At 35.6% G+C, this 72,089-nt stretch overlaps 4 protein-coding genes across 51 annotated transcripts; 2 read left to right on the forward strand and 2 right to left on the reverse strand.

The window, feature by feature from the left end:
* The first annotated feature begins 5,809 nt into the window (after positions 1-5,809).
* Positions 5,810-23,579, forward strand: LOC18424140 (cytidine/deoxycytidylate deaminase family protein). Of its 44 annotated transcripts, none has more exons than XR_016041304.1 (12): positions 5,811-6,651; positions 9,256-9,390; positions 12,173-12,272; positions 12,471-12,596; positions 12,682-12,995; positions 14,777-14,846; positions 15,011-15,158; positions 17,020-17,092; positions 17,245-17,265; positions 17,856-17,981; positions 18,820-19,107; positions 23,189-23,579. XR_016041304.1 is itself a non-coding variant. In XM_088847646.1 (12 exons), the coding sequence occupies exons 2-12, from the start codon at positions 6,954-6,956 to the stop codon at positions 23,193-23,195; spliced, it is 1,611 nt and encodes a 536-aa protein (XP_088703772.1). In that variant the 5' UTR covers positions 6,418-6,651; positions 6,839-6,953; the 3' UTR covers positions 23,196-23,579. The 44 variants fall into 44 exon arrangements, 32 of the variants coding, with proteins under 32 accessions (XP_020517309.1, XP_020517307.1, XP_006828796.1 ...); XM_088847646.1 differs by lacking the exon at positions 14,777-14,846 and adding exons at positions 6,839-6,970; positions 8,969-9,162 and having other exon boundaries at positions 6,418-6,651; positions 9,260-9,390; positions 15,039-15,158; ... (1 more) ...; positions 18,820-19,039; positions 23,179-23,579; XM_088847655.1 differs by lacking the exon at positions 14,777-14,846 and adding exons at positions 6,839-6,970; positions 8,969-9,162 and having other exon boundaries at positions 6,456-6,651; positions 15,039-15,158; positions 17,020-17,265.
* A 5,945-nt stretch (positions 23,580-29,524) lies between these two features.
* Positions 29,525-47,041, forward strand: MDAR6 (monodehydroascorbate reductase 6). 5 transcript variants are annotated; one of them, XM_006828734.4, is made up of 18 exons: positions 29,525-29,778; positions 29,919-30,108; positions 31,432-31,531; positions 32,010-32,087; positions 32,533-32,604; positions 34,051-34,169; positions 34,741-34,825; positions 36,400-36,489; positions 39,003-39,104; positions 39,277-39,366; positions 40,340-40,420; positions 41,349-41,420; positions 41,506-41,600; positions 41,939-42,027; positions 42,168-42,230; positions 42,319-42,359; positions 46,280-46,428; positions 46,602-47,041. In XM_006828734.4, exons 1-17 carry the CDS (start codon positions 29,763-29,765, stop codon positions 46,418-46,420), a joined length of 1,524 nt encoding a protein of 507 aa, XP_006828797.2. In that variant the 5' UTR covers positions 29,525-29,762; the 3' UTR covers positions 46,421-46,428; positions 46,602-47,041. The 5 variants fall into 5 exon arrangements, with proteins under 5 accessions (XP_006828797.2, XP_088703797.1, XP_011628912.1 ...); XM_088847671.1 differs by having other exon boundaries at positions 36,403-36,489; XM_011630610.3 differs by having other exon boundaries at positions 46,280-47,041.
* A 1,235-nt stretch (positions 47,042-48,276) lies between these two features.
* On the reverse strand, positions 48,277-50,402 carry LOC18424142 (putative xyloglucan galactosyltransferase GT20). Its single transcript, XM_006828735.3, has one exon. It carries the CDS (start codon positions 50,305-50,307, stop codon positions 48,343-48,345), a length of 1,965 nt encoding a protein of 654 aa, XP_006828798.3. The 5' UTR covers positions 50,308-50,402; the 3' UTR covers positions 48,277-48,342.
* Positions 50,403-59,328: 8,926 nt separating this feature from the next.
* Positions 59,329-61,415, reverse strand: LOC18424143 (putative xyloglucan galactosyltransferase GT20). Its single transcript, XM_006828736.3, has one exon. It carries the CDS (start codon positions 61,413-61,415, stop codon positions 59,454-59,456), a length of 1,962 nt encoding a protein of 653 aa, XP_006828799.2. The 3' UTR covers positions 59,329-59,453.
* Positions 61,416-72,089: the final 10,674 nt, after the last annotated feature.

The raw sequence follows: 72,089 nt of genomic DNA on the forward strand, positions 1-72,089 counted from the left end.
TAAATAAATTTGAGTGGTTTGGAACTTCAAGTTCACAATATGTCACTCAATAAATACACGTGTCTTGGGTTCAAATTTTCAACTTTGAACAACTGAAACTTTGCCTATGATCTACCTTAATTTTCAAAAAGGTATATTTGAAACATCAAGTTTTGAATTGACATGTCATTCAAGAAAAAAGAAAATAAAAACAAAAAGACCGATTGGGAACTTGGATATTTTAACCGATTGTATTTTGAGAGAGACGATAAAAAAAAACACAAAAGCGAAAAAATAAGCGTAAAATATAAATTTTAAAGACATATAATCTCTAATATGGAGATCATGAATATGAATAAATAAATAAATAATTCAAATTCAAATAATAATTCTATTAAGTCTTAATTTTAAGAACATGTAATCTCTAACATGGAGATCATGAATGTTAATAAATGAATTTTAAAATTTTTTAAAAATATTTTATTAAAATAACATTTGGACTATTAGTTTCAATTGTTTTTAGATAGATCACCTATTTACATCCATTTTTTAAATGAATTATTTATACCTCGGGAACCGCAAATGTAGAAATGCGGTTCCCACTGCATGAAACATTATTCCTCTTGCTTTTGGGTTGTGCGGTGTGAGTGGGGGTTTTTGGGCCCACGAAGAGACTTTATTGGGCTCATATAAAGCGAGGGAGTAATTAAGGCTCATGAATAGTGCATTCTCTTTGAGATGTAGTTGCCATACGGGCCCCTTAATAATTTATTTTAGAAATAAAATTTGATCTTACTTTTTAGGGAATATATAATATTTAATATGGAGATCATTAATTTGTAAAAATAAAATAAAATTAAAACTAAAAATGATTTTTTAAAAATAAAAATTTGAATAGTGGATTTTTACTTTTTCTTTGGAGGACTATTACTAAAGAGACTTTGTTTTGGTGGACGGTGTAGATCTTCGGCTTGCATAGTAACAGATGTGGGCTTGGCTGCACCAAAAAAATTATTTCTATTTGGGGCTTCCTTGTTTAAAATTACTTATTTTTTTCTTTTGTTTTTTTAAGAATATGAACCTTTTATTGCTGAATGAAAAATATCCAAAAGAGATTACATTATTAGAAATAACAAGAGAAGGCAAAGTGGAGTCAAACTTAGCCAAACAATCTCCTAAAGAATTGGCCTCCCAACACATATGGATAAAAGAGACCCTCAAATTGTGACCAAATAGAAACTAGCTTCCACGAACGCGTAACTCTCTCTTACACCATTGGACGACATTCAACAAATCACCCTCAATCATACAAAAACTATCCAGATTTATGCTTTGAATAATTTTTAGACCCTAGAGAAGAACAAGCAATCAAGCTTGATGTGTAGTAGCTTCCCCAATTGGTCTTGTATAGGTAAAGATAATGTCCACATTCCAATCATAGACATCACCTCAAACCTGAGTTCCTTTGTGAACTTCTATCAAAATTCAACTTAAAAATCCCTAAGAGATGGTGGAGCCCTTGTTTAAAAGTAATTATTTACTAAATAACAAAGGGAAATCATCGATGACTTCCCTATTTAAAAGTTACCCATATTCTTATATTCTACTTAGTGATGCAAATGTAAGTTTTTTTTGGCAATTAGTAAATATTTTTAAAAAGCATTTCTCATTTTTATATTTTACATCCATGTCTCATATTTTGTATTTTATGTTCTCTCTCAAACACTGTAAGTTTGGAACTCAAATTTATGGTCTATCGCTTTTATTATTATTATTATTATTTTATTTTATTTTATTGTTATTGTTATTATTGTTGTTATTGTTGTTATTGTTATTATTGTTGTTGTTGTTATTGTTATTGTTATTGTTATTGTTATTGTTATTGTTATTATTATTATTTGTTATCATTATTATCATTACAATTGATAAATGAGTTTGAAACTTACGGTCACAAATTGACTTTTAAAAATAAAATGAAATTTGAGTGGTTTGGAACTTCAAGTTCACAATATGCCACTCAAAAAATACATGTGTCCTAGGTTCAAAACTTCAAGCTTTGAACAAATGAAACTCTACCTATGATCAACCTTAATTTTCAAATAGGTATATTTGGAACATCAAGTTTTGAACTGACATATCATTTAGAAAAACAAAAAAAAGGAAAATATCTTCTTATCCCTTATTTTTAACTTCTATGTCTCAATAGATCAAAAAATTAAAAATATTACTTGTAAGCAAAATGTCTCCATCTTTTTTATCTCACAACCCCCTGGATCCCTTTCATCATAAAATTTTGACTCAAACAAACACTAAAATGACACCCTATTAAAACTCTATCTCTCTCTCTCTAAAACTCCATCTATCTCTCTTCGCTTCTCGGTGAGTTTATCAGCTAAGGGGTCTAGTTTGAGCTTGAGGTTGAGCTCGCACATGAGCACACCTTATGTGTATGAGAGAGATGAAGTTTGGGTTTTAGAGAGAGAGAGAGAGATAGAGTTTTGAGAGAGAGACAGAGCGACGATGATGTGTGAGAGAGATATAGAGTTTGGGTTTTAGAGATAGATGGAGTTTTGAGAGAGATATTGAGTTTTAGAGAGAGAGAGAGATAGATTGAGTCATTTATAATTTGTTGAGGTAAATAATACATGGTCAAAAGGGTTTAAGCGGTTGAAAGATAGAAAAGATGGACTCCTTTTGTTTACAAGTAATATTTTTAATTATTGGGCCTGATGAGATATATAAGTTAAAAATATGGAAAAAATAGGGTATTTTTCCCCAAAAAAGACCGATTGGGAACTTGGAGTTTCGAACCGGTTGTATTTTGAGAGAGAGGAAAAAAAACATACACACACACAAAAGTGGAAAAATAAATGTAAAGTATGGAAAGTGTAATGCAGATTTTAATTACCTAAAAAACTAAGAAATATTTATGATAATTTCCCTAATTTATTTTATTGTTGACCACTTAAGAAAGGAAAAAAATTAAAGGTGGTGCCAACGTTCCACTATAAAAGTAAAACATACCTAAAAAATCCAGTGGAAAAATTTTATTCGAAAACACTCTAATTAGTTGATGAGATCAAATGCATAGACATGAAAAAGAGGTTTCAGAATGCATAATTGATAGGATTGTGTACAGTGACACCGTTTTATCTTTGTTAGAAGGTGATCACAACTATTGATAGTCATTAGATATCAATTTTGATAGCTTGGGATTTGTCATGAAGTTATAGAATTGTGTTTTGAACTTCGGGTCTAGATAATGACATTCTTACAATCACTTGATTTGAAATCTGAAAGATAAGCGTGATTGTGACCTATTACGCCAAAAGTAAATAGAATGTTTTGTGTACTTTTTCAAAAGTAACACATATTATATGTTATTTAGACCATCAATTTTCAAGTTTTTCATAACACTTATAGATATGCTTTCAAAAATGGGAACTATCTGTCAGACAATGGGGCTGTAGCCATCCTTGTTGAAGCAAGGCTGCATGCGAAAACATTTTCCTTGAGACGGATCTTACAATTCATCGTCCAATAAAGGAAAAAGATGGTATAAGATGTCAACTTTGTCATTGAAGTAAGGTAGACATAAAAAAAATCAGTTAGAAACTAGTGCTTGGATGTTAGAAAACCCTTCAATTTAATCATATTGATCTCAAGATGTGTAATAAAAAGGAAAAAAGAAATTAAAGTCCTAAAAAGAATGCATCATATAATAAATTATGTGGACAGTCTATTATCAATAGTTTCAAATGTTTATAGATCTACTCGACTTGTAATATTTTAAGAAATTTTAAATTCATCAATTTGGATAAAAATAGATTGTCGAGCGATCATAAGGTTTTTGTCACCATAACTACATCCCAACAATAGAGGTGCGTACATCCCAACAATAGAGGTGCGGCTTACTTCCAAGTATTAGGCGGGCACATTATACAAACCTCACACATGGTAGGTGGGCCCGTCTTTTGTTGTACTTCCCCTCATTCATTACCCGTCTAATTAATCTAAGAGCACACATGCTATTTTTTTAGCCGGGAGACTTACTTGGGATGATTTTTTTCAATCTATAATTTTAGCAACTATTTAATAATTTCTGGATGATTATTCTGAAAAAACAATTTAAAATTTGTGTTTTCTTACACTTTGATATTACCATCTAAAAATTGGATGGTTAAATATTGATAAATTATTATTTTTAAAGTATATAGAGGGTACAATTAGGTAGTTTTTGTTATTGAAATTAATCTATGAGCTGAAGATATTATATCCCAAAATTCACAGGTGCTGGAGACTATCAAAACCCTAAGCGTCATAGCATACGAGTGCAATAGGAAGGTGTTAAAGATTAAACACGGTTTTTATGAGTTCTACGACTCATATGTAAATATCATTGAAAAAAAGTCAGGCCACCCAGCCACCTAGGCTGCCTGGCCGACATAAATGGTGTGGGGTATGAGCAAGCATGCCTAAGGCAAGCGCTGAGGTGGCTTGGGTGTCCACCTAGTGCCATCCCTTAAAAAAAAATACAAATCCACCCAAACAAAAAAATATTATGATATTGCCCTTCTCTCTCTCGAGTCCATGTGCTCTATTTATTTATGAGAAGAAGAAGAAGATGGACTCTAAGTGTTAAATGTAAGGCCTCTCTCTCATACACACACACACACACAAAGATACACTTGTACCCATATGCTCATTCTTTATACATAAGAAGCAAAAAAAGAAGAATATGACCTCGAAGTGTTTGATGTGAGGTCCCTCTCTCACAGTCTCTCTCTCTCGCTCTTTCTCTCTCGACATATACTCTAAGTGTTTGTTGAGACCTCTCTTTGACAAATATATATTCAAAACGAAAAAAGGGATGATCTTCAAGAATTTCATGTGAAACCTCGCATATACACATACGTACGCATGTATACACACACATTCACAAAACACACACATACAAAACAACATATGGCCCCCACCCCAATCCCCTTCTCTCAGGGCTGCCCAGGTTTCTGGGCGGCTGCCAAATACAGACACACACATTCACAAAACACACATACACAAAATAACATACCCCTTAGGGCCGTCCAAGTATTTGGGTGCCCACCCCCTAACCAGTCCAGACTCCATACCATTGGTTGCCTCCGCCTATCATATTTATTGTCTACCTAATTTTGTAGGTATAAAAAATTCTCTAACATGGAGAATATGAATATGTAAAAAAATATGAATATTAAAAGGTTCAACTTGTATAAGTATGCAACATTACTTGTAAAAATAAGGTTACCATACTCTACAATGTCTATTTTATTTGGATGATATAGATTTAATACATCTTTATATATAATATAAATATGTGACACATATTTTAAGATAGAGTGCGATTTGTATAAAGCTGAAGCTCTAAACAATCAAAGTGAAGCGCACCTTCAACTACTATCGAGAAATATGGTTTCAATATTGAAAATCTTTTAGATAGCCTTAAAATATGTTTTCATCTCTAATTATAACATTTAAAGCTTAAAAAATAATGTAGATCAAGCAAATCTATGAAAACCTGAAAATCTTGAAAATTGACGGTAAAAAAATGTAATGCATTATTTTCAAAACTTGAAATTTAATTTTTTTTATGTCCATTATTCTTGAGGTCGAGATGATCAATTTAAGTATAATTAGGCATCTAAACAACATCTTTTAATGAACTTTTTGTGGTGCGGTCTAATTTGATTGTTTAGAGCCTTGAACGTATATAAACTTTTTCTTTTAGGATAATATCCAAACCAAAATAATACGGACAATATGGATAAATGTAACTTTATTGCTATAAAAAAAAAGTCTGCAACCTCGTATGAACTTTTCCAAATTTAAAAGCTAACTAATTTTTTTTTTTGAATAAAAATTTCACACCATTTTCCACGTACGTCCCCCCACGCATCCCCAATCGCTATTGTTTTTCGCTTGATCTTCGATTCACTCTCTCATGCCTCTCACTTCACTTCCCCTGTTTCCCTCTCACTTCTTTCTCTCTATATCCATGACACAGCTTGAACGCACACTGTCTCTAAATTCACGATTCAGCTTTGAACTCTCTCTCTCTCTCTCTCTCTCTCTCTAAATTTACAGTTCAGCATTGAAGTCTCTCTCAAAATTCACGGTTCGGATTTCAATTCTCTCTCTCCACCCTCACACGAGAAAGCCACAAAAGAAAGAATTCAAGAAGCTCTCATTTTGGTTATCTGGTGTTACAGTCGTCTTCTCTGCACATAGAATATAGAAGCCGAGTGCTTGTAGCAGCGATTGAGTAGCGGACTGTTTTACAAACTGCAACATACCCCATCACCATCCATGGCCTTATCCTGTGGTGCTGGGGCACTTGCTATGGGGGGTACACCGTTCAGTGGCCATGCATTAGATGCCGCCCACGTGCAGAGGGCTGCCGGCATCGCGGACAAGTCGGCAGGGTGCACATCCCCACATCCGAATTTTGGTTGCGTGATTGCGAGGGGAGAGCGTGTAGTAGGGGAGGGGTTCCTTTATGCGCAGGGCACCAAATGTGCGGAACTGCAGGCGGTGGAGATGGCCGGAGGGGAGCTGTGCAAGGGTGCCACTGCATACCTTAACTTAGAGCCGGGCGATTGCCATGGCGATGACAGTGCCTTATCTGCTCTCATCCAGGTTTCTTCTATTACTTCTTTCTCCCTAACCTGATCTGAACCCTTATTTCTCTCTGTTATTGTATCCGTTTTATTGTTTATCTCTCTCGCCTGTTATACTCTGTCATCAATAATACATTCACACACATAACTTTGTTTGGCAACATATTACCATTACAAATATCATGACATCAATTACACATTTGCAGTTTCTAGGATCTATATAACATGATGGAATATGGATCCCATACGATTGAGAAGCAAATTAGCCGATCCCGATTAGTTGGGAAAAGGCTTTGATGATGATGACGAGGATGATGATTGATGATGATGATTGAGAAGTAAATTAACGCACACAGCTTTCCTATTTTTTCTGGCACTTCGTTAACATTGTGAGGATGTTTGATTTTCAATCCTTCACTGTCATATAAAAAGTTTAGAATTTAGTTTTACTGTTTGTAGAAATGAGACATACATATTGTTTGATTTTCGATCCTTCACTGTCATATAAAAAGTTTGGAATTTAGTTGTTACTGTTTGTAGAAGTGAGACATACATATCAGTGCCATGGTTGCTTCCCAGATTCCTCTTACTTCCTTTTGCATTTGGCTTCTTGATACACTTAGTTATCTGTGCATACTTGCAGCGCCACTGATGAATAATATGATTGACTATTGTTCCTATCCCCGATTTGATGCTACACCCAGCAGAGTTAGACTTTCTAGTCAAGTTCTCTCATGCAGAGTACACAGTTCTTCTCGATCACCTCATTTGCAAGTGTCAATCTATGCATCCTCTACCTTCTACTATTATATTACCAGTTCTATGGAATTGAGTTGTTCAAGTGCAAATTCTTTTCCTTCAAGCATGTTTAAAGAAACAATATTGGCTTGTACTGAGTCAACTTACTAAGTTGCGAATTGGAGATTCTCTTTCAAACACAAAAAATATTGTTTAAACTTTAGAAACAAGAATTTAAGCATCTATAAAGATTATGGTCATAAGAAATTGCATTTATGATAGAATGGAATAGGGATATGTAACTTATCTTTCACAAAGTTCCTTGCAGAATTGGACTGACTGGTCTGTTTTTGATCCTCGTAGCATTTATTCACATTATCAGCCAGTTTTTTTTTTCTTCCTGTAAACAGTTACCTGTTGTATTGTGTGTATGAGTCACATAAAGAATCAGGCAGCCCACAGGATGGGTGGTCTTTACACCTCAAAAATGCTTTCTAGCTGATGCTATACAAAACGGTTGGGAGACCCTGTACATCGGAATAAAAAACAAAGATAACACTCTTGTCCAAGGATGGGCTGAGGCAGTTATGAGGAACATTCTGCTCAATGATTCATGTATTGCAATCTTGTGACAGTTCCCAATTCAAATTTTGTTTGTCACAATTGCACAGATCATTTCATACTTTCATCTACTTGTCTGTCCTTTTTCTGTGTTCGCTACAATCCTTTGTACTTCCATGGATTTTACTAAAATACCTTGCAATTTTTTTGGATATTTATCATACTGGTTTCTCTGAGACACATTTAAATTTTCAATAGAGTGGATTACATCCTGCTGTCTGAGGTTCATTCAGTATATTTAGAGTTTTAGTAACAATTTGGGACCTTGGAACTTATTATTTTCTTCAAAAGCTTGGCATCTTTTGAACATCAGGGAGCTTGGGGAATGGGGACTGATGCAATCCTAGGATAAGCTTGTCATGGTCATTAAAAATATTTGTCTGTAATGATTCTATGCAATTGAAATGGTGGTTTAGCTTATTGGTGTTTAAGAGAGTTTATATGATCTTAATGCAGTGGTGTTGCATTTGAACAATTAAAGCATTTCCTACAGGCCTCCGCTAAATCATTAACAGAGAGATCCCTCGTGTATTAAGATGACATGTTCAGAACATTTTTTTGAAGTCACAGCAACCCAAGTAATACATATTGCACGCTTAGACTTTTCCAACATTGTATAAAGAATACTCTGCAGTAATTTTCTGCATGTTCTTTCTGCTTGAAATGCTCCTCATTTGTGCTGTTGAGATTGACTGGTTATTTTAAGCCAGCTGTCTTTTTAATGACCATTGTGATATAAATGCAGTCTTCAGTCTCCGAAAATTTATTTTGAAATCATCTGCTTTTATATTAAAATTACGGTTGGTAATATAAATTTTTGTTGATTATGGTTTGCATACATGTGGTAACAACTTTAACATTTAATATATTTCAGCATTATATACTATTCCTGAGCATAATAGATCATCATCAACATCATCCAAGCCTTGTCCTGATTATTTGGGATCGGCTACCTGAATCATGTTCCTCCATTATAGGTTCAGGATTCATGATGAGATGTGGCAAAGTTTTACGCTGTCTGCCTACCTGACGCAACCCACCTCTTTTACCCGGGCTTGGGATGGTTTAAGAAAAAGTTTAAAGTCCTCACTCTTATTAGACCTACCTGAGCATAATAATGAGATCGTCCAGTTGAACTTCAAGTTCGTGGAGCTTTTTTTTTTTCGGTCAGGTCTCTTTAAATAGTTAAAAGAGTTTCAGATTTAATGAATGGATTATGCTTCATTTCTGAGGGTTAGCGTGGTTGCTAATGTTTGCTTTTTAGGCAGGAGTTTCGAGAGTTGTTGTGGGTCTCAGGCATCCTTTGAGACATTTTCGAGGGAAAGCAATCCATTCATTAAGAAGTGAAGGTCTGCTGGTTGACGTGCTTGGGGAAGACATGCGAAGTAAAATTATTGAGGTGGTCGACTCATTAAGTATTGTATTCTTTGATAATTTTAAATCCATTAGATATTACGTATAACTGTTTGTAACTTCTGCTATTCCTGAGTGGTAGAAGATTGATACATGTGTATGCTTTAAAAAGGGTTAGTTCCCTCATGCATTTTAGTCATCAAGGTATCTCTCTGTCTTGGGGCGTCTTATAAGGGTCTAAGCTACTCCACATTTCGATGACAAATCTTGTCTCATTAATAGGTTTCTTTATTTTCATGTGTTCCAAAGAGCTTATTGACTCACTAATCTTCCAAATCTGTGGTGAGAACTGCACCTTGATGAGGGGCAGATCATCCCACAAAGTGGTTAACATTTCCCTGAAAGCTGAGACAAGAAATATATTCAATAACTACATCTTAATGTAGTTTCTCTAGAAGGGAACTCGTGAGCATATGTAATTGTTGCTCGGGTTTCTTATGTGCTTATGGGAATGAAAGACTTGACCAGACAAAAGAAGGTACATGCAACACTGGCTTGTAGATTTATTCTCTATGGCAGCTTGAATAACTTAAATTTGTATGTTTATTCTCTATGATACGTAAGCTTGAATAACTTTGGTGTGGCTTAACCAACTGTTTAAACTTCATGTCTATGTTATGTGTCTATCTTAAATGTAAAAATTCTTAATCACTGACTACGGCTATGATCGGGAGCAAGTAAAATATTCTTTTGGTGCTCATTATGATGCTTCGAGTCTTCAAAAGTGGAGGAACACATATTTAGACTTCAAATTGGAGCCATGGATGGTTTTATAGGAGAAACTGTACATGTGGCCATGGAGCACCACAGTCAACAGTTATCTATGTGTAAACGTGCTTTCTAAATGTAGTTGTGGCCACTAGAGGGAGTGATGTCTGGGCGATTGACATAGATGCATAGATATGTAGGTAAACTGGGTTTGGGCCTCTCTTGGCTAATTAGTTTGAATAGAGTTTGTTGTAGGAGCCTTTCTGTCAAGGCATTCTGTAAACTAAGGGTGGGGGTCATTTCACAGATAGTGAAGGTGGGGTTTGAATAGAGTTTGTTGTAGGAGCCTTTCTGTCAAGGCATTCTGTAAACTAAGGGTGGGGGTCATTTCACAGATAGTGAAGGTGTCTTATTTTCTTCTAACGGGTATGGTGCAATGCCTAATACAGCTTTGTTGCATGTAAAGTGCAATATGGAGGACATAAATAGTATGTGCTCTCTTCCAAGAGGTCTTAAGCACTGTCCAGGTGCATATTTGTCCTTTATGTCTTTGAACGTTATGAGATTGCTAGCAAGATGGAATAGTCTTGGAAAGTCAACTGTTTAAGCCCTTCTTTTAGTGTAAACATGAATTTGAATTTAGAAACAGGTTAGCAAATAAATGTGTGTTGAAGATACTTTTGAGCCTCAATTCTTTGCTCCCTAAATATTTATTGACTTTCTGTCTTTTGTCTAATGAAATTTATTGGCTATCCTAGAAAAATGGCACATCTTCTCAGTTTTGATGATTTTGCTTGAATAGTAGAGGTGCACACTAAGCTTCTTTATTATTAATATTATTACTAAATGTACTAATACTACTACTACTAAAACTAAATAGGATTTTGCTTGAATAGTAGAGGTGCACACTAAGCTTCTTTATTATTATTATTACTAAATGTACTACTACTACTACTACTACTACTACTATTATTAAAACTAAATAGAAAAGAAGAAGAAGAAGAAACATGGTGTGTTTGGCTTGAGAAACAGTTGTTGCAGCAACAGTATTCTGTTGAAAGGTTGTATCGATGCCCTGCAGCCCATAGGTTCTGCATTTGCACTGGTCTTTGCAAAAAGTTTGCCTTCATCATAACCAAAGACCAATTGGATGGACAATAAAGTAGTTATAGATGATTTCGCAAGCCTACTTATGCTTTTCTAATATTGACAACCATCACTTGGTCGTGTGCAAACAATGTGATGCTGAATAATTGGTGCATCATATTTAATCACCTTCATTGTTGCTTCTAAATACGTGTGCTTCATATACCCAGTGATCAATGTGCCACTCTCTATGAACGTGCATGTTATACCTGGCGATGATTCTCTATATAAACATGCATATTATACCTGGCGATTTATCACCCTCTATGAATATGCATATCTCCAAATCTATATAAACATGCATGATTATAATATTTCTTTTGTACTGACCTTTGAATCCTGAGAGGGTTAGGAAGTAACTGACAAAGATTGGGTTTCAATTTGCAAATAAGATCCAGCATATGTTTAGAAGGCAAAAGAGGGCATAATACTTTGTGATATGTTCTAGGTTCTACTATTTCTCTAATTAATATTTCAGTCCAGTATTGAGGAAATTATTCTGCAGGGATTAATAAGAAATTAAAAGTTTTGGCAACATGATTGTCTCTAGAAAGCTTTCAGTTGAAAGTAATTATTGCAAAACTATATACAGTTCACCTTATTTGGAAGTCTATTAAGTTGCGTTTGATTTTGGTTCTTTTCTTTACAAAATCAAGGTCTATCTTCTTAAAAGTATGGGTAGTTGTGTTTGATTTTGGTTCTTTTCTTTACAAAATCAAGGTCTATCGTCTTATAAGAATGTCATACCCATACTCTTTAGTGTTGCACTAAGTCCAACGGATTAGAAGAAATTTGTTGCATGACTTTCTCTTTGGATTTCCTTTCTTTACAATAATATCCAATCTTGGGACATAAAAGTAACTCATAAATGTGCGATATTCTGATTCACTTAATGTTTCCAATAAATATTGCAGGATGCTCTGAAATCCTGCCTTGTAGTAAATGCTCCTTTACTCTATAGAGCTGCTTATGGAATTCCATATTCTGTCCTCAAATACGCAATGACCCTAGATGGTGAGTGATACCATGGTTTTATGGACTGTTTGTCTCGTGAATTTCCTTTTCCTCTGTTTCTAACATCAATTTTTGTTACTGTTTTACCATTTCACAATTTGTGTGTTTTTTTTTTACAACTAGCTTTAGGTGCAAGTCTCAAAAGTACAAAAATGATATTACTGTCATAACATAATATGTTTTCTTGGTTTCTCACAGGAAAGATTGCATCAAGCAGTGGCCATGCATCATGGATTAGCAGTAAGCTCTCCAGGCAACGAGTATTTGAATTACGAGGCAGAAGTGACGCTGTCATTGTTGGTGGCAATACACTGCGCCGTGATGGTATACATGTTATACACATTGTTATTTGGTTGCATTTCCTTTGAAGTGGGTAGGCATTTATGTTGATCCTTGTTTTATATTTCAGATCCAAGATTAACGGCTAGACATGGGGGTGGCCATTTGCCTATAAGAATTGTCATGTCACAATCTTTGAATCTTCCTGAAGTTGCAAACCTCTGGGATGTCTCTGTTGCACATACAATAGTTACGACACAAAGAGGGGCTCGCAAGAGTTTCCAGAAATTACTCGCATCAAAAGGTGTTGAAGTAGTAGAGTTCGACATCTTAAACCCTAGGGATGTTATGGAGTATTGCTATGATCGTGGTTATCTTTCTATTTTGTGGGAATGTGGAGGTGGTTTAGCTGCTCCTGCTATTGCATCTGGTGTTATTCACAAGGTTCATTTTAGCCGCTTACTATTCATGGATGGAGTTAATTCATTAATTTTCACAACTAAGGAATGTATAAAGTGATCTTACAACCACATTTCCGTCATGAACTCGGTTTTGTTGTTTATGGTTTGCTTCCGAAGGTATATAATCTTCATAGTGTGAAATGTTCAGTGAGACTGCTGGGTGTGCTTTGTTCAGAAAGTGTGGCAATCCTACATAGAAAAGTGAATGGACACTTGCTTTGATGCCACAACTTAATTGGCCCTAGAGGCATATCCTTGATATCTGTTTTGAGTGATAGAAAACTTGATGCCCTAATTTTCTGTCCTAATTGCAGCCCAAAATTCATTGTGAGTATCTAGTTTTCTTCTTTTCTAGGGTACTTTGAGCATTACTTAATGCTCACATGCACTTCTTTTTATTTTTTCATTTATCATTAATGTTTAGGAGTAATTTAGGGTGCATTCATTTGGGTTTAAGGGGATTTGTCTCAAGAAGAATAGTAGAAAGATCAGATGAAGTCACCTACCTTTGGTCCTGGTAAGGTAACAAGTTTGTGTGAGGGACGTCAAGGGTTGATCCATGAAGTTTGTCCCAAAAACCAAACCAGCCAACCTACCCTTTTGTCATCAACCTACAAAAAGAACGATAGTTTATATGAAGATCAAGGGTAAGAACTACTTAAGACATAGGTTTTAAGGGTTATGGTTTATTTATAAGCTGTTGGGAGGACGTGAAGGAGTGGGAGACCTCATATTTTCAAATATGCCTAGATATCCTTCTGAGTTAGACCTCCTTATCTTGTTCATTTTATGCGTATATATCCTTCTTTGTTATATACTTGGTTTTTTTTTTTTTTGCGTTTGTTCTTCATGCTCATGCTTTTTCCTCTTTTTTTTATGCCAGGATATCCGTCCGTCATATACTTCCTCTAGATTTTCATTGTTTTCTTCATGGATTGTGGTGCTTACTCTTCTTGACCTGTTGCACCTGCAGTTTCATATGTAGCATCCTCTAGTTCCATGTCCAGCCAATCAGAGTCCTAATCTTGTAGACTAATACCCCTATGAAACACTAAAAGAAGAAAGTGGATTAAATTTGAAGCTGCCGAATAAACAAAAATATTTCAAGCTGCATGCCTCTTCAAAAATTTGTGATTGACCTTGTGCCTGAGATCCTTTCTTTCAAAGGACTCATGATAGATGTTGTGAACCAAAAATGGCGAGATTCCTCGAGGTTTTGTTGTTTGTTTCTTTTGTCTAGGGTATAAAACAGCTATTTTAGTCATTATTTATCCAAATGGATTCTCCTCTTCATGTGCATTTTATCAAATGTACCGAGTTCTGTTTGCACCCTAAATTACTTGTCTAGCTCAAGATATAGGGTGGCTGTTTTCTGTGAGGTGGGAGCAGCATTTATGCCATGCATTTTCCAACATAAGCTGGAAATGTAAAGTGACTATTCCATAGAGACCTTAGATGTTTAGAAATATCATTAAGGAATGCCAAAATTCATGTCAAACCTTAAATGCCTATCAGTGAGGCAAATTTGAATCGGTCTATTGTGCAGTTCTTATTTCACTCAAGTGCTTTGATAAGTTCAACATGAGACCTTAAAAAGTGGGAGTAGTAGATATATATAGTATCACAGCGTAGGGCATCAAATGGAACACAGGATTAGATTATACCTGCAATGTGCATACTTGTGTAGTCTGTATCTCACGAGCTACTTTGCTTCATACGAGCAGTGCATATATTTTAGCCTGTTTGTTTCTTGATGCTGAGCAGCTAAATGACACCCGACAGATGTGAAAGTTAACTTGGAAAAGCGTCGATAGCTGAATTGGACCATAAAATAGTAAGAGTAGATTCCTCATGGTAGATAGGTAGGTAGGTATGCATGTAGTTATGTACTTATGCATCTTGGGGGCCTCCTCAGAGAAATCCCCAGGTGTATTTATGTTTCTATATATGTGCGAATTGTCCATATTTGCTTACTTAAACAGATGGTGCTGCATGCAGATTATGACAAAGTGGCATACCTTTGCAGGTGTGTGCATTTGTTTGCCCAAAGATAGTTGGTGGACTGAAGGCACCTACTCCTGTTGGTGAACTTGGAATGGTCGAGATGTCTCAAGCGCTCAATTTGACTGATGTTTCTTTTGAGCAGGTCAATCAGTAAATAATTTTTTCCATTCTATCTGGTGGTACTAAAACCAAATACATTTGACTTCATTGCCTTCTCTTTAATTATTGCGATTTTATATTTTCACGTGAAAGCTGTGCTACGACTTTTGCATCCATGGGAGCTAGACTTTATTTCTTTTCTTGCATTCTATGGATTTAATGGATTTTCCTGGAATATATCATTCTTATTTTTGGCAGATTTGATGCATCTGAGAATGTCAATGCAAGGGTCTTTTAAATTTTGCTGTTTGTGTAACAAGTTATTGTTGTTGAATGTTCATTGTAATCTTTATGGCTAGGAGTAATTCTTGGCTAGCCTTCCTCTGTTACATAGTAACAAGTCACACTTGCGACCACAAACAAGAGAAAGACATGGTAGGGGCCCTTTTAGAATGTGCTTTGAATTGCAAATTCAAAGATTGAAAGTCTGAAGTTGGACTAAGGCAATATTAATTTTTACCCACATGAAAACCCCTTTCGATATTCCTCCACTGATCCCTTCATAATATTATTTCCCCTTGCCTCTTTGCTGTGTCAACACTATTCTGCCCATAGAAGACCCATTCCCAGTTCTCTCTCTTCCCCCCCCCTCAAAAAAAAAAAAAAGAAAAAAAGAAGAAGACAAAAAACAGAGCTAGAAATAAAAAAGAAGTTCTCGTTGTAATAGGTTTCATTCATTCAATGTTTTCATCGAATATAGTTTGATAAAATTTTATTCCATGAGTCTCTGTAAAGATTACATATTTTAAATTGCTCACTGAGATAAATGTTTATTTGTTTATTACTTTCTTACCCATATCCTTTCTGCTACATAAGCTTGGTTTCATGGGACATTACCAAGATTCCTGTATTCTACCCTCATGTAGCACTTGGCACATTCTGGCTGCCCTGAGTTGTTTATCTCCCTTATTTATTTTATTATGTCCTTCGATGCATTTGCCTAGACATCCTATGTGCCAGACTTTGATAAATAGGTCAGTCCTAAATACTCTAATTTTTCCTTATGCATGGCATAGATGTCCATTAATTATATCGGTATATGGGATTTTCTGACTCCTTTTCAAAGTCAATATTAAGGGCTAGTCTGATGCCAATCCAGAACATATTTCAGCACTACTGGGGTGGCATTTTAGCTGACACCAAGTTTGCGGTTAAGTGACTCCTTTTGATGCCACTTTACCCCTTTTGTGATGTGGGTGCACACAGAAAATGCTGCAGTGTTTTGAGAGATGAAAACGGAACATACCAGTTTTGAACCCACTTGCAAAACATGGCATTTTCCCAGAAATCAAAACACACATTGACCAAAATGTATCTTGCAGCGAAACCAGGGGCAAATAATGCATCCACAAAAGAACAGAATATGTCAATGTCACTACTATGTTAAATACAAGAAAGGCAGTGTTTGTACTGGAAAATTATAGAGGACGCTTGCTGTTAGTACACTAGAATGCTTTGTTATATTTTCTTTCTAATTTTTCTTGAAATTATAAAGGATCGAGGTCATCAGTTCGACAGGATTCTTTTGGCACCTTTTTGAGCTCTTGGTCTCTGCAATTTTGTATATCTACACCTCCGCCGCATTTTTTTGGTTCTATAGCTCTCTTCTTTTTTGGTTGTATCTCAGTTTTGTACGGAGCACCCAACCTGTGGGCTGCTTCTCTCTAAATCTTTTGTATATTTCTTTCACTCAATATATTAACTGCTGCTGCTGCTGCAAAAAAAGGATCAAGTAGTACCAATAATGAATATGTTCATTATTGGGTTTTTGGTACTTGTTCATCTATCTGCCATTGAACTATTTGAGCAACAACTGATGCCAACTTTTTTCTCGTGACTTACAGATTGGTCCAGACATGCTCATAAGTGGATTCCTGCAGCCCATTCCTGATTTGACACCTGTGATTCCAACTCTAGGTGATACATCTTCCATAGATCCTACATTAAATCCCTATGATGCGAACATAATTTTCTTTTACAAGACATGGGATCCATATGGAGCTCTTTCAAACTTTTCTTCACATCCTTTGCACATGCCTGATGAGAATGGAGTCTATATCACTTGGCAGAGTGTGGAGCATTATTATCAGGTTAGAAATAGAAAGCTTGATTGATTAAATTTTATTTAGTATATGAATATTTTTTTTTCACCCTTTTTGATGCATGGATGTGTCTAAACTTAGTGATAAAGTTATATCTTGTTTTAGTAAATTATAAAGTTATAATTTCTTGATTACTGGTAAACAGCCAATTGTTTTTGGACTTTGTACTTTTTAAGTATTTTTCACGGACTCGTGGCTAATTTTTTGCCCTTCTAGAAGCCACCTAAAGTATCTGCTTATCTCATTTCTTATCCAGCTGTTGTTTTTTTGTTAGGTTTTGGGCATTTATGATTGAGTTAACATAGTTAAGGGGTCGGATGCTCTAAAACCTGAGCTGATCTAGCCATAAAAAAAAAGGACCTATAAAAAAAATATATTGTTTTGACAATTATGGCATTACTTATCCTTTTTGTACAGAGCATCCAGTGTGTGGAATGCCTGAGACTCACTTCTTGTGAGAACTTTTGTATATTGTATATACCAGTAATATATTGTGAATAGTTTCAAAAAAATAATGTCATAACTCTTTTGTGTTACCAAAATCCCTTCATGTGTGTTTGTCCACTCCTCATGGGCAGGCGAACAAGTTTGTGGGTGTTGATGATCCAATAGCAAGAGCTTGTGTGGGAGAAATAAAATCCACAGGAAGCCCAGAGGAAGCTGCGCGCATTGGAAGGACATCAGAGAGACAACACCCTCATTTGGTATTCCCTTTTTTGAGCATTTGATCTCTTTATGCATGTCTTCACATCCGTGTGCGTGACATTTGCAGTGGAGCAAGCTCTTATTAATCAAGTTAGATGGTATTAATGCCACAAGATTTAGTCCAATATTTGAAATTTTATTGAAAATTTCAAAATCAATGTTATACATGGCGGTGTGAGAATGACTTAAGACAGGGAACATAGCGACAAGTTCTTATTGACTCTTTTCTCCCAAAAAAGAAAAAATCTTATTGCTCATGCAAATGGAAAAGCCTGTAGTATTTCCACTAGGGAAAGTAATGCATGAGTTCTTAAGTTTCCTACAATTACTTGACACCACCTCAGCCACCAGCGGGCAACAGCAGATGACTGGGGGTTATGTCAAACAGCTGTAGGATATTTTAATTCATGCAAATGTATATGACCCATTATGCTATATTTCAAATACTTTTCCATATCAAGAATGGGAGTTATTCGTTGCTTTCCCCTTTGTTAGATTGTCAACTAGCTAAGGTGTCGCATGATTACATGGCCTAGAGGAGCAAATCTTGTAATGAAATTCTCCAGGATGAACTGGCAATCACTTTAATTCTTCTTCATTCTTTCATTGATGAAATACATTAATAGAAGCAAGCTTAATATCACTCATCTTGTCACCATACATCAAAGTGATGTTCATGTAAAGAGTATTCATCTCCATACTCTCATATTAACGTTCATTATGTTGTTTATTTAAGAAATTAAGCGACCAAATCTACTTCCAGCATCTCATATTTGTCCTTTTCCTGCTATTGCTGGATAGGTTAACAATCTTATATCCTTATCCTTTCTCTGCCAGATGAGAGCTGACTGGGATACTTTGAAGATCAATGTCATGTACAAGGCTCTCAAGTGCAAGTTCTCCACCTACCCTCATCTTAAGTCTCTCTTGCTTTCTACTGTTGGATCTGTTCTGGTTGAAGCTTCACCACATGATCTTTTCTGGGGTGGGGGTCGAGAAGGAGAAGGGTTGAATTATCTTGGCCGCTTGCTGATGCAGATACGATCTGAATTTCTTGGTGAGGATCCCCCACCCATAAATTGCTAGCTCACACTTCCACATGCGTGTGTACATTCATCTGTATTGGTACGTACTTGAAAGCTAAAAGAAGCAATTCTCTTTTTTTTGGGTTCAAGTTCTCATGGTTCATGAATTATCTATTCTGGTATTTAGCATCCTGAATTGTTATTTATAACTTATCAGAATTTGGGAATAATAATGGCCATGCCAAACTCTCTCTCTCTCTCTCTCTCTCTCTATGCTCCAGATGTTCAAACAGTGATTGAAACACTTGTATAAATCATGAAGGTAGACCAGAAATCTGTTATGTATTACTAGTACATGAACAGGTCATTCCTTTCCTTTTATCATTCACGTGACTAGTGTTCTATATTCAGAGATTTTGATGTGTGAAATAGAAAATAAGGAATCTTAATAAGTTGCTACCTTCATAAAAAGTTAACCTTTTAAACCCCTTTGACACAGAAATGGCACTGGTATAAACTTCAGCTGTGTTGCTAGCCATACTAGTTAAAACTCAAATGCCAGCATTGCATACCCTTATCTTTGCATCCGCACATGTTGATAGCTTATTGGTGTATTGCATTTCTGAGTAAACTTTGCTTCTACTTTCTTTTTAGAGAAAGCATACAATAGGATACCTAAAGAGTTAATTTGGTGGGTCTTGGAAAAGAAAGTAGTATCTAGAGTATGCATTAACATGGTGAGAGATGTGTATGAGGGAGTGCTAACTAGTGAGAACAACTAGTGGAGAGACAAGTGAGTTTCACTGGTAGTATGCTTACATCAAAGTCAATGTCGAGCCCATGTCTTTTGTTTTGGTTATGGACGAGTTAACTAGGCATCTATAGGATGAGGTACCATGATGCATGTTATTTGCGGATGACAGAGTTTTGATTATTGAGTTTAGAGACAATATCAGTGCAAAGTTAGAACTTTGGAGGGATGTTTTAGAACCTAAAGGTTTTAAAATTAACAAGACTAAGACACAATATATGGAATGCAAGTTTAGTTATAATAAAAATAGAAACAAGGAATTAGTTAAGATTGATGGCGGAGAAGTACCTAAAAGAAGAGATTATTGTCAATATATTGGGTCAATAATCCATGAGAACGGTGAAACTGAGAAAGATATCGTGCATAAAATTAAAGCTGGGTGGACGAAGTAGAGATGTGCTTCTGGAGTCTTATGTGATCGTTGCATACCAATGAAGCTGAAGTGAAAATTGTATAGGACAGCTGTAGGACCGGCCATGCTTTACGGGACGAAATATTGGGCGGTCAAGAAAATCATATTCACAAAATGAGTGTAGCTGAAATGAGGATGTTGAGATGGATGAGTTGTAAGACAAGAAAGGATAGATTTCAAAATGAATATATCCGAGGGAACTTAAGGATGGTTCCATTAGGCGATAAAATGAGGGAAAGTAGACTTAGGAGGTCTGGCCATATACAACATTGACCTAGAACAACATTGGTTCAAGTGAAAGGCTCTAAAAGGGTAAGTAGAAGGCCCAAAATAACATGGATGGAAGTAGTGCAAAGAGATATGGTGAACTATGGTCTGATTGAGGATATGACCTATGAAAGAGCGGAATGGTGGAACAAGATTCATGTAGCCGATCTCAAATAGTTGGGATAAGGCTCGGATGATGATGATGACAATGACATTCCATTTAGTACCAATAAGCAAGATGCATCTTCCTTAACTTCATGGATCAACCTTTCCAATGATAGATGTCTCCTCTAGGTTCTTATGTTCTAAAGGGAGCTAGGTATGCACCAAGACATCAATATTGTCATCCTTTTCATGGATTATCCTCGTCTTTGTTTACAAAAACCCAAGCCTCCAACAGTTTTTCCTCCTTTTAATGCTTCCCAGATCAGAGTAAATCAGAGATTTAAGACCATATATTTTGGGGGTTCATCTTTCTAGGAAACTTTCAGTTTTTGGCTCTCTCTCTCAAAAAACCTGCATACAGAAGGTTCTATTTTCTTTACAAAACCAGCAACTTTAGGGCAAACTACCAAATTTTGGAGTGGACGTAAAGTTAAGCAGCTTCGTGAGGGGAAGAAGTCTGCTGTGCAGCGTTATAGAGGGGGTCTCATTCCCTCCCCATTTGCATTGGCCTGATGTCCTCCCCTCTGAAACAAGAAGAAATCCATGAAGGATATGTGGAGGGATTGCCTGCCCTTTTCTCCACTAGAAGGAAGAGAGAGAGAGAGAGAGAGAGAGGATTTAGACCTCTGAATTTCCATGTTCTCTCTTGCTCCTGACTGAGGTGATTCCTCATACTAATTTGAGACTTGGGAATTGCCTGATGCTGGCCGTTTGAGTTCACCTGAGGGGGATTCCTTGTACAAGAGTCATATGGAAATCAGGACTCCCCAATCTGGGTTGACTTGGGTGATTTGGAGTCAAGTTTCCCTAGTTGACCTAATGATTTTTGAATTATTGTAACTATAATTTATTAGTGTTTGTAGGTGTGTGCTATTACCAGTGGATGCCTCATGCCTATAACTTTTCCGCATTGGTGGAGGGCTTCTTTAGAAAGAGAAGTTTGATCAATTCCTAGGATTGGATCAAGTGAGAATTTATCTGAAAAGCTTTTACTTGGAGGGAATCACTTTCACATGATACAATTATACGCAAACAATTATTACCAGTGGATGCCTCATGCCTATAGCTTTTCCGCAACAGTGGAGCCTTCTTTAGAAAGAGAAGTTTGATCAATTCCTAGGATTGTATCAAGTGAGAATTTATTTGAAAAGCTTTTCCTTGGAGGGAATCACTTTCACATGATACAATTATACACAAACACCGCAAGTGGTGAGATGTAAAATTGGATGGCTGGGTGTGTTGTTAGCATCAAAATTGAGATGAGAAGATTTTCTGGGGGCGTCAAATCAATGGCATACCTCGAGCTGCTTGATTTCATGTATGATGTTTAGATAGCCACGACCTTTTTGTACCAAAGTAAACAACTTTATCATTTACCTTTTGTTTGGAAAAAAAATTCAGCCTGAACTTTATAGGCCTACAATTGAGAGTGCAAGCCCTGTGTGGCCTTAAGTGTCGCCGGTACCATCTTTTTGTTTCTCTTACTAGTTGGAGATTGTTGCCCGTTCTGGCAGTGATTTGTCTGCATAGCTGATTTTCTAATTGATATATTTATCTTCTTATTTATGGAATTTTTCTTAGAGGTTGCTGTTTTGTGTTAATTTTGGACAAGCTTAGGAGCCGATAAGATACAGTGCTATTGTTTGTTTCCGGTAAAGAAAGGATTTGGAGACGAGATTAGGTTGATACTGTGCCAAAGCATTTCTATTGTATATTCACTTACTTGGGTACAACCTTATGTAGGAGTACGTTTAGGACAGTAAATTTTTATGATGTAACCTTCTTGACTTAGAGACAATCTCAAATTATTATTATTATTTTTTTAAAAAAGGAAATTTGAACAGACTTTATGTACCTGAGAAGGATGATGTCTCTAAAATTGCATTGAATATAGACTATACAAATTTGATTAGTTAGATTTAAGCGTTTATGCACTCAAAATTATTTCTTAGTGGATCCCAAAATTCCATACAAAAACCGGCCTCCTAAGTAGATCTTTTACACAGAGGAGTAAGAGTAAGTGTATAATGGTTCCACGGGAGCATAGACCTGGTTATATACAATTAGATATTTGAAAAGCACTCGAAGCGTGCCTTGTGTGAGTGAGAAACACAGTTGAAAAAAGAGAAACAATCTGCACCAATAAATGGTCAAAGATCTTCGCCCACTGTCATACACGTATATATTATACAAATGGGTGCCGTTTGCATAAGGTGTCAACATCAAACAATTTCATCAAGGTCTACCTTTAAATTTATCGAAAGATGTAGTTTTACTGTTGGAAATTTCAATTATAACTTGAAAATCTATATCGCATCTAATTATGATTTTAAAACTAAAAAATTAGTGTGGATCAAGGAGACCTACAAACACTTAGAAAAATATGAAAATAGAGAATCTAGATAATGTGTTACAAGATGAATCTTTTTTAGTACATATGACCATCCTTTGATTACCTTATATATAATTCATTAATTTGAAGTTGATTACCTTATATATGATTCATTAATTTGAAGTGATACATAGATGTTGAAATTGTGCTTTGAGCGAGGGAGAATTCCAGGATGCCCGTTCACTCTAAAGCTATGCACTTTGCTAGAAACACACTGTGAAGAACTAGACGATTCGATGAAGATGAGAGAGAAAGAGGGTTCAATCCAATGCAAATGCTCACTAGGAGAGAGGGAGAGTTTTAGATCGAGTTGTCGATTAGGTAAATGCTCACTAACAGCCTGTTTGATAAATGATAGCAAGTTCATGAATTGTAAATCGGAAGTAGTTCATTGCGGAGAAGATAGAAGTTACTGTAAGAAGTTCTTGGTTTCTGTATTTGATAGCCTCCTGAGAAGTTAAAGAAGTTTTTGGTTTCTGTGTTTGATAACCTCTTGGAAAAGAAGTTCTTGGTTTATGTGTTTGATATCTTCCTAAAAAGTTAAAGAAGTTCTAGATATTTTGTATTGGATTAGCTTTAGAAATAGTATGCAACATTTAAAATGTTAAAATTGAGACCTAGATAGTATTTATTTATTTTATTAACTTTTAAAATTTTATTTGTTGGGATGGAATATCAATTGAAAGTAAAGTATATTGGATTGAGAGAGAGAGAGAGAGAATTTTATTGATGAGTGAGAGAAACGTCATAGAGAAAGATATATTTGTATAACAATTGAAATAAACTTTATTGCACCTCAAAATTGAAGCATTTTATAGACAATGTCAAGCACAACTTCACTTCAATATTGTGTACCAAATCACTAGTTTTCTAATTGGATAAAATATCGATTGAAAGTAAAGTACGTTGGATTGAGAGAGAGAGAGAGAGAGAGAGGTTTATTTATGAGTGAGAGAAGGGTCTTAGAGAGATATATTTGTATAACAATTGAAGCATATGTTGTATGATAAACTTCATTGCATTTCAAAATTGAAGCAGTCTATAGACAATGTCAAGCACAACCTTAATTCATTATTGTGTACCAAATCATTAGTTTCCTAATTTTTAGAATTTTACTTTTTAGGATAAAATATCAATTGAATGTCAAGCACAAGCTCAACAAATTTCCTCCTGATTTACTTGAGAAATGTTATTTGCAAAAAATTCAAGTCAATTTATAACAAGTTTTTTTTGTTCGCCGATTCTATAACTATATTCTCAATGGTAAGATAAAACCCTATGGATGCTAAATAAGTATGAAAAGTGTTCTCTTATTCATAGATGCTCACATGAAACCTAACGAAACGGAACTTGAAACAAGCTAAATCACAATAACCAGTACCTTGTACTGCAACTCTAATGAGGAAAGATTTGCTTGATATAGGAATACAGATCTCAACAAGAGGGCAGTCAATTGGAGCACATATAAGCAGTAAAATGTATAAATTTCAGTTAAATTCAGCATTTTATTCACAAAAAAAATAGAAAAACAATATCTTCAACTTAAAAAAAACAGAATGGAAGCTCAAAATAACCTTGTTTTAGCCAAGTGATAGCAAACATGCTTGACTATGCTTAAATTCCACTTTCTCAATTATATCTCTTTGAATATTTGATTCTTCAACCATTTCCTAAACTAAAATTCCACAACAAACTCAACAAATTTCTTGTTGATTTTTTAAAGAAATGTTGTTATTTGCAAAAAATTTAAGTCAATCTATTACAAGTTTTTTTTTTTTTTGTTCGTTGATTCTATAACTACATTCTCAATGGTAAGATAAAACCCTATGGATGCTACATAAGTATGAAAAAAATTCTTATATTCATAGATGCTCACATGAAAACCAACAAATGGAACTTGAAACAAGCTTAATCACAATAACTAGTACTGTAACTCTAATAAGGATAACCAGTAACTTGTACTATAACTCTAATAAGGAAAGATTTGCTTAATATAGGAATAAAGATATCAACAAGAGGGCAGTCAATTGGAGCACATACAAGCAGTAAAATGCATAAATTCTAGTTAAATTCAGTATTTTGTTCACAAAAAAAAAAGAAAAAAAGGAAAGATCTTCAACTCAAAAAAAAAAAAAATGCAAGCTCAAAATAGCCTTTTTTTAGTCAAGTGATAGCAAGCAAGTTTGATAATGCTCAAATTCTACTTTCTCAGTTATATCTATCTGAATATTGGATTCTTCAACCATTTCCTGAACTCAAATTCTATAATAAACTCAACAAATTTCCTGCTGCTTTCATTGAGAAATGTTGTTATTTGCAAAAAATTCCAATCAATCTATAACAAGTTGTTTTTTTTTTTTGGTTCTTAATGGTCAGATAAAACCCTATGCTTGATATCGAAAAATAAAAAGTAAGCTTAATCTAAACCTATGGCAAAAAGGAAAGCAATACTACAATTTTTTTTCTTTCTTTTCTTTACGACCAACAAAAGAACTATCAATGAATAAAAAAAATAAGCTAACCATGAATCAAATTTAAGCAATCTCATTTTCAGATGATAGCAGTCACAAAAAAGACACAAAGAAAAAGGGGACACCAAATGTAAAGCAATTTCAACAAAAAGAAAAAGTAAAGCAATTTCAATAAATAATGGGAACAAAGGAAACCATTAGGTGAAAAACAAATTCAGGAATGAAAACAAGCAAGATAGTAAGCAATAGCAATTAAACTTCACAGGTTTTCAGAAAACTAAGAAAGAAAGAAACTCATTAATCTACCATCTTCAAAAAAAACAACTGTGATTTATACATAACCCATTATGTAAAGGAAGAAGAGATCCACATAAAAGAAGAGTATTAATACCATTCAATCTTTTAATTGTGTTAGGTGAAGATGTTTATTTCCAAAAAGCTTGAAAAAAAAAGAAGCAAGATTAGCACTATATCATATACAAAATGCTAAAAAAAGCCAAATACAAAATAACCAAAACTAATAAGAAAATAAAAATATTGGTAATTCATGCATTTCTTGTTTGCATAAAAAGATATAAACAAACCCACATGATAACTGTAAATCAGAGAAAAAATATATCAGATTTCATGATCCCATAAGCATTACTTATTAAAAAAAAGAAAGGTAGCAAAAAGAGCATGATAGCTACAACATTCATAATTGGAGCTAAGTAAAACTAAAAAAATAATAATATTCCCATATTTATCTACTGAGGGAAAAATACTCGACGCATTGAGAAACTCCTGTTGCATTTTATTCACAAAAAAGAAAAAGGGGACACCAAATGGTTATGATTGTCACCTATGCATTAGAAGAAACCAAATGAAAAAAAGATTTGGAAAATAAGAGAATTGTGAAATTTACCTGGAGTGGAGAGAGGAAGGCTTAGAGTGGAGAGAGGAAGGCTTAAAGGGACGGATAAGGGACAAGGTTTCTACATAGAACTGTTTACCAGAAAAACAACCAAATTATTTTTTCCCTACAGAGAATAATTTATCACAAAACAATATTGAGAGAAAACCCTAAATCCATTTTCACCATGTTCAGAACCTAGAGAAAAAATCAGAGCGATAAAAGAAAAACCATGGGATAGAGAAAAAACCAGAGAGAAAAAAAATTAGGGGAGAGACAAAAAACCAGAGAGAGGAAAAACTGAGATGTATCTTTGTTAGGAGGCACGTAGGCGCAAAGAGAAGGCGCGAGATGGTCTCTTATCTGTGGTTAGGGCAGTCGAGGGCAAGCAAATACCCTCTGTAGAAGACGCCTTCTGTAGAGAGAATGGACCAAGGGAGAGAGAGAGAGAGGGGCGAAGGGAGAAGAGCGTGTGAGAGAGCTTCGTTACATAAACAAAGCTTATACAGAGGATAAGAGAGAGAGAGAGGGGAGAAGGGAGAAGAGCGGTTGAGAGAGCATCAGTATATAAACAAAGCTTATGCAGAGAAGAGGAGAGAGAGAGAGCTTTGTCCTCCAGTATGTGCATAAAGAAGAGAGATAGAGAGAGGAGAAAGAGCTTTATGAGAGGAACCAAGAGTAGAGAGAGATAAAGAATAGAGAGCTTTAATCGAGAAGAAGAGAGCTTTGTCAGGAAGTGAGGGTCTTTATTAGAGAGAGAGAAGAGAGAGCTTGATCAGAGAGAGCAGGCTTCATCTTTAGAGAGGAACATGCTTCGTTAGCGAGGTTCTTCACACGAGGAACTTCCGCATTGAAGTTCTCAAGTTAAGTTTCGTCCAACTTGACATAACTTTCTTTAAGTGGGGGAAGATCCAGAGTAACATGTAACTTACCATTTTAAAATACTAACTTTTATCAAACACGGAACATCTGCAATAACAGATAACTTTCAAGTTCTTGAAAGCAATTTCCTATTATCAAACACACCCTAAGAGAGAGAGGAAAGGGGAGTGAGGAAAAAAGGGAGGCAAGAAGAGTTCTACTAATTAACTGCCTCGATAGAAACAATTTATTTATGTAAGGAAAAAATGTATATAAGGTTGCAACTTTAAATGTAGAATTAAAAATGCATCTAAAAATTCCATCGGAAAAAGTTGTTTTAATATTGAAAAACCTTCTAATTGATCATCTCGACATCTCGACATTGAAATGTATGAATATGAAAAAAAGAAAAAAGATTTTGAGTCCTATAAATAGTGCATCTGCCAACATATTATCTAGACCGTCCATTTTCAAAATTTTCATATGTTTATAAATTTACGTGATTTTAACTATTTTTAAAGTTTAAAATTTTATAATTAGATATTAACATAGATTTTAAGGTAATCCTAAGAATTTTTTACACCAAAACTACATGTTATGATAAAATTTAGAGGTGCACTTTAATTGGATTGTTTAAGGTTGTAACCTTATAGAAACCATACCCTTTATGTAATAATAACAAATAGTGTGGGAATGGGTTGTGGTCAAGGTGGTAGCACAGTGACTTGCTTCTGGTCGCAGTTTGCTAACCCTTTTCGAAAAGGGAAAAGTTTATATAGAGCCAAGGCTCTAAACAATCAAATTTGAGCCTACCTTCAATTTTTTACTAAAATAGGTTGTTTTGATGCTCAAATGTCTTCAAATTGATCATCTTGACATCAAGATACATGGACATAAGAAAAACATGGATTTCAAGTTTTGAAAATAGTGTATTTTGTAATGCATTTTTTGACCATCAATTTTCAAGATTTTTAAGTTTTTATAGGTCTATTGATCTACACTATTTTTGAAGCTTTAAACTTTATAAATAAATATGAAATTTTTTTTTAAATCTATCACATAATTTCAGTAATGAAACCACATTTCTTGAAACTATTTGAAGGTAAGCTCTAATCTGATTGTTTAGAGCCTAGGCTCTATACAAACCGCACCCTTTTCAAAAACTCCCAACAGTTTAAAAAATTCCTAATGTTAAAAAAATAAAATAAAACATAGTGCTTTCAAAAACTGCCAACAGTTTAAAAAATTCCTAATGTTAAAAAAATAAAATAAAAAATAGTGATATTAATGATAAATCAAGACCTTTTTTTGCGCGAAATCTTAGGATTTGAATAGTCTATTATTTGTTTTGTTTTTTAGATGGTTTAGTAGGGATGACGTTCATGCCTGTAGTAGGCTTTGCTACCATGACCACCTAACCTTGAGCCCAAGACTTAGTCTATTTTGTTAGTCCCGCTTATTTTGTTAGTCCAATTGTAGATGAGTTATTTTTAGAAAAACCTATTTGATTGATCACTCTTAAACCATATTCCACAAGAAAACAATTATCGATGTTTTCATCAATCAAAAGAAACTATTGTTCGCAAAATCGCCCGATCTAACTGCTAACCGTCCTGTTAGATCGGGTCTTGGGCGGTTAAGATGATCAACTTGTATTTAAAAAAAAAAATTCAAAAATATATATATAAATTCTCAAAAATAAAGAATTTGATTTGTAATGTATTTTTAAATATTATTTACATTATGATAAAGATTAAAAATTGTTTTGGTCATTACTTCTCACTTTTATATTTTCCTATCTGTTTTTAAAAAATTTAAAAAATAGCCATTGAAAAATATAAAATGAGTTAAAATCTATTATTTTCATTAATTTTCAACTTCATTTGAATATGTTTTGTTTTAATCATTTTTTATATGTTCTTCATATTTTAATAGATTTTTTTTTGTATCTTTTTTATTTTTTTTTAACACGTTTTTGACCATTTGGAACTTGTCCGGTTAGAGTGATTGAATCGGCCAATTTACCGGTAAGACCGGTTAAACCGCTCCTTAGCTATGTCCGGTAAACTGTTCCGATTCGATTTTGTGAAAGATTTTGTGAAAAAAAACATACCCCTAAGAAAATCTGAACAAGCAAATACCAGGTAAGAGTACGGGAAATCATTTCCCATTCACATGTAAATCAATTTTCCTGGAAATAATTTTTCCCTCTGTTACATAGCAAACGTGCCCTCTAGAATTAAGAAGAAGACGGTTTGAAGTCGCGTCCATGAAAGAGAGGAGAGAGAAAGACACGGGAATTCAAACGTGAACCCTTTTTATGCCACTTGCACGGTGATTTGTGCATAAGACCCTGGAAGCTGGTCCTTTGGGCTTCTCATAGAGCCATCATTTGAATTAAAAAAAAAAAAAAGTGAAAATAGTTTAAACAACAGTGAAGAGTCCACCTACGACAGAAGCACATCTCCGAATCCTGCAACGAAAATGATCTCATCATCAGGTTCAAATCCATATATAACAAACCTCTCTCTCTCTCTAACTAATTTTTCTTTCATTTCTCTCTCTATCCTCATCTAATTTACCCCTCTCTCTCTCTCTAACTGGTTTTGCCTCCAAACACCTGTGAACGTACATTTACAGCTCTTAAGAAAATGGCTGCCTCTATGGTGATATCGAATTCTTCTGCCATTAAACAAGGGATTTCTCTCTTTTGTCCTCAATCTCCATTTGTTAAACAATCTTCTTGTCGCTCTGGGATGAGCTTCTCAAGCTTTAGGAGGAGAACCATTGTCACTGCTTCTTCTGCTGCATTTGCCAACGAGAATAGAGAGTATGTTGTTTATTTAGGCGCCTGCTTATCTCTGTTGAAGGATTGATATCTTCTTTGTTCTAGGTGGCTTCATACTGATTGATAGTTGATTTTTGTTTCTGATTGTTTCGAATGATCTGGATCTCTGTTCAAGATGTTATTCAGTTTTCAAATTAGGTTTTTAGTTTATATCACGTTTTCATCAGGGATTTACTTGTGAAAGACTGATTAAAGGAGTTTGAACAGTTTCAGTTTGCGATGAACTTATTGTTCTGGTCCATTTTGTGATTGTAGACTTAGAAGATCGATCAAGCTAGGTGTAGGATATTTTTTATTTTGTTCCTGCTTGTGACAATAATTTTATGCTTAGAAGATTGCTTAAAATAGGTTTAGGATAGCTAATTATGTTTTTTTTATACTTTGTTCCTGTTTGTGGTGATAATATTTATGCTCAAAGAATGTTTTCAAATGCAGCAGTGTCTTGTACAGAATAAAAACATGAAGATAGTGATGTACTGATGTGGTAAAAGTTTTCTACTAAGTGCCAACCTAATACAAATACACAACCCTCATTTCTAATCTGGGCTTGTGACTGGCAATGGTGGAGTTAAAATATCAAAGAATAAGTAGAATACTATTAAAAAATAGAAAATAGTAAAATAACTAAAAAAATCATTAGTAGTCCATAAAAGTCCAAAAATTATATAAAAGATGGATTCTTGAGAAATTTGACTTATAACTTGAAGTATTCAGAAAATCAAAAAAATTGAAAAATAAAAGATTGGAGCATGTAACAAGAAAAGCTCCCAACTTAAAAACCATGTAAATCATTTAAAAATGCATTTTTAAATCATATATTTAAGATTGCTTAACAAACATTGGGACTTTCTAATAATTTTAAACAAGTTCGAGTTGGCTTCTGGAACTCCCCTTGGCCATAGGTGGAGGCCAAGTTACTTGATTGAGTCTGAGTGGACTTGGCCGAGACTTGAATCACTGTGCTCAAAACACTGATTAAAGTGGGTGTAGAAAGACTAGAATATTTAATTGTCTAGCATAGTTAATCTTGCTTTCTTTATTCGTTTATGTTTGTTGTACTAGTGTATGCTCACAAGTTTGATTAAATTGGGTCCTGAATGACTAATTTTGCTTTTAGTCTTCTGTTCCTATTTGCGATGGTAACGTTATGCTCTTAAGATTTGATTAAACTAGGTATTAGGATGGTTGATTTTGCTTCTATTACTTTATTGATAGTTTTATTCTCTGAAGATTGATTAAACTAGGTTTAGGACACACTTATTGTTGATTATGCTTTCATGATGTTGCTTTTGATTTGATTAATAGATTTGTCATAGTTGGGGGTGGCAATGCTGCTGGTTATGCTGCACGAACCTTTGTAGAGCATGGACTTGCAGATGGGAGGTTATGTATTGTATCAAAGGAGGTGTGCGTAGATAGTGTTTGATATTGAATTATCTTCAAATATGTCTTTTAAATTGCTCAATGTGCTTTGAATTTTGTTGGGGTACATAGACTAGATCAGCTATGGCTGAAATGATATAATATAGATTGTAACCTTTTCTTATCAAATTAAGCATAGTTAGATCCAACTCAAGTTGAGAGCTGCATTACCTTGAAAACATTGATGCAAATACAAACTGCTAAGAAAATAATATAGATATTCCTTTTGTTTCTTGGCAAACAAAAAGAGTTGTGAATAAATCAAGTCCAGGTTATGCAGTTATTATTGCATGTTTGGCCTTTACATACTATGCCATGCCATGACACATTTGCTCAAATAGTTGCATCCTTATTCATGCAAATGCCTTGACTACTTTATTTTCTTGTTTTTGGAGTTGTAATATTTTGGAGGAACTAGGAAGCTAATATTTGATATAGTGTTCCATGTTGCTGCTTTACAGGCCGTTGCACCCTATGAGCGCCCAGCTTTGACCAAAGCTTATTTGTTTCCTCTAGATAAGAAACCTGCGCGACTTCCAGTAAGAATCCCAAGCTGTTTCAACAAATAAGAATATCCCAAGCCAATTTTGGGTGCAGGACATATACTTATTGGCATTCACATTGTCGTTTTGTAACTTTTTATATATAAAAATGAGTGGACACACAAAAGAGAAAAGTAATTTTTTTTTTCTTATTTATTAAATTGAACCGGGTCTGTATTGCATATATATTTGTTAGAAAGCCATTTTGACTCTTAATTTTGCCATGGTTTCACTCCCTAAATTCTTCAATACTAGCATTTAGTGATGGTTTCTTATGTGCTTGATGAAGTTGCATATATCCAGACAGGTAGCGAACTGTGTATTTTTTCTGTTTGCATATTTATTTTCAAACTTGCACAATACTTGATTGAACACTATACATCCACATGCTCTTTATGTGATTATTTGTCTCCCTTTTTGAGCATTATGGATAATCTTTTAGGGTTTCCACACATGTGTTGGATCTGGTGGCGAAAGGCAAACACCAGAGTGGTATGAGAAGCAAGGAATTGAGGTATGTCTTTAATAAGCTAATTATGGTTTTCTTCACCAGCATACAAGTTATTCATATCTTTTTGACCAGATCTTTTATTTATTGTTTTGTTACAAATATCATGGAAGAGATTTAAATGTGGTTCTTCGACCATCAGGTGTGCTTGATAGTTGTACTGTATGCACCGTATATCATTTCATGGAAAGTTTTGTCCTTTTAGTCCTCTTTTACTAACTGATATTGTGTTTATATGAAGCTTAGGCTTGCCTTAATATTATATGGTCTAGATTTTTCTCATCTATGGTTTTATCAAGCAAAGTTGTCTAAGTGTAGATTTGATTTGTGATTCATTCATTAACCTTGGGTTTATCAAACTTCTTTGTGAGGAATATTATCTTTGCTTGTGTAGCTTCTCGTTTGTTACTTGAAAGAAAATATACCAAAAAAGAATTGTTCCTTTGATTTCCAAAATTTTTGCAAGTTCCACATCTAGATGAGTCAAGATTTGGGTTTTTGAATTTCAGAGTTGTTCCTGACCTAGGACTATGGTAGTAATTTCTGTCCAAGTTTCAGGATTATTACTGGCTTGCTTGATAACATCAAGAGATTGAACTCGTGATTCCCTTTGATATTGGATTGTAGTTTTCATTCATGTATGATTATAAATTTGAATGCTGATTCTTGCATCTGTTGAGATGAATATTATTGAAATCCATGTCTTGTCATGTTTGGCTTGTCTTTGATGGTAATTGCTATTAAGGACACCTCTTGGTCTTGCCAATTTGACTTTGAATGGATCCTGAGAAATATTAGGTGTTTTCCCTGTTGTTTTGGGGATTTTATGGGGCCTGAATCATAAAGAGGAATAATCCGTCTATGTTGGGTGTTGACTTTATGGATCTCAGAAATCTCATTGGAGATGGATTCATTTCTTTGTACAAGTTATCTGACATATTTGGGATGGTGGAAGTGAAGGATATTCCTTTCATGCCTTGGGGTTGGGGGATAAATGTGGGTGGACATGGTGGCTTTATGGCGATTATAGCAAATTTATAGATTTAACAGTTAGTTGAGATGTGTATAAATTAGAGTTACTTGTCGTCATAGAGATGTTACATGCCATAATAGAACTTCATACTAATTGTAAGCCATGTGTTACTCGATGTGCATGTCTACTGTAGTTTCACCTCTTTATGTCTAATGAGCTGGCCGGTAGTCAAGCTAACTTTGGTGTCCTTTGTTTGAGGTAGGGGAGTGGGGCTGTTTTGGAGATGCAACCCTGGTCATGGTTCCCTAATATTTCTAGGATATTGTTGTTAGGTGAAAAGGATCAGTATTTTGTTTTGTCTTTATATGTATATGTGCCATGAAATGCCTATTGTGGCACCTTCCATTTTAGATATTGTGTTACTGTTGTTCACCCAGGCCAATGGTGGCATTGACTGCTGTTTTATTTTCTTTCTGAAGGTTTTGTATGAAGATCCGGTGACAACATTGGATACTGAAGCACAAACTTTGACAACTGCATCTGGAAAACTTCTTAAGTATGGGTCACTTATAATTGCCACAGGATGTACTGCTGCAAGGTACTCTGTTCATTTTCTTGATAACAACTTATATCTTCTTTTCCTTGGTTGCTTTTTTTCTTTTCAATACATTTTGTATTCTTTAGCATTTTCTAGATCATTATTAAGGATCTGTAATATACAACTCAAGTAACTATCCATGTAATCTAGGAGCCAGGCTTTCAATTTTAAGTCTGATCTTATTGGATTAGTCATTGTATTCTTGTACTGGTATTATTTGCATCAGGGAATTTGTAATTTGTCACTGTGGATTCATGTCTCTCTACCTCTTCTCATACTTGTATGCGAGGTTCAAAATATCCTGACACTGATAGCTGGCCTTGTTTGATACCTTTTTCTGTGGATCTCAGAGTCATTATAACAAAATACCCTTGATAACAAGTATATGCACTGAAATGTACCTTACCCGACTGTCAGACACGTACAAGAAGTAAATAAACCTCTCGATAATCTCTTTAAAATAGTTTTTTGGCTTGCTGAATTGTGCCACTCTAGAATGTTGTTAATATTAGAAATTATGAAATTGAAAATACAATATTTATGGTATTACTTTTGTCATCCCTTGGTCCAGATTACCTGAGGGCATTGGAGGAAACTTGCCTGGCGTCCACTACATCCGTGATGTTGCTGATGCTGATATGCTGATTTCTTCATTAGTATGTATTGCTAATCCTCATACAAAGAATAATCCTTTATTTTGCAGTTATTGAGCATCTATTGACAACTCACTAGCATTTCGAGGCAGCTCGATTTTATTGATATGAAGTTATGAACTGCTCTTTGGTCAGCTGGATGTTACTGAAGTTAGGACACTGCATGATAAACTTACCAAATGGTATAATTTATCAGAAAAAGAAGAAGAAGAGAACTTACCAAATGGAATAAATACTAAATTCTATGGCTTTGTTCCTCTTGTACTCATAGTAGTTGCTGTTATTCTTTTACTGTTTGGTAAGTTCTACTAATTAAAGAAAATTCATTTTTATTTTTTGAGAGTGAGGCCGTACTACTCAGTGCCATTTCTTTCTTCAGCTTGAACTTTTTTGTCTTAATAATGCTTGTTTTTTAGGAGTAAACTCAACATCGTCCGTCGTCATGCTTTTTCACTCTCAATGTGAAAGAGAGCAGAGACGGGAATGTTCAATTATTATAAACCATATCAGTTTTGCAAAGTATTGGAGTCTGGCATCCAAGAGTTCACGTTGTAGATCCATCTTTTGGGGGAAAGTCCACCAGAAGAATTGAACTTGAAGTAGTATTGCAATGTCAATTCCTTAATCAAACAAGTCCAAACCCAAATCTTGTTTACATTAAGGAGATTGGTCCATTTGTTAAGCAACCTAAGCGGAGTCACGATGTAGCATGTTTACTAGTCCAACAACATGATCTGTAGTTGTTCTTAATAATGACCATCCTTATTTCTTTTTTTGCCTTTTTCTTTTTTTTGTGATATGGGTGGAGAGTTTCTGTTTTGTATTTCTTTTTTTCATATGGGTTGGAGTTTCTGTTTGTCAGGTCAAATCTTGACCATTAACATGGTCTCCTTAATCTTTTCCAATGAAGTTTTTTTTGTTTCAAAGGTCCAGATTTAACTTGATAGTGTTGTTAGTTGAGGAGGATCATCCGTTCTAAGAATCAATTTTCCACAAATTCTCCATTGGTCTTTATTAGAAAAGAAATCAGGGCAGATTGAACAAAAACTCACTTTCAAAGCGCAAAATTGAGGTATTGAGAGCTTTGATGAAAATTTAAAACTTTTTTTAGTGGCGGCTGTGTTTGAAAATATAGCTTGGTGTAACCATCACTATAAACGCTGTTCTTGAGCTGGAAACCTTTACATTCACTAGGCTACAATGTAATGCACAAAAATAATAGAAGAAACTTAAGAAAAAAAGGGGCTAAGCTACTGGTGTACTAGGATATACCTCAATGATGGCCTCAATGGTGGTATATACACAGGTCAATATGTGTTTCGGCTTGTACCTAAATCCTGCTCTGGCTTGGTGCTACAGTTTCTAATTTGTCATTTATTTTATTCTGGTATGTGTAAGTTGTATTTTCATCTAGTTAATTTTGTTAAGTTACGGTTATACTGGAATTTCTATACGTCATCCATGAAATCTTGGTATAGAATCTTAGTAATTTTTTTATTGAAAAGGCAATCTTTCTCAGTTAATTTCTACGCACTATGTTATTCTTAATTGTTACATGTGATTGATGTCTATTGTAGAAGAAAGCTAAAAAGGTAGTTGTTATCGGTGGTGGATATATTGGTATGGAGGTTGCTGCAGCAACTGTTGGTTGGAATCTGGATACAACGGTATGTTTAAAGTTATGTTTATTTAACGTACTGTAATTATCTGGCAGTGATGATTTGGTAATTATTATTCTACAATTTCTTTCAATTATTACAAGTGGTTTTGATGATTCCTTAGAAACATAGTAGATGATGATTTCTTAAAAACATAGTACATTTATATATTTAACTGTTAAATCTGTCTACTTGGCTTCAGCTGGAGCAATTGTGTGTTTGTTATGAAGTTTAGGGGTGGGTTATGTAATTCAGAGTGATGGACACAATTTCCTCCATTAAACATATTGGCCTTTTAAGGGGTTTGGCTGTTCCTCCTTGAAAGTAATTGTTGCATTACTAGTGTGTAAGGATTCACCTCAAAAGCTTGCTAGACTAGACCATAAGAGAAATGTTTGTTGTCACCAATTCACCAATTCTTTCTCGGTTGCTACTGGTGAATCCTTCCAATGGAACTTGGTTTTTCAAACTGGATTGATCTTGAGGTTTGTTCTTGCTTGACCATTTCACCCAGGAACTTGTCAATTATAACTTATAACAATATCATTAGAGCTGGGATTGGGGCCGGGGACTTGAATGGTTAGGATGTTAACAATTGCAGCACTACATCTTGAGATTGAATCTCTCCGCTAACCTGCCAAGAAAAGCAGTATTGTACTGAGTATATCTGGTGTCACATTATCAATATGTCATTTGTCTCTATTTCTTTCTTTTTGTAGGATGCGACGAAGGATTTCGATACCAACTTTGCCATCCTGAACTTTCTTTTAATCCCAAAATCCGCTCCACTAGAACTTGAGATTTCCAAAAGAAAGGGGCAATATTCTTCTTAGATTGGACATGTTATTTTTTTGCAATAGATTCCAAACTCTCGTTTTGCTATCTCCAATTGCCACACAATATCAAAATTTGATACACCTGATCATGATGCCTACCTAGCCATGGGGCTTCAGCCTTTCTCAGATTCTTTCCCTTTCACTTTCCATAACCTCAAGTCTCAACTGCGGCATCTTCAGCAGTTTTGAACTTGTCCATTGAGTCCCATCGTGCATAGGATTTTTGTTTAATCCTTGCAATCTTCCTGTTTACATTCCCTTCCTAAATTACTGTTTTTAATCCTCCATGGAAGAAAATTATTGCGCTAAGTGGTAAATGTTTATACCAATCCAAGTGCCACTGAAGTAGTTGTCCAAGTCTCTATATCTGATTGTATCTGTATGAAGGAGAGACTGTTAGGCATGATGAAATTTGTTTCCTAGTTATCACATATAGGGATGATTTTCTCTGCATTAAGTGGCAGAAAGCAGGAATTTTGGGCTGGGAGGGGGATGGAAACTTTCCAGATTTGCAATTAGAAAGACGCTATCCCATTGCCAAGACTGATAATTTAAAGCATTGGTGAAGAAATTATTGTCACGTTAATGCTTCCATCTCTTCCTCGTAAATAGTTGCTGCATAGGAATATGAACTTTTTAATGATCTGTCTCAGGCTTATAGGCCATGGCTGTATGGAAGATTACATCAAGTCATTGTCTACTCTGGATGAAACAACTATCTTATCCCTCTCTATCCCAGTAGAACCTTCTTGGAAATTTATTCTGAAGTGTTGCGAACAGATGGCAAGTTGTCATCTAAGGGCTTTTAGAAGCCCTAACATCCATCCAAAAAGCAATGGTTAAATGCCATTTGGTAAGGGAAACACAAGTTTTCCATTGCTATTTAATCTTGATAGATGTAGAACGCTAAAACTTTCTGTTTGAAGGCACGCCGTGGTGCTTTGTGTTATTGAGCATTAAGTCTTTGTAAAAACTCTATGCTAGTGTGCTAGGTTTTGGTGTTGAGATTTGCAACCCTACTCAAAAGAACAGTAAGATCAAATCATTTATTACTTATCCTCGAGAAAGAAGTACATCTAAAGTATATATTTTTTCTTTTCACCTTTCATCTCTGTTTTATCTGAATTTAATGTGCATCTGTCGAGCCCATTTCAGTTGTGTTTGTTCATTAATTTTCAGCATTTGGCTAGATCTTCTAAATTGGGGAGCTTCTCTCATTGGTCAGCAAGTAATTCCAAGTTACTGAAATAATTCTTGAAGTTCGTCATTCGTCATGGAGTTATCATATATTCTTGACATTGACACTTCATAGATATTCTCCCATGGTGTCAGTCACTGTGAAGGGTTCACTTGGTCTACCATCTTGGAGGATTACGTGTTAGTAAATCTGGTCTTGTTTCCATTTCGTTCACATTTTTGGAAGAAAGTCTTCTAGTTCTTTTAGTGGTTACATGATCCGGTCTTCCGCATCATCTATTTTATTAGTTTAATTCCAATTCTGATGGCTCTTGGAAGGACTTAAGGTGTCATGTTAGATGATTATTTCTAGTTGCTTTAGGTGAGGCTTGTTTTGGAAAATGTCTTAGTGATTCCTGTGAGATTTCTTGATTCATACCTGAAGTTAAATGGGGACTTTTAAATCACGACCATGTGATTTGTTGTTATAACTTATTATGTTCTGAATAGGTCATATTTCCAGACGATCACTTGATGCCAAGGTTGTTTACAGCTTCCCTAGCTAGGAGATATGAAGACTTCTATCAAGAGAATGGTGTGAAATTTTTGAAGGTAAAATTTATGTTGCATGTTATGCTATATGCAATATTCGTATCTTTAATGGGCTCTTGTCCATATACCAGAAAATAATATGTGATATCCATATGTCTTTAACAATTCTTCATACTCTTTTTCATAATGAGAATCTTACAACACTTTTTTTATACTTCATTTTCTTGATTAGGGTATGATGGTTGACAAATTGGAAGCTGGTAGTGATGGACGAGTTGCTGTTGTGAGGTTAAAGAACGGATCTCTTGTGGAAGCAGACACGGTAATTGCATTATTTGCCCCATTCATTCAAACCACTATAGGAGAGGAATTATTGAGGGATAGACAAAGTGACGAATTTAAATATGCATTCTGTCGAGAAAAAAAACCTTTAATTTGCATTGTTGTGGCAATCCTATTCTTTGGTTAAAAAGAAAATTTCATTGAAGAAACAAAATGCAACATTATCAAATCAATATTATTAATTGGGCTCACCCCATGTATTATTACCACGCATGTTATCCAGCTGGATGTTCTAGGAAATATCCCACTGGATAACAAGGTTTGTGAACAAGGAGGAAACAGGAGACAAGAAATCCTACATCCCAAGAACCATATGGAAGAAACTCTTCTGAATCCTTGCGATAACATGAATGTTCATCTCATTCAATAGTAGGGTGGACCGAATCAGGCCTTGAATAGAGATTGATCCCTTTCTGCAGGGTCTTAGCCTCATCTTTAAAATAGTCTCTGCCACTCTGAGACATGCTTGATTTTGGGAGAGTAGGCCAAATAGCAACATCAAAAAGGTTTGACATTCCATAGCATCCCCCATGTGATGTGCATTTCACATTGCTGTCAGCGTTGGTGCCAACCCCTTTGGAGTTCCATGAACTATGAGTGCACGATGGAAGCTTTATTGCCCTTCACATTTGCTGTCCTCAACCTTTCCTTTTTGATAATTATTCCTTTTGAGCTTTTAGCAGGATAATTATTCCTTTTGAGCTTTTAGCGGAACAAGTAATTCCTAGTTCATATTTATTAAATATATTGATTTATTAAAGTTTTTTGAGGTTTGGACTCTGTTTCCCTAACTTTGAAGAGTGCATTATTATCTGTGGAGAGTTTATTACTTTATTTGATATGGAAGTAGTTTTCCAATTATTGATATTGGTTCTTATCCATTTCAAAACCATTTCTTAAAACATTGAGAATGTGGAACATGAGATGAACAACTCTGTTCAATTCAAATGTAGGTTATTGTAGGGATTGGAGCAAAGCCGGCTATTGGTCCTTTTGAAACATTAGGATTGAACAATTCCGTTGGTGGTATTCAGGTTAGTTACCAGAATAACTGTATCTATACCTTTCTCAATTTTCATGTGGATTGAAACTTTTATTTGCTTTGGTTAGATCATAGATGATTTGCATCCTAATGTTGTAGAGATAGGTCAAACCTTGTGTAATTATATTGAATATGAAAGATGTATGTTTGAATTTTTTGTAGTGATTGACAGATGATTCAAACCTAGGGAAAAATAATTCTCATGATTTCCTTGATAATTAAAGAATATCTTTTCCTATGTTTGTATGTCCAGGTTCTCTTATTATTTGAAGAGTTCTCATTTCAGTTCTTAAGTGCTTCTAGATTTTCAGCACCAATAAATAACTGAACTATGTTGCTAAGGTAGTATTTATCTTCCACAGAACTTGCACTTCATATTCTCATAAATTCAAGTGACAAAGAATATATTCATTTAAATGTTTTGTTTCTTTTTTATGTATCTATATCCGGCCTAGATGTGCCTCTATTTTATTCGATAGTCAAAGGGGCTGGACAAGTATGTATTTTTGAGGCTGCTCTAATTGACCGGCCATAAGTCAGACTGACTAATTTATCTCCTTTGCCATCGCTAGTAAAATTTCTTACAAACAACAAAATGCCTTTCCTTTTTGTCAGAGGTAGGGGAAATGGGTAATTAAGCTAACATTTACCATTGCTCTCTTCATTTTATTGTTGGGCTTAGTCAAGAATTAACCCGATGCCTTCATTGACTTTAAATGGTGTGATTGATGGTTTTGTGATTCATAGTGCTGCAAGTTTTCTCTACATATGGTTGTAGTAACTAGTACATCTTTCCCCTATGATAATCTATTTCTCCCCCATTTCGAATTTTTTTTTCTTTACATAACTCGTTTAAGGGTACATGTTTTCTTTCTTTGCTAAACTCATTTCTGCTGAACAACTTAGGAAATGTTTTTCAGGTAGATAGTCAATTCAGAACTAGCATTCCTGGTATTCTTTCTATTGGGGATGTAGCAGCATTTCCTTTGAAGGTATATCTTATCAACCTCAAAACTGCCTTCTCTTTTTGTCATAGAACCAAGGATATGCAGATTCACTAGTTTCACATTTTTGCAGATATATGACCGAATTGTACGTGTGGAGCATGTAGATCATGCTCGGAAGTCTGCTCAACATTGTGTTAAAGCACTATTGAGCATACACACTCAGCCGTAAGACTAACATTCTATCCCTGATTAGTATCCACGGGACATTATGCCATGCACGGCCTGTACATGTTTACATTTAGTAAAGAGCCCGACCATCCCTCATTCGTTTTCAACAACAGATGGTGGATGTTATCTGTATCGATGTGAATATCTGTAACCAGTAATTGCGTTTAGTCTCCACCTTCTTTTGTTGAGAACAGATCATAGATATCACCGCTGTAAACCACATACACTATCCGTGTATGGCAACTTCCTTCTTATTTATTTGTGTCCAAAACTGTGCTTTATACCTGTTTTAAGAAGATAACTTCTTACAATTTTGGCCCTCTTGTGAAAACCAGATATGATTACCTACCATACTTCTACTCTAGGGTATTTGAGTATGAAGGTAGCTCAAGAAAAGTTTGGTGGCAATTCTTTGGAGATAATGGTGATTCCTAGTAACTTAAGCATATTTTCCTATTCCCTTTTCCGTTTTCTCCTTGTATTGAGCTTATTTATCCCTATACAACTCATATTCTGCTTGATCAAGTGTTCTAATGCCGCCTTTTCATTTTTTTATGTAATCAGTTGGAGAGACAATAGAGGTCGGAGGCTTTGATCCTAAGATTGCTACATTCTGGCTTGACTCTGGTGAATGCTTATGCTAAACATTTTGATGTTAATTTATCTTCGTGCATCGAAGGCCTGCTTACATGTTTATAATTATGTTGTACTACAGGAAGATTAAAAGGAGTGTTCCTTGAGAGTGGCAGCCCTGAGGTATTACTTAGTGTTCATTTTTTCCTAGACTTACTTTAGGAGTCATTTTTCTCTCAAATTGTTGATCATGTTTCCTATTACACTTGTATAAAAACAGAAATTTTGAAGTCAATCATTTTTCAGTATGATACTTAGATCATATTAATGTGATCACTGTTAGAATTAGAGACACTTGGACATAATTCCTTTTATTAGAATTAGGAATTAATCCCGTTATACAAGTGGATGGGTTGTACAGAGAACATACGTACCCATGTACAACAATATGGCAAAATAACCTGCAAACTAATCAACAACCTACAATGACTAAAGTACATGTCAGTTTGCTAACAAGATAATCATGTCACTGTTCAGTACGCGCTTTGGTAAATAGGTCAGTAAGTTGATCTTCAGAAGGAGTATCTAGTGAGTGAGAAGGTTATCATTAAATCTTTCTCTAATTGGATGACAATGAACCCAATATACTTGGGTCTGATCATGAAATATAGAATGAGTGACAATCCTAATCAGACAAAATATTCCCATTGAGAGACACAGGCTATGGAGGAGGGACACCCAAACAAGAAAGTAAGTATGCAGATCTAGAGAATTTCATCAGAGGCAAAAGTCATATCACATTACTAAGCTTCAGCCATTGCTTTGAAACCACATCTTGTTTCTGGAACTGTCGAGAAACAAGTGAATTATCAGGAGTAAGTACAATACCTTGTTGTAAATCCACGATTGTTTGGACAGCCAGCCCAGTTTGAGTCAGAAAATGCAACAAGCTGAAGATAAGATGATGCTGAAAAAAAGAGATCATGATCAGGTGTGGCTTGGATAATTCCGTACGATGTAATAAATCACCATATGAATTGCGAGGAGCCTAAACAAACTGGCTAACAAAATAAACTGCATAACTTATATATTGCTTACTTGCGCCTAGTAAGAATGATCCTCAAGCAGATCCAATAATTTTTAAACCAAGAAAATATAATTAAATCCCGTGTCTTTCACTTGAGACTGCTGCTATAAAGCGTGTTTTATAAAAGAAAGTTGTAGCTATACTATAACGAGTAAGAACAACATAATCGACATAGACAAGCAACCTGTTGCCTTTGAGCATGAATAACACACAAATAAATAAGGATTTGTGGAACATTGAGTGAATCCCCCCTGAATGACAACTAGCCTGAAATAATGGAACCAAGCTCGAGGAGTTTGTTTGAAGCCATAAGTGACTCCTTTTATCCAGCAAACTAAATTAGGGGGGCCATGTATCGTGGTAGAGGCCACATATAAACTTCTTCTTGAAGAATGACATTAAATCGTTACTCACATCTATTTGATTCAAATTCCAATGTCTCGCAGCTGCAACTAATAAAACAACATGAACTGTTGTAAGTTTGGTGACTGGAGCAAATGTCCAAACCATTCTCTACGGTGTCTCCTTTAGCCACAAGAAGAGGTTTATACCAGTTGCCGATGCTATCATCTGGTAAGGTCTTAACCTTATAAATCCACATTAGTATCAATGAGATTCTTTCTAGGTGGAAGAGGGACTATGTCACAAGTATCACTTTGTTCAAAGCCGGAAGTTCCTCAGCCATAGCATGCATCCAACAGTCATGTTTAGTAGGTTCGTAAATATAAAATAGAGAAGCACTGGATGTTATGACAGAGATGTAGGCTAAAAACCATAAGAGGAATAGAAACTCTGACAGACTTGAGAATAACATTTTTAAAAGTAGAAATGGGTACCTGATGTTAATACGCAATAATCTCAACAGAATCAAATGTTGGACAATGTTACTGGAACCTGCATCACTTGTGATATTCTGATGGACAGTTAGAGACTTACTATGTCTAGAACAGATGGTGCAGGATTTTGAGGAAGAACCAGATGCATAAGGTCTGGAAGACTGGAAATTGAGGTATTAAGTGAATGCCTGAGGTTTGGAACCTTTAGAGTTGTTAAGAGTAAAAGACTATTCAAATAAAAAAACATGAATGGAAACAACTAAAATCATTTTATGGGTCGTAGCAACGATAACCTTTCTGCGTGGTGTCATATCGACAAAAACACAGTGAAGAGATTGAGCCCTGAGCTTATTCCGTTCAATATTGTTCAATGTGACAAGGCAAACGTCCTAAAACATGCAACTTGGAATACTTTGGTTGGTGCTCTCAATAGGAGAGACATTACTGAGAACTTTATAGGAATTCTATTGGTAAGATAAACAACAGTCAAAACAGCTTGTACTCACAAACCACCAGGAACATTGGATTGTAGAAGTAATGCACGAGGAATCCCATTTTAGTTTGGGGCATGTGGACATGTGCACTGGTGGATGAGACAATTATTACTTCAAAGAAATCTTGAAACTTCTTAGATAAGGATTCACTCCTAGGGTATCGTTAGAGTCTTAATGTTCTCTTTCAAACTGGGTTTGAATTGTTTTGTTCACGGTAACAAACTCATCAGAAAAATAACAAGTTTTTTCAATACCCAAGTAGTACAAGGGAAATCATCCATAAAAATATCATCATATTTTGTTCTTAAGTGTTGATGTATAAAAATAACATTAACATTGGGAACCACTATCGGATAAAACAGAAGAAGGGCTCCACATATCAGAATAAATAAGATCAAAATTATTCTTACTTTTTACTTTCGAGAAACAGGGAATGCATTGCTAACAGTTTAGTCAACTAGCATTTTTCCACAATCTAATTCATTATTGGAATTCTCAGGAAAACTACATGAAGAAGCAATAGATCCCAACTTGAAACAGTTCTTGTTTCTGTTAGCACTAAGATGACCTTCACACCTATGCCAGAGATGCCAACTGAGGTGGCAGTAATGCAACTGATGAAATGCTACTAGTAGGCTCCAAAAAGTAATCTATGTAAAAGAGCTGACCTACTTTATAATCTCTCCAATTAACTTCTTGAGATTCTTGTATCACGCGAACACAATCATTTTGATTAGCTAACTGTCAAACATATCGGACATTCATGGTCAACTGAGGAAGTGAGAAACAAACAATACATTGGACATTTTAAACAGCCGAGTGTTAATTGAATCTGTTCTGCCAATATCAAGTTTAAAACCATTAGCAATGTAGTGGAATTGATTTCCTTTTAAAGGAACTGGAGGGAATACTATGTAAATGTCTATTGGGAGAACTAGAGAACAAAATCCCTAAATTTAGGGTTTCAAGTGATGATATGTAAATGTCAAATGTACTGACACTTTTATAATCATATTGCTTCAGTGATATCTATGGTACCACTGGGGTGATTGCTGTGGTACTACTACAGTTGTGCTAGAATGCTGCTACGATACAGTTTATCACAAATCTTGGGCTTTGAAAGTTTGAATTGTATATAGATCCAGATTTTTCATCCAAACTCGGAGATGATTTCCCACAAAGGATTACCTGATTTTTGTATGCTAGGTAAGTTTTGCTACAAATTCGAAAAAAGTGTATTTGATTCAAGCTTAGCTTTGATACCTCATTAGGGTTTAAGAAGCTTGGACATAACTCTCATTGATTCAAATTAGGATCAATCCCATGTACACAAATGCCAGGGTCTGATCGAGTCTGCGAAGCATCTGCTTACTATATTATGACAAAACTACTCTCAAACCAATTAACAAATTACACAAAGTGCAAGACTAATATACATCTTGACATTGGCTTGGCTTCAATAGTGCAAGAAATGTTAAAGAGTAAAATACAAATGTTAGAAGTATACTGCTCGGTGCTTGGAGAGACTATGAGCTCAGTATTAATAAAATAAATTTTCGAGATTGATATAGGTTTTGTACTTTCCATCTAGTGGGGAATCGATTTATTTTCTGAGTCGCACATAACTCTTCTTTCCACAAACTTTTTCCTGTCTTTTATTCTCCAATACCATTTTTTATTTACCAGGAATTTGAGTTTCTTCCTAAACTAGCAAGAAGCCAGCCAGTTATTGACAAAGCCAAGCTTCAAAGTGCAACCTCTGTGGAGGCTGCTCTTGAGGTTGCAAAAATTTCCCTTCTCGGCAAAGACGAAAGCCCAGATGACTAGTCTATCAGGTTTGAGCCTGCACCTTCCTAATCTTATCAATAATCTCTTCGAGCTTCGAGATTCACATCCATATATGTAGAGTTTATTACTTGTCTATTGATCTTTTCAGTAAAAAGTGATCTTTGTATGCATGCTTTTAGTGTGATATCTCACTAGAAGTTTGAATGTGTACTCTAAATAGTGCTGGAAACAGCAAGGTGTTCTGGTAACCTTCTGAAAATGCCGGGTTGGTCTGTTTCATAATAAAAATTGGATATTGTGTTCCTCACGACTATGGGAATTTGCGGTCATAAGGGTTATCACCATCCAGCCAATAGTTGAAGAGTGTTGGAGACTGAGTGATCGTAGATATCTCTCCAGCAATGGGATCCGCTTCCATCTTCTTGCCATTGTTAATTGGATAGTGATGATCGTCGTGAATGGATTCTCCATGATCATAAGGATTATAGAATACCCCGAAAGAAACATTTAAAAGGTCATGGACACCATAGAGAATAACATACAAGAAAATTATCGTTGTATGTATTGTTTTGTAAATGGCCATGCCCTGCTATTGTCTCTTGTCTATTACGGATCAGAATATACCATATTTCAAGTGCAGCCAATGCTCTATTTCAAGTCTAAGGTATTAACTGAGCATTTTGACTTTGGGAATTTGGAGAATTAGGTAATGGACAACGAATAGATCCTTACAATATGCACGAGTATTTTAGCAAGAATACCAAGAAAGGAAATTTGCTGGAAAAAAACATTTTAATTTATTTTCAATGTTTAAAAATAGTGCCCTATGTCTTGTATTATACACTCAAGCCTCACTTTTTGAAAGTGTATAATATATTTTAATTTTAATTTTAGTTTTTTGGATACATCAGATTGTGTTCAAGTCTTGGGCATCCAAACTTTTTGCTACCATGCATTTGAGAAAATAAATAAATTTTAATAATAAAAAATGACAAAGAATCACCTACAAGATTTAGGGGTATTTTGATAAAAAATTATTTTTTTTCAAATTAATTTTTTATTTTATTTTATTGCAAGTACATGATGGTGAGATGTATGCATGCTAAACGTTTAAGTTTAATCCGATATATAGAAAAATAGATTAAATTAAAATGCAGTATACTTTAGAAAGTGTGACTTAAAGTACGTGAAATAGAAGAGACTGATTTTAAATTTTGGGAATAAAACAGAATTATTTCGTAAATTTCACAAAAATAAAACCCCTAAGTTTTTGTCCAAGAATGTCTCTTCTTTCTTCTCCACTGAAACAAAACCAGCGAAATAAATACAAATGAATGAGAGAATTCACATATAACAGCAAGTTTTGTTTCAAGAATCTCCTTTCATTCTTATTCCACTAATACAAAACCAGCGTTTTCAATGGCGCTGAAATAATTACATATGAATGAGAGTTCGCAAATAAACATATTCCGATCCCTCTCATGCTCTGGTTTTCTCTCTCTAGAAAAGAGAATAAATGGGTACTCCCATGGATCGATTATTTACATAAGATAAGATATTGTGAAAATTTAATAAGATAAAAAAAACTACGAAGATTTAATCGAACAACGAATACCTCAGAGAGAAGGTGAAGAAAGACAGGTGGGTAGAGCAAATGGTAGAGAGAGAGGCTGGCGCTAAAGAAAGAGGGAAAAACCAAAAACCAAATATACCATGCGACCATTTATCTTTGTTAAAGGAGGTAAGTCAGAACTACTCTTAGTCCAAAATCAAATGGTTTGAAATGTTCTACGAAGTTTGAGAATTTTTTTTTAAACTTTGAGTCTAGTTAACGACACTCTTACCGCCATTCCATTTGAAATATGATGGACAAGAACAATTCTGACCTCTTTGTATAAAAAATAAACGGTCTCCTTTGTATACTTTTCCAAAATGAAAAATGCACCAAACAACTCCCCAACTCACACTCTACTATCTCTTCTCACTCTCTCTACCAAAGCATCAAGTGTAATATCAAAGGCATCCCTAAACCACTCGAGTCCCTCCCCCTCAGCATAAACCAAACCTGGCATCACCTCCTCCAAAATAAATCTTCTCATTCTGTCTCTCTCCTCTCTCCTCACCCCCTTCAAAACCCCAACAACATCCACCCTCCCTTCTCTTACCTCCTCACCATCCAAATACACAGACCACCTCTCTCTCTCCTCAGGCAAATGCCAAGCATACTGGTAATAAGCCGTAAAAGGATCGAAAATTACAGGAATGCACCCAGCCACCAAAGCATCAAACACTGACTTTCTTGTTGGGCTATCGCCTGGTGGTTGTAAGCAAAACTCAGACCCCATGAATAAACTCACCACTCTCTCCGGTTTCCCACACGTCCGACTTTGGCTGCAGTTCAGAAACTCGCACGTGTGATCGGCAAGTGTGCACTGCTCTATCAATCGAGCTCTTAGCCCTCCTACTGGGCCCACACGTGTGCCAGCTGCTAATGCAATGAGTTTGGGGCGTTTGGATGAAATTGCAGTCGTTTGCCATAGTTTTATGTCTTGGTCCACACGTGGGTGAAAATATGTTGGGTGGGGAACTGCTACATCATTTGGGTGCCATGGTTGCCTCTCTATCAAGACTTTTGTAGGATTTTGCAAAGCTTCCAACTCCAAAAAACTGGTGCCCCAATTTGGATTTCCTCCATTTGTTCTCCTAAAATCCCAAGAAATTTTGCCCAACACAAAGACATGGTCTTTGCCTTGGTTTTTCTTCCAAGTGAGCTTAGTATCTAGCCATCTGACCAAGTCCAGACCAAGCTGGTCTTTGAGCTCATTGCTCACATTGGTCCTAAAGTGCCATCTCATAGCATCTAGCCCTGCATAAAATGGCACATAAAAGAGTAGAGCTTGGCTTGGGTCATAGACTCTACAAGGGTGTGTGTTCATTCTATGGTGAAAAATGAGCTCTAGAGAATATTGATGAGTGTTATACCAATTGGGTCCAAGTTCTTGGATGGGTTGGCCCATTGCTTTGTTGGAGAAGAAGTTGCAAAGGTTCGTCCATGGAAGAAGGCCCTCGCAATGGTCTTCTAAGTTCTTGTTGAATTTAGAGGGGAGGTCGTATACATAGATTCCTCTGCCTTGGCATGTTTTGTTCCTGGTCAAGGCATGGTTTCTCAAAGTTCTGAGGGCTTTCATTTGTTCTTCTACGGCAGAGAGAGCTTGTATGTTCATATTTCTTCGACTTCCTTTGTTAGTCGTGGTGGTATCGGCAATTGGCTGGCTGGAATTTTGGGGCACATGGGGGAGCAAAGCTTTGATATCTTTGTCGAAGTTTTCTTCTCTTTGACTGGATTTGGCAGAATCAGTCGCTGGGGTGCTGAAATCTTGGGGGAACGAGTTGAGAGAAGCCCTTGTATCTTTCTTGAAGGTATGATCAGTTTGGTTGCTGCTAGATTTGGCAGAGTCGACAACTGGGGCAACATAATTTTGTGGGAGTGATTTGAGAGAAACTTTGATGTCTTTGTCAAAGGTCTCGCCTCTTTGATTGCTACTAGATTTGGTGGAGTCGAGGATTGGGTAGCTGTAATTTTTGGAGTGGGAGGGGAGAGAAGCTTCAATACCTTTGTCGAAGGTCTGATAAAGTTGGTGGTGACTAGAAATAGGGGCAGTGCCAGCTGATAAGCAATAGACATCGAGCTTTCGAGAGGAGATACAAAAATGGAAGAAGGAGAATGAAAGAAGAGTGGAAGAAACCCAAAAACACAAGAGCATTAAGAGAATGATAGTGGCTGGAAGAATGAGGAGCTTGCGAAGAAAAAGTTCAAGAAGGCCAGTTTCTTTGGTCAGACGCCTGGCTTCTAAAGCTCTCTTTCTAAGGAGGGTGGCTGCCATTTTTGTACCTTGTAGGAGATCTTCAAAGGTCTTAGCCACCATTTTGTTGGGATTGAGTGGTTTTGTAAGGGAGGTGGTGTGGGTTGGTGCTGAGCTCTTGATGGGTGGACATGCAGTCACGTTGTGAGGGGTGGGAGAGAGAGAGAAAGGAGAGAGGGGTGGGCACGTTGGAAGAGGCTTTGATTTTATACGAGTGCAGGGGGAGTGAATCCGAGAATTAGCGTTGAGGGAGTCATGCGTTACAACTTGCGACAGTGTCTTAATTTAGGAGCAATGAAATAGGGACATGCATCTTACAACGGTAAGAAAAGAAGAAAGAGAGTGCCACAGAGCGCCATTCGAGAGAGAGAGAGATGCGAAAGAATGGAGGTAAATATAAGGGACCGTCTACAAAGAGGCCATTTATCTTTCAAAAAAGTTTATATGAGGTTGCAACTTTAAAATTTAGAAGTAAAGATGCACCTCAAAAATCTATCGTAGAAGTAAAGATGCACCTCAAAAATCTATCGGAAAATATTATTTTAATGTCCTTTCTAATTTATCATCTCGACATTGAGATGGATGACTATATATATATTGAGTCCTAGAAATAATGCATCTTATAACACATTATATAAATGGTCCATTTTCAATATTTTCATATGTTAATAAATCTACTTGATTTAACTATTTTTTTAGTTTAAAATTTTATAATTAGATATAAAAGTAGATTTTCAGATTATCCTAAGAATTTATTACACCAAAATTACATATTATGATACAATTTAGAGGTGCGCCTTAATTGGATTGTTTAAGGTTGTAACCTTATAGAAACCGCACCTTTTGTCTTTTGTACATGGAGGTCACAATCATTCTTGTACCTTAAATTTCAAAATGGGTGGTTGTAATATTATCATTGAATACATGAAGTTCTAAAAACAAAATCTCGAACTTGGTGACTCTCCCCAAGCCATCCAATTTGATATCTAATGAGTGGGGATAGTTGTGACCTCAACGTACAAAAGATGAATCGTATTTTTGTAGACAATAGTATAATTAATTACGAAAAATTTATCAAATATGAGAGATGAATTATTCAATATTTTACACATTTACAACGGTTAACTCATGATCATGTATCTTTTGATAGGTATGTTGAAATTAAATTGGGAAAGGGGTTGGGGTTGGGGTTGGGGTTGGGGTGGGCGTGGGGGTGGGGGTGGGGTGGTAGCACCCCCACAACCCAGTCACCACGTTGTGATTTCCATTCTCACGACTACTTCACCCCACTAATACCTTCAAAAAGCTAACTCCTAATCTACTTGAAAAAATGGGTAAGGGCCTGTCTTCCCTACGGAATTACCAAAAAAAAAATGTTGAAATTAAATCACACAATATGGGGAAAATGTTGAATAGAGTTTATCACTCGTATATATTATGATAAATTTCCCTATAGTAGATGAGGCCAGGACCATTGCTCCCATTGGAACATATCAGATATTCAATCCTTCAATTGAAACCCTGTCTTGCATCCCCTCCATCAGGGAAAACCTGTTTGCGTGTATTTTCGGAATCCCAAATTTTGTGAATCTAACCTCCTCAATCTAGCTAGTGATGAACGGTGGAAAAGGAAAGAAATTTCATATGCACCTTCTGCATTGTCGCCTTAAAAAATAACCTCTTAAGATTGAATGGAGATGTTTCAAATTTTTGGACGGTCCGATCTAAGTGTATGTAAGCTAAAAAATTTAACTTTTTACCGCCCAATTGGTACTCAAAAACTGGCCACAAATTTCATATCATAAAAAATCCTAACATTTTTCTCAAGGGAGTAAATTTAGAATGTGTTCCCACGAAAGTGCGCTGTACGCATTCATGAATGAAACCAATATCACTTAGAAAGTTGTATGTGACTGCTTGATAGAGAAAGAGAGGGAGAAAAGTATACAATGAAACTATTTATCTTTGGACTATGGTCACAATTGATCTTGACCATTGGATGTGAAGTTGGGTGGCTGCATTTATCTTGTTTATTAAGCTCAAATTTCAAAGGAAATTTTTTTGAATTTTATGATACACCCAAGCTATCAAATTTTACATTTGATTATTATAAGTAATTGTCATGTATCAAAGATAAACGGCATCGTTGTATACAATCCCGAGAGAAGAAGGAAATAAAAGAATACAACAAATAGCAAAAGGTGCGGTTTGTATAGAGCCCAGGCTCTAAACAATCAAATTAGAGCCTACCTTCAAATAATATCGAGAAATATGGTTTCAATATGGGAAAGCCATAAAATATATTTTCATATTTATTTACAAATTTTAAAGCTCCAAAAAATAGTGTCGATCGATAGATCTATGAACACTTGAAAATCATGAAATTTGACAGTCCAAAAATATGTTACAAAATACACTATTTTCAAAAGTTGAAATCCATTTTTTTTCTCATTTCCATGCATCTTGATGTCTAGATGCTCAATTTGAAAATATTTAGGCATCAAAACAACCTCCTCTATTGAGAGTTTTGAGGTAGGCTCAAATTTGATCGTTTAGAGCCTCGGCTCTATATAAACTTTTCCCAATAGGAAAAGCGTTATGTTAGGGATATAAATACCTCGTCAACATTTACTGCGGTTTTTTGGTCACTTGGTTGGGCTTGGTAAAAGCACATTATCCATTTGTCAACAATATCAAATATTGATAATGCGTTTAAAAATCTTGGGTACGTAGAGCCTTGTTTAAATAAAGGTAATCAAATAAGGAGGCCTGTCGTGGTCATTAACAGGTCAAAATCATGCCTAAAGTAGAGGAGATTTGTTCAAATTAACAAAACTTTGACTTGAGCATTTCTGTTGTCCTAATAATTGAATATCATAATTCAATTTGCACATCTCGCAAACTTGCAGATATGGTTAACCCAATTAACTTTTAAATTGACATGTCCCCATTTATTATATTTTTGACACGATTTAATGCACAATATATGATAATTGAAAATGTTAATGGAGGGAGAAGCTCAAACCTCGATGGAGATTGCAGTTTTAGTGTTAGAAGACCCTTTTACTTGACAATTATAGATTTTCAAAAGAAATGGATTCAAATCTCTAAAACAAGTGTGTTTTGTAAAAGTAAAAAAATGATAGTTAGACATTCTATTTGCCAGGTCTATACTATTTTAAGAGATCCGATTTTTTCAATTATTGGTGAAAGTAGATTTTCAGGCTTATAAGAGTTACCATCACTAGAACTACTTTTAGAAGGGTTTTCAAGTGCACTTTTACCATGTATCATAAAAGGGCTTGAGCTGACTACATCATAAAATAGTATGCATATAACTGTGAAAAAAATATGCACACGACTTGGTGTTTTCAACTATTCTTATATCCAATTCAGATAAGGAAAAAGTTTAAATAAGGTTACCATCTTATATTATAGAAAGTAAAGTGCACCTAAAAAATCCAATTGAAAAAGAGTGTTATAATGTTGAATTTTTTTTTTAATCATTTCGACCTTGAGATGTATGAATATAGAGGAAAAAAAGAATTTTAAATCAAAACAAATAGTGCATTATTGCATTATTTAATAAGTTATCTGGACCGTCTATTTTCAAGATTTTCAAATGTTTATAGATTTGCTTGGTTTCTACTAATTTTAAAGCTTTCAATTTTATAACTAGGGTGGAGTACAAATTTTCATGGAATCATAAGGCTTTTGACACTAAAACTACAAAATTTTCATGGAATCATAAGGCTTCTGACACTAAAACTACAAAATTTAGAAGTATACCTTACTTCTTCAATATAAGTAGGCAACCTTACGTAAACCTCATCCTTTTACCTATAAAGTACTATTCTTTACTTGGACTAGGAGGCATGCCCTTGCAGGTGACTCCTCAGGATAGGAAATTGCCCGGTAAGACTGGTAGTGAAAGAAGGATAAAATAGGGGTGGCCACTAGTCAAGTATGGGCTGGATCTGGCTAGACCTAGACTCAGACCCGAATAGTATTCGGATTCAAGTTTTGGACTTGGACCTGAGCCGTCGGGTCCAAAAGTTGGACCCATACCCGTTCTTTCAGGTCCTAGATCTATCCCATCGGGGTCCAGGGTCTGGTCAGGTCCATTGCTACCCTCACTATGAATTTTTTTTTTTATTTGCCATTTTTTTACCATCATAGACCCAACAAGGTCACAATCACTAGCTATTACATTTCAAGTCATCTGATTTGTTGTTTAATAGCTAAAAATGACTACGAGTTCTTATTGTATATGATATTTAATATACCGAAACGAATAGGGTTTGAACTATTTTATCTCCAAAAGTTTACCGGTACATGTCAGGTACGGGTTGGGTCCAAATATTGGACCCAAACCCGAACCCGTGTTGGGTATACCCGGTAGGTCCCAAGTCAGTTCTGGGTCCATTGCCACCCGTGTGATAAAATGAAAACAAATATAGGGTGAGGTTTGTATAAGGTGTCTTCCTTACAGCTTAGAAGTAAGACCCACTTCTCAAATTTATTTAGAGATGTAGTTTCGGTATTGGAAACTTTATGATGACTTTAAAATCTATTTTTATCCCTAATTGTAAAATTCAAAATTTCACAAAGGATGCATGTCGAGCAAATCTATTAACATTTGAAAATCTTGAAATTAGACGAACCATATAACTTGTTACAAGATGCACTACTTTTAGTGCTGAAAGTTCCCTTCTTTTTTTTTCCTTTTTGTTTTTCCATATCTTCACATCTCGAGGTCGAGATGACTAATTGGAGGGTTGTTCAACATAGTAACATTCCCCTCTAGAGGATTTTTTAGGTGCATTTTATACATAGGGTGTGGTTTGTATAATGTGTAAACTTGCAACAATCAATTAAGGCACATCTCTAAAGCTCATCGAAAGATGTAATTTTGATGTCAGAAATTTCAATGATGACCTGAAAAACTACTTCTAATAATGAAATTTAAAACTAAAAATATTGCATTGATCGAGCAGATTTACAAACATATGAAATGTTTTGAGAATATAGATGGTCTAGATAAAGCAATACAAGATGAGCTTTTTTTGGTACATTTTTTTTAAAAAAAGTATCCACATATCTTGAAGTCGAAATGATCAATTAATAGGTTTTTTACCATCAAAAGAACATTTTTCAAATGGATATTTGAGGCATGCTTTTTTACCTCTCTAAAATCCATTTAGAATTTCAGCTCTCTCTCTTTAAAACCCAATCAGAATTTCATCTACCTCTCTCGACCACAAAAACCTCGCCTGAAGAGCTCGAAGCAGGGGAAACCTTTGATGCAAGGGAAACTAGGATAAGTAATCACTCTCTCGTGACTTTTATGGATTAACCGGCCGACCTGACATTCCATATTCCTCGAGATGTGGGCGGGAATCCTATGGCCATAAGCAGGGGTCTCATAGCAGTTGGGGTAGGGGAGGGCCTCACATGATGATTACTCATATAACATTTAGGTGTATAGCTTGGTCAAGAAACTCTTAGTTACAGGTCCCACATACCTCAATATATTGCAATTCAGGGGTGGACCTTATCAAGCACGCAAATGTTATTTTCATATTGTATGTGCACTAAAATTCACAGGTTTCTAGTAAGAAAACATCCTTGTTATCCTCCGCGATACGCCCTTAGGAATATCAAGCCTAGAACTCAATCAAACCCAAAGTTTTTTTAGTCATATTGACCCTAACTAAGCTAATTTAATGGGTTGTAACACTGGAATTGCCCAACTTCAAGCCCCCATGAATATGCTCTATTATTATGAGTTATTGGGCTGTCTAATAGGGCTGTCATTTCCCTAAAACTTGAAAACTTTCTCCCTTAAACCATACTCTATAGCCATAAAGACCTAATGGTGACATTAGTCATTTCTTTTCTAACTCGGTTGATCTGATAAAGATTTTGAGGCTTGAACATTTCATCCTAGAGCTTGTCACTTTCATCTGAAATAAAAAAATTTAACAATATCATCAGTATCGGGATTGGGATTGGGATTGGGATTGGGGACTTAAATGATTAGGATGTTAAAGATTGCAGCACTACATCTTGAGTCTTGAGTTTTGAATCCCTCTGCTAACCTACCCAAGAAAGAAAAGCAGTATTGTATTGTTTGTATTCGGTTTCACATTATCAGTACTTGTTTTTTCTTTATTGCTATCTTTTTGTAGGATGACACACAGAATTTTAATGCAAACTTTTGTTGGGAGGGAGAGTTTGTTTTCGTCCAAGATTGACTTGGAGACTAAAATAGTGACTTGCCCATATATATCCTAGAGATAGAAAATAGTGACTTACCAATATACAAAAAGAAACCTATGTGAGACAGATATTCCTTCAACTAATCATATTCTTGAGTTCCTCTTCTTGGGGTGCCTCTCCGTTACAGATAGAGAGAGATACAATGAGCCTTCTTGTGTACATAGAAGAATAGAAGAGAAACAAATTTGGGAGAGCAAGTGAGCATCTTCTTAAACATTTTCACTGTAGATAGAAAAAAGAGATAAAAGAGAAGAAAAAGCGTTTATGTGGGTTATGTAGTACTTCTTACATGGAGAAAATCTACATTACAGATAACCTAGATGGAGAGAAAGCTTCATAGATAGAGAACCTTAGAAAAGAAAAAGCCTAGAGAGAGAGTCTCTAGAAGAAGTCAGAGAGCTTGTGTCTTGGAGGATCATTGTACTCTATTAATATGATCAGTAGATTTCATCTATCTCCTATGGATGTAGCCTGAAAAAGTAAATTTGTTCCTTGGAGGATCATTGTACTTCATTAACATGACTAGTGGATTTCATCTATCTCTTATGGATATAGCTGGAAAAGTTCAGTGCCAATAAGTCATTATTTATTTTATTTGCTTTATTACATTTATTTTTTCATTCATACACGTGCACAAATATTATATTTTTTTTGTCCCATAAATTTGGGATCTACTGTGTGCATTCTCATTCGCATGAGAGAGCTCCAATGGTGAGCGCCATAAAGTGGTATCAGAGCATGGTTTTCCCTTGACTTTGACACGCCGTGGTCATCCCTATCACTGCTTGTTGGGGTAGTGAGCCTAACAGTCATAGGACGAGTAAGGATGAAAACCTCCTTGTAGGTTGGACCGTCGAATGGAACATCTTGACAAACAATAAATCACTTTGATCACCGGTCGCTCATATTAACTAATGGGTGATAGCCAGTGGGAGCTTAACCACCGACAACACCTTGACAACTAGTGGAACCTTGACTGCTGACGAAACCCTGACAAGCGGTGGGGCCTTGATTGCTGACGCTTGACCGTCAATGGAGCCTTGACCATTGACGAACCTTGACCGCTGAGGATCCTTGATAGCGGACAGAACCCTTGACCACCAACGGATCCTTCGTGAGTCCTAGAGAACAAAATCCCTAAATTTAGGGTTGCAAGTGATTACATGTAAATGTCAAATGTACTGACACTTGAACAATGATGTTGCTTCACTGATATCTATGGTACCACTGCAGTGATTGCTATGGCACCACTACAATTTTACTGCAAATCTAGGGTTTTTAATTGTATATAGATCCAGATTTTTCATCGAAACTCGAAGATCGATTCCTCACAAATGATTAACTAATTTTTGTATGCTGGATATAGTTTTGCTACAAATTCGAACAGAGCGTGGTATTTGAATCAAGCTTAGCTATGATACCACATTAGATGCTTGGCTTCAATAGCGCAAGAAATGTTGAATGCTAAAATACAAATGTCAGAAGTGAACTGCTATTAATGACCGGTGCTTGGAGATACTGCGAGTTCAGGATTACGGGAATATGCACTCGTCACGGTCATTACCGTCCAGCCAATAGTTGAACTAGTGTTTGCAAAATCGAGCAGTAACGGTTAATCGGATATGGGCTTCGAAGCAGTTTAACCGATTTAATCGATAAACTGGCCGATTCAACTGCTCTAACCGGACAAGTTTCAGGAGTAAAAAAAGTATTAAAACAAAAAAAAACAAAAAAATCTACTAAAATATGAAAAGCATATAAAAAATGATTAAAACAAACCACATTCAAATAAAATTGAAAATTTATGAAAAGAATGGATTTTAACCCATTTTATATTTTTCAAGGGTTATTTTTAAATTTTTTTTAAAAAATAGAAAAATTTAAAAGTGAGTATTAATGACCAAAACAATTTTAATCTTTACCATAATGTAAAGAATATTTAAAAATACATTACAAATCAAATTCATTATCTTTGAAAATTTATATACATTTTTTTGATTTTTTTTTTTAAAATACTAGTTGATCTCCCTAACCGTCCAAAACCAAAACCGGCCACTGGTCAGTTCCGATCTAATCACGCGGTTAACGATTAGATCGGGCAATTTTACGAAACATGAGTTGAACAGTGTTGGAGATAGAGTGATGGTAGATATCACTCGAACAATGGGTTCAGCTTCCATCTGCTTCCAACTGTTAATTGGAGAGTGATGATCATCATGACATCATAAGGATTATAAGATACCTCGAAAGAAAAATTTCGAAGGTCATGGACACCATAGAAAATAACATACAAGAGAATTATCCTTATATGGATTGTTTTGTAAATGCCCTGCTATTGTCTCTTAACTATACATAAAGTAAAGTTGGATTTGCATGTCTCTATTATGGATCAGAATATACCATATTTCAAGTGAAGCTAAGGATTCCTTATTTCAAGTCCAAGGTATGAGCATATTGACTTTGGAAATTAGGAACTTAGGAGAATTAGGTAATAGACAACGATAGTCGACCCAATTAGTTGGGAAAAAGTTTTGACAATGATGAGGTAATAGACAACAAATGCATCCTACCAAATGCACAAGTATTTTAGCAAGGATATAAAGAAAAGGAAGTTTGTGGGAAAAACATCTTAATTTATTTTCAATGTTTTAGTCACCTTTACTCTGAAAATTTTATTTTCAAATTTTAAAAATAGTGCTCCATGTCTCATATTATCCACTTAACTCTCACTTTTTGAAAATATATAGTACTTTTAGTTTTCTCGACACATACATGGGATTGTGTTCAAGTCTTTGCTTTTTTTTTTTTTCATGCCCTGCTTTTCTTTATTTTAAAAAAGAGAGTAAATGGTACTCCCATGAATTTTTTTTCTACAAACTATTTTGACACCGAATTTTAAACGTCCAATGTGGAGAGCGAGGAATGCATCACAATCCACTCTCTCTTCTGGCTCTCTCTACCAAAGCATCTGCTGTTATATCAAAGGCATCCCTAAACCCCTCCAGTCCCTCCCTCTCAGCACCATAAACCAAACCTGGCATCACCTCCTCCAAAATAAACCTTCTCATCCTTTCTCTCTCCTCTCTCCTCACCCCCTTCAAAACCCCAACAACATCCACCCTCCCTTCTCTCACCTCCTTACCATCCAAATACACAGACCACCTCTCTCTCTCCTCAGGCAAATGCCAAGCGTACTGGTAATACGCCGTAAAAGGATCGAAAACTACAGGAATGCACCCAGCCACCAAAGCATCAAACACCGACCTTCTTGTTGGGCTATCACCTGGTGGTTGTAAACAAAACTCGGACCCCATGAATAAACTCACCACTCTCTCCGGTTTCTCACACGTGCCGCTTCGGCTGCAATTCAGGAAGTTGCACGTTTGATCGGCAAGTGTGCACTGCTCCATCAAACGAGCTCTTAGAGCTCCTACTTGGCCCTCACGTGTGCCAGCTGCGAAGGCGATGAGTTTGGAGCGTTTGGATGAACTTGCAGTTGTTTGCCATGATTTTACGTCTTGGTCCACACGGGGGTGAAAATAGGTTGGGTAGGGAATTGCTGCATCGTTTGGGTGCCATGGATGCCTCTCTATCAAGACTTTTGTAGGGTTTTGCAAAGCTTCCAACTCCAAAAAATTGGTGCCCCAAGTTGAATTTTTACTTCTCCTAAAATTATAAGTAACTTCACCCAACACAAAGGCATGGTCTTTGCCTTGGTTTTTCTTCCAGGTGGACTTAGTATCTAGCCATCTCACCAATTCTAGACCAAGTTGGTCTTGTAGCTCGTTACTCACATTGGTCCTATAGTGCCATTTCATAGCATTTAGCCCTGCAAAAAATGGCACATAGAAGAGTAGAGCATGGCTTGGGTCGTAGACTCTACAGGGGTGAGCGTTCATTCTACGGTGAAAAATGAGCTCTAGAGAATATGGATAAGTGTTGTACCAATTGGGTCCAAGTTCTTGGATGGGCTCGCCCATTGCTTTGTTGGAGAAGAAGCTGCAGAGGTTGGTCCATGGAATAAGGTCCTCGCATTGGTCTTCTAAGTCCTTGTTGAATTTAGAGGGGAGGTCGTATACATAGATTCCTCTTCCTTGACATGTTTTGTTCCTGGTCAAGGCATGGTTTCTCAAAGTTCTGAGGGATTTCATTTGTTCTTCTACCACAGGGTTAATATGTATGTTCTGGTCTCTTCGACTTCCTCTTTTGGTCTCGGCGGTATCGGCAATTGGCTGCCTAGAATTTTGGTGCAAATGGGGGAGCAAAGCTTTGATATTTTTGTCAAAGTTTTCTTCTCTTCGGCTAGATTTGGCAGACACAGCCACTGGGGTGTTGAAATTTTGGGGGAATGAGTCGAGAGAAGCCCTTATATCTTTGTTGAAGGTATGATCGCTTTGGTTGCTGCTAGATTTGGCAGAGTAGGCGACTGGTGCTGGGTAATTTTGTGGGAGTGAGTTGAGAGAAACTTTGATGTCTTTGTCAAAGGTCTCACCTCTTTGGTAGCCTCTAGATTCGGTCGAGTCGACGATTGGGTAGCTGTAATTTTGGGAGAGGGAGGGGAGCGAAGCTTCGGTACCCTTGTCGAAGGTCTGATAAAGTTGGTGGTGACCAGAAATAGGGGCAGTGGCAGCTGATAAGCAATAGACATGGAGCTTTCGAGAGGAAACACAAACATGGAACAAGGAGACCGAAAGAAGAGTGGAAGAAACCGAAAAATACAAGAGCACTAAGAGAATGACTGTGGGTGGAAGAATGAGGAGCTTGCGAGGAAAGAGTTCAAGAGGGCCAGGCTCTTTGGCCAGGCGCCTGGCTTCTAAGGCTCTCTTTCTATGGAGGGTGGCTGCCATTTTTGAAGCTTGTAGGAGGTCTACTAAGGTTTTATCCACCATTGTTGGGGTTGAGTGGTTTTGTAGGGTAGGTGGTGAGGGTTGGAGCTGAGCTGTTACCATTGTTGGGGTTGACTGGTTTTGTAGGGGACGCGGTGAAGAGCATAGTTAGCAAGTTGGAGATTATCAATAAATTGGCTAACCATGTCACCAAGAAATCAGAAGCTAATCATTTTTATTTTATAAAGTAGGATAAAAAATATGGATTGATAAAAATATTTCATGTAAAGAGATCACGAACTATCGGTTTACACTACAAAAATTGGAGTAAAAAATCGGATATATTTAAAATATTAAAAATTTTAAAACTCTAAATATATACATATATATCACTCAGTATAGAAAAAATTAATTTAGGAGTAACACTCCGTATAAAAATAATCTCCCTATAAATATAAATTTTAAATATTCAATGTGATATATCTCTAAATAATAATATGATTATTTATTCTATTATTGGGTAGATGAATTCAATTTTCATCTTTCTAAAAAGAAATTATCTACCCCATACTTGCTAACTATTGTCTACCCATAACCTGCCAAAAAAATACCCTCCATATCTAGAGAACCAGGGAAAGTTTTGGGAGAATAGAAATAGAAATTTCATAAACAATGAAAAAGATATTAAACTTTTCAAAAAAAATAAGAGTATATTAATAAGAAAGATTTTTTGAAACATTTATTTCAAATTTTGACAAAGATCGAGTATTTTTACTGACAGATTAACCGCTTTTTTTAAAAAGTTCTGATTAAATGAGCGACTTGTTAACTAAGGTGAGGGGTCGTGGGCGGGTAGAGAGAGAAAGAGAGGAGAGAGTGGTGGGCACGTTTGAAGAGGATTTGTTTTTGCTAGTTTGATACGAACGTGGACAGAATGATCTCTAACAACTATATAAAGGGTGTGGTTTATATAAGGCCGATGCTCTATACAATCAAAGTAAGGTGCACTTTCAAATAGTGCCGAAATATGTTGTTTCAGAATAAGAAATCTTTGTGATAGCCTAAAAATATATTTCATCTTTAATTGTAAAATTTAAAATTAAAAAAGAGTGTAGATCGAGCAGATCTATGAACACTTGAAAATCTTGAAAATTAATGGTCTAGATAATACATTACAGCATGCACTATATCTAATAATTAAAATGTATTCTTTCTCATGTTCATACATCTTGAGGTTGAGATTATCAAATTGACGATTTTCCAACATCAAAACAGTATTTTCTAATGAAATTTTAAGGTGTGCTCTAATTTGATTGATTAGAGCCTCACCCTTATATAAACATTTTTTTATATATAAATATGTAAAGGTAAAAGTTTATATAGAGCCTAGGCTCTAAACAATAAAATTAGAGTCTACCTCAAAAATATCATTAGAAGAGGTTGTTTTGATGCCCACATATCCTCAAATTAATCATCTCGACTTCAAGATACATGGACTTGAGAAAAAAATGGATTTCAAGTTTTGAATATAGTGCATATTGTAATGCATTTTTTGACCGTTAATTTTTAAGTTATTCAAATTTTCATAGATCTGCTCGATCTACACTATTTTTGATATTTTAAAATTTATAATTAAAGATGAAAATATATTTTAAGGATAATCAAAGATTTTCAACATTAAAACTACATTTCTCCATATTATTTGAAGGTGGGCTTATATTTGTTTGTTTAGAGCCTTAGCTTTATACAAACCGCACCTATATGTAAAATATGAATACTTTGTAATCATGTTCTAAGTGGATAGATCTAATAATATTCATCAAATCAAATTTAAAGAATCAATTAATAATATTATATAACAGTTATATAAAAAGTTAAACATAATATAAAATAATATTTTAATTTATTATTATTATGATATAATATAATATAATATAACATAATGTTATAAATATTGTATTATTATTATTATGAATATTATATTCATCATCATCGTCAAATCTTTGTCTCAACTAATTGGAGTCGATTGCATGAATCCTGGTTTGTCATTCTGTTTTATTTAGGGTCGTGCCCTCAGTAAGGTCATAAGTCCCCATATTTATTCTCACTACTTCCAACTATGTCTTTTTGAGCTTTACTCATGTAGGTGATATAACGGGTACTCTCATCTTATCGTCTATTGGTGCCACACCTAAATTTTTTCAATGTAACCCCATAATTCTCGTCCTTCCCAATGATCATAAGAGTCCTAAAAAAATAGTTTTGGCTTAATAGCTTGACTGCTAGAATATGGGAATCCAATTTTTGTCATGAACAATACTAAGAAGCAAACAATCCTCTAAACTTAACCAAAGAGCACGACGAGATGTATTGCAAACTTTTACTTTTACTCAAGATAATAAAGCCAAAGGGAAATAAGACTTTATGTGCCAATAAAGGAAATCAAAAGAAACCACAGCCACGGAAACCAAACAATAAGCACACCGCCAAGCACAAAACAAGCTCCACGAACCAGGATGCACTTAGCAATAACCATCAAACCAAAGAGCCATAGATGAACTAATCTCTAGTTTTTGATGAAGAAAAACTGCAAGAACCAAAGTAGTAGTGTGCACAACGAACTAGCAATTCCAACTAGCAAACGAGCACCTAAAACTAACACATAAAACTAGCGTTAACCAAGACCCACACGAGAGAGCAGTTGTACACAACAAACAATCACAAACCAATATAGGTATCCTAAGGAGAGCCGCGGCATGAGAAAGTTGAAAGAAAGACCTATGCGATTTTTCCCAGGGGAATACAATTTTTTTTTTTTTAAATGATAATAATCACCTTTTTTTATTTTGATAAAACGATCACTTACAGATGGCTTTTTTACAATAAATAAATATTTTAAAATAAAACATGACAACAATAAAAATAAAACTCAACTACTTGATGCTATTTTTATAACTTAATATTATGTTTGAGAATATAAAATAAATGAGCAGGAAAGTAAAAGAGAAGATGCCAGAGATTACCTCAACCGGGCTTATTACACTCCACACCGAGGCATCACATCCAATGGCGCGGGATCAACGGTCAAGCTTCAATCTCAAACCCGGAAAGCTAATTTCGGCCAAACTAGATAACCACCTTTAAATCTCTATAAAACCCTAACTCCAAAACAATTAGGCTCAAACCCTAATTTTTCTATCCCTTAAATCTTTAGGTCAAGAGAAAGAGAAAATGAGACCTAGGGTGGGGCGTGTCCCCTATGGGTCTTAGGAGAGAGAGGGTTAGAGAGAGAAAGCCAGAGAGGAGAGAGAGGGCGTGGCCCCTAGGGAAGAGAGAGAGAGGTTATAGGAGAGAGAGGTGTAGAGATGGGGGAGAGTACCCCTATTTATAATGAAATTTAAGTCTAGGGTTTCTTTAAGGTTTCCCATAGTTTGCATTTTTTTTTAGATTGAATATGGACCGTTGATCAATGTAACTTGTGGGGTGAGATATCTAAGTCATCCATTCCATAGATGGGTCATCAACATTATGGAAGGTACATGAACCATTATCCCACTTTCCTTAAATCATTTTCCCATCAATATATTTAAATAAATTAAATCCATTAAAGATATCATGCATTCCATAAAATTGCATTATCCATCTCATATATTCCATAAGAATATATCAAGAAATATTAAGTTAATATTTACTCTCTTAAATAGGTAAGATACGGTCAATATTTACTATATTATAAATTGACCATATGTCATAAAATACACTTTCCATATTTAAATAACTTGAACACAAAGCTATCAAAAGGAATCCAAAGGGGTAGGGCGTGCCACCCCTATGTGGCACATGTGGGCCCCACCCACATGCCAAGTCAGCCCATGTGCACTATGGGCCCCCATGGAGTTTTATAAAAAATAATGTTATATATATATGAATTTTTTATAACTTTGTAAAATCAATAACTATATTTTTATAAGTAAAAAATCATAAATAAAATATTGAGAGATTTATAACAGTTCAAATAATAAAACTAAAATCATTTCAATAATAAAATGAACACATTTAAATTAATATGATGGGAAAATGATCCATATGGTTTTAGGAATTCAATCTATAATTATTGGGTACTCCACCTTCAATTGTGGACTACAGACCACACTTACTTTATAGAACCGACCCAGTGTTTCCCATGACCCACAGTCCAAGCAGGGGCTCATTAGCGGGTCATCAAAGTATGGTTGATGAGTCAAGGGCTCGCAATCCCAGTCTATGGATTATAGGTCCTCCCCTAAAGACGAGTCAAGGTCACCACAACCTGATGAGACCATAGCTTTATGATGCATAGGGGTATCTCTCGCACATGCATACGCTTCACCCAAAAGGTGGATAACTGGTTTTCCCGAACGATATATCGATATGTATGTCGTGTGATGGAACATGGATGAGGATTCTGTCTCTGTATTCCTATCATCGCACACATGGGTCACACAGTCCCTCGGCTCACTCATCTAGGCATAAGCTCCGACCTCATCAAGGGCTAACCCAAAAACTCTTCTCGATTTATTCTTTATGCCCAGGTACTTTGGGTTTTCCAACCGACTGGCCCAAATCGTCAAGCACAATCCAGTATCAATAAACATCATTTGCTTAGTATGGTCCTTGAGGGACCACACTTTCACTGAATTTATGTTCAAATATAATAAAAGTTTTTCATTACACACTCATAAGGCTTTAAAGGCCACATAAACCCAACATCTCACACGTGGCCTTGGAGGGCCTTACATTCTCTCTTTCTCACTTTCTCTCATCCCCATCTCTCTCACATGTCTTACAAAAATATTAGGGACAACTCCCTTAGTCAGAGGGTCTACAATCATCAAATCTGTATATATGTAGCTGATCTCGATCTCTTTCAATCTCACCTCATTTCTCAAGTGATAGAAGTATGGCTTGATATGCTTGTAATTCTTGTAAAACCGAGGCTCTTTAGAGACACAAATAGTTGTCGTGTTGTCGTAGAAAATTCGCACTGCCTCACAACGGACAGGATGAAAATTAAGTTGATTAAGAAACTTTTTAATCCTCACGGCCTCCTTGGCTGCTAGACATCATGCCACATACTCGGATTCCATGGTTGACAAAGCCACAATATCTTGTTTATTTGACTTCCAAGAAACCGCACCCTTCCAAGCATAAACACATACTCAAATGTAGACTTCGCATCATCTGAATTTGCGAGATAGCTTGCATCTGAAAATCCCTCTATTGCTATTTCAGTTCCCTCCTTATATGTGAGCACATAGTTCATGGTACCCTTTAAATATCTGAGAATTCTTTTTACTGCTTTCCAATGCTCCTCTCCTAGATTGTTTTGGAAACGGCTCACCAAACTCATGACGAAGGATAAGTCAGGTCTTGTTCCCGTCATAACGTACATAAGGGACCCCACTGCGCTCCTGTATGACACTCTCTTTATGGCTCTTACATCCATGTCTTCAGTATGTCACATTTTATTACTAAGCTTCGTTTTTTTGTCAATTGGGGTTGACATAGGTTTACTTGTACTTATATCAAACTTTTCTAGTATCCTCTTACAATAGGTTACTTGGGAAAGTTGGATAGTCTTATCTCTCTTGTCTCTTATTATCTTGATGCCCAACACATATGAAGCTTCTCCAAGATCCTTTATATCGAAGTGTTGTGCAAGAAAATTTTTCTCCTTTATTACTAGGGCAATTGAGCTACTAACAATTATCATATCATCCACATATAATGATATAAAGATCACATCACTCCCATTAACCTTTTGATATATGCAATAAATCCTCATTATTTGTAGAGAACCCTGCAAGAGCAAGGGTCTCTTGGAATTTTATGCATCACTATAGCGATGCTTGTTTCAGGCCATAAAAGGATTTTTTAAGTTTGCATACTAAGTTCTCTTTTTCTTTCTCCTCAAATCCCTCAGGTTGGGTCATGTAAATTTCTTCTTCTAAATTACGATGTAGAAAGGTTGTTTTAACATCCATTTGATGAACCTCAAAGTCAAAATGGGCTGCTATAGCTATAAGGATTCGTTTGGATGAAAATTTCGTAATATGGAAAAAAGTTTCATCATAATCTATCAAATCTTTCTGGGTGAAACCCTTTGCAACCAACCTAGCTTTGTATGTTTCTATTTTTCCTTTAGAGTTCAACTTTTTCTTGAAAATCCACTTACAACCAATGTCCTTACACTTTTGAGGTAGATGTACTAATTCTCATACATGGTTTGGGTTAATGGAAGCGTACTCATCTTTTATGGCTTCTACCCAGTATTCCCTTTCAAGACAGGTCAAGGCTTCATAGTGGGTTCTAGGTTTTGAATCTGGATCTTTCTCAACCTTATCAAAATGTTCTCCCAAGGTAGACAAAATGTTCTAGGTAAAAATGTGGTCCACTAACTTGGTTACTTTGTCTTGACTCAAGTAAAGGTTCACTTGCTTTAGGGAGTTCATGATCAGGTTGGGTTGGTTTAGAAGTTTCTGCTTCAGGGTCTCGAACTACATCCTTGTTTTTTGCCTCCTCATAAAAGTCGGCTTGTTTTCTACTCACGCTTGCTTCAAGGAACTTTTCCTCGAAGAAGTGAGCATCGCGGCTTTCAATAACCGTACATATTTTAAGGTTATAGAATCTATACCCCTTACCATGATCTGGATAATAAATGAAAATGGTTTTGACAGTTTTGGGTTACAATTTGGTTCTATTTTGATGTGGGATAGAGACATGGGCTGAGCAACCCCAAACGCTCAAGTGTTCAAGGGAGGGAGTACGACTTGTGAAAATTTCGTGAGGAGTAAGTGTGACAACTTTTGTGGGAGTCCGGTACGGATGTAACATGCCATTAATACGGCTTCTCTCCAAAACTCCAAGGAGAGATTTGCATGTCCCATCATACTCTTACCATTTCCACTAAGTTCTTATTTCTTCTCTCAGCTACACCATTTTGTTTAAGAGTATAAGGCATGGTGTACTGATGGATGATCCCATTTTCAATGCACAATTTTTTGAAAAGTTCAGATGAATATTCTCCTCCTCTATCGGTTCTAAGGACATTAATTTTCAGGTTGGTTTGATTCTCTACCTGAGCCTTATATTTTTGAATTTTTTTAGGGCTTCTGATTTTGCATGAATAAGGTATACATGGCCATATCGCGAGTGATCATTTATAAAAAAGATAAAATATATTTTTCCACTTTTGGTGGTCACATTCATAGGTCCACATATGTCACTATGAATGATTTCCAATATGTTAGTGGCTCTTTTTGCCCTGGTGGTATTTTTCTTTATTAATTTTCCTTACACACAAGACTCATACACTGTCGAATCTCCCTTATAATTTTGAAGAATCTCGTCCCTTTTTAATCTTTCCATTTGTTTGATATTAATGTGTCCTAACCTCATATATCATAGGGTAGCATCCAATTCATTAAGAGATGAGACATAAGCAACATTCTCTTTTATTTCAATAGTAAATAGCTCATCTACAAGTTGTCCAATCATGATCACATCTTTCCCTTTTTTTACCATTACTTTCTCCCTAATGAAAGTGGTTATGAATTCAGTCATAGACATCTTAGGAACCGAAACCAAGCACTTCCTCATATCGAGCGCATAAAGTGCTTGCTTTAGGATCAAGTTGCTCTCACTCTTCAGTTTCAGCTTAAAATCTGTAACTCCAAGTACATCAGTCTTCTGATTTCCTCCCATGTAAATATGTTGCTGTTCTGACCCCATGGGAGTGAAAGAATGGAAACCATCCTTGGTGTTTGTGATATGGGCTGTAGCCCCCGAGTCAAAACACCAAGAGGCTCCCTTGAGGTCAGCCATCATAGACTCAAAAACTACATATACCAATTCCTTGTTGGTCCTTCCAGATTTGTTGAACCGACAACTATTGGCTATGTTGCCCGCATTCTTACAAATAAAGCAAGTTCGAGTCTCTCTTCTTGCTCCCTTATTTCCAAAATCTCTCATTTTGAAATCTCTTTTCTTTCCAAATAATTTCTTCCATTTCCTTTCTTAAATTTAAAAGAGGGTGGAGTTTTTACCATATGTACAACATCCCTTAGAGTTTGCCTTGAATTTCTCATCTCTTCTTCTGATTTGATTGTCGTGATGAGCTCCTCTACTTTTGGTGTCTTTCTTCTAGCAGAGAGGGAAGATATAAAAGTCTCATATGAATTAGGAAGTGAATTCATAAGATGAATCACTTGCATAGATTCATTGGGTTTCATGCTTGTGTTTTCTAGCTCTTTGACTAGCGTGCGAAAGACGTGCACATGATCTGCAAGCTTGGTACCTTCTGCCATCTTTAACTCATTATACCTCCTCATAGCTATGGTTTGCTTCATAAGAGAGGGTTCGACATACTCTCTCTCAAGTCTATCATAAATCTTACTTGCAGTTTTGATTGACTCATACTCAAAAGCATATGAGTCAGTCATGGCAAATAAAAGGATGTGTTTGCATCTCCGATTCCTCCTCTTCCAATTGGCGTACTCATCTTTGTTTTATTGAGATGAGTCGTCAGTTGGACAACTAGGTCAATCCTCAAATAGTACCTCATGCAAGTTTTCCTCATTGAGCACAAATTTGATTTTTTTTTTTCATGAAGTAAAGTTGATCCCATCAAACTTTTCAGCTTTCAAAATCTCTGAGATGAAAGTACGCGCAACCATACCTTTCTATTCTCAAACAAGGAAAATAATAAAAGACTTATAATGGCAATCAAGTAAAACCATCTCTGATACTAATGAAAGAAATACCTATGTGATCTTTTTTAGGGGAATATGATTTTTTTTTTAATGATAATAATCACCCCTTTTTATTTTGGCAAAATGATCACTTACAGATGGTCCTTTTAGAATAAATAATATTTCAAAATAAAATAGGACAACAATAAAAATAAAACTTAACCATTTGATGTTATTTTTATAACTTAATACTATGCTTGAGAATATAAAATAAATGAGTAAGAAAGTAAAAGAGAAGATACCGAAAATTATCTCAACCGGGTTTATTACATCCCACACCGAGTCACCACATCCAATGGCACGGGATCAGCGATCTAACTTCAATATCAAATCGGGAAAGCTAATTTCGGCCAAACTAGGTAACCATCCTTAAATCTGTACATAACCCTAACTCCAAAATAATTAGGCTCAAAAGCTAATTTTCCCAACCCTTAAATCTTTAGGTCAAGAGAGAGAGAAAAGGAGACCTAGGGTTGGGGCATGCCCCTTATGGGTCTTAGGAGAGAGAGAGAGAGGGGCGTGGCCCCTAGGGAGGAGAGAGAGAGTTTATGGGAGAGAGAGAGGTTATGAGAGAGAGAGATATGTATAGAGATGGGGGGAGGGTACCCTTATTTATAGTGAAATTTAGGTCTAGAGTTTTTTTAGGGTTTCCTATAGTTTACCTTTTTCTTGAGATTGAATATGGACCGTTGATCAATGTGACTTGTGGGGTGAGAGATCTAAGTTATCAATTCCATAGATAGGCCATCAACATTATGGAAGGTGTATGAACCATTATCCCCTTTTCTTTAAACAATTTTCCCATCAATATATTTAAATAAATTAAATCCATTAAAGATATAATACATTCCATAAAATTACATTATCCATCTCATATATTCCATAAGAATATATCAAGAAATATCAAGTTAATATTTACTATCTTAAATAGATAAGATATGGTCAATATTTACTATATTACAAATTGACCATATGTCATAAGATACACTTTCCATATTTAAATAACTTGAACACAAAGCTATCAAAAGAAATCCAAAGGGGTGGGGCGTGCCACCCCCATGTGGCACATGTGGGCCCCACCCATATGCCACATGGTGGGTTCATGTGCACTATGGGTTCCCATGGAATTTTATAAAAAATAATTTAATATATATATGAATTTTTTATAACTTTGTAAAATTAATAACTATATTTTTATAAAACCAAAAATCATAAATAAAATATTGAGAGATTCATAACAATTCAAATAATAAAACTAAAAACATTTCAATAATAAAATAAACACAATTAAATTAATATGATGGGAAAATGATCCATATAGTTTTAAAAATTCAATCTGTAATTATGAGGTACTCCACATTCAACTGTGGATTACAGACCACACTTGCTTTATCAAATCGACCCAGTGTTTCCCATGACCCACAGTCCAAGCAGGGGCTTATTAGCGGGTCACCAAAGTCTGGCCGATGAGTTAAGGGATCACAATCCCAGTCTGTGGATTACAGGTCCTCCCCTAGAGAAGAGTCAAGGTCACCACGACCTGATGCGATCATAGCTCTATAGTGCATATGGGTATCTCTCGCACATGCATACGCTTCACCCAAAAGGTAGACAATTGGTTTTCCTAATGATCTATCGATATACATGCCGTGTGATGAAACATGGATGAAGATTTGATCCCCATCTATGTACGCGTATCATCACACACAAGGGTCACACAGTCCCTCGGCTCACTCATTCAAGCATAAGCTCTGACATCATCAAGAGCTAACCCAAAAACCCTTCTCAGTTTATTCTTTATGCCCAGGTACCTTGAGTTTTCCAATCGACTGACCTAAATCGTCAAGCACAGTCCGGTATTAGCAAACATCATTTGCTTAGTATAGCCATCGAGAGACCACACTCCCACTAAGTTTATATTCTACTATAATAAATATTTTTCATTACA

This window comes from Amborella trichopoda, chromosome 9, assembly GCF_054954075.1.
Source record: "Amborella trichopoda isolate Santa Cruz 75 chromosome 9, AtrichopodaSantaCruz75HAP2 v2.0, whole genome shotgun sequence".
Lineage (NCBI taxonomy): Eukaryota > Viridiplantae > Streptophyta > Magnoliopsida > Amborellales > Amborellaceae > Amborella > Amborella trichopoda.

Excerpts from the sequence above, each read along its gene's own strand:
- LOC18424140 (XM_020661645.2), top strand. The coding sequence starts at position 6,322 with ATGGCCTTATCCTGTGGTGCTGGGGCACTTGCTATGGGGGGTACACCG. Across the intron at positions 12,273-12,470 it reads ATACGCAATGACCCTAGATG|GAAAGATTGCATCAAGCAGT; the intron begins GTGAGTGATACC and ends GGTTTCTCACAG. Across the intron at positions 17,266-17,855 it reads GTGTGGAGCATTATTATCAG|GCGAACAAGTTTGTGGGTGT; the intron begins GTTAGAAATAGA and ends CCTCATGGGCAG.
- MDAR6 (XM_011630610.3), top strand. Across the intron at positions 30,109-31,431 it reads TTTGCCAACGAGAATAGAGA|ATTTGTCATAGTTGGGGGTG; the intron begins GTATGTTGTTTA and ends TTTGATTAATAG. Across the intron at positions 41,601-41,938 it reads TTGAGCATACACACTCAGCC|ATATGATTACCTACCATACT; the intron begins GTAAGACTAACA and ends TGTGAAAACCAG.
- LOC18424142 (XM_006828735.3), bottom strand. The coding sequence starts at position 50,307 with ATGGTGGCTAAGACCTTTGAAGATCTCCTACAAGGTACAAAAATGGCA.
- LOC18424143 (XM_006828736.3), bottom strand. The coding sequence starts at position 61,415 with ATGGTGGATAAAACCTTAGTAGACCTCCTACAAGCTTCAAAAATGGCA.